This window comes from Pungitius pungitius, chromosome 8 (genome assembly GCF_949316345.1).
Source record: "Pungitius pungitius chromosome 8, fPunPun2.1, whole genome shotgun sequence".
NCBI classification, from domain to species: Eukaryota; Metazoa; Chordata; class Actinopteri; order Perciformes; family Gasterosteidae; genus Pungitius; species Pungitius pungitius.
Window position 1 is genome coordinate 1,898,355 of NC_084907.1, and position 52,507 is coordinate 1,950,861.

General features: G+C 47.2%; 6 protein-coding genes across 8 annotated transcripts in view; 4 read left to right on the forward strand and 2 right to left on the reverse strand.

Moving 5' to 3' along the window:
• The window catches only part of LOC119229659 (plexin-A2-like), a 38,946-nt gene extending 32,543 nt beyond the window's left edge, over nucleotides 1-6,403 (reverse strand). The window contains exons 1-2 of the mRNA XM_062563889.1: nucleotides 6,338-6,403; nucleotides 6,185-6,219 (exon numbers count right to left, since the gene is read on the reverse strand). Of these exons, the coding sequence (XP_062419873.1) occupies nucleotides 6,185-6,219; nucleotides 6,338-6,403 (101 nt within the window). The remainder of the gene's footprint in view (nucleotides 1-6,184; nucleotides 6,220-6,337) is intronic.
• A 16,710-nt stretch (nucleotides 6,404-23,113) lies between these two features.
• On the reverse strand, nucleotides 23,114-24,189 carry LOC119193884 (olfactory receptor class A-like protein 1). The gene has a single exon (XM_037447784.2). It carries the CDS (start codon nucleotides 24,187-24,189, stop codon nucleotides 23,203-23,205), a length of 987 nt encoding a protein of 328 aa, XP_037303681.1. The 3' UTR covers nucleotides 23,114-23,202.
• Nucleotides 24,190-27,307: 3,118 nt separating this feature from the next.
• On the forward strand, nucleotides 27,308-28,594 carry LOC119230164 (olfactory receptor class A-like protein 1). Its single transcript, XM_037491201.2, has one exon. It carries the CDS (start codon nucleotides 27,308-27,310, stop codon nucleotides 28,247-28,249), a length of 942 nt encoding a protein of 313 aa, XP_037347098.2. The 3' UTR covers nucleotides 28,250-28,594.
• Nucleotides 28,595-29,191: 597 nt separating this feature from the next.
• On the forward strand, nucleotides 29,192-38,041 carry phtf1 (putative homeodomain transcription factor 1). The gene is made up of 17 exons (XM_037490274.2): nucleotides 29,192-29,612; nucleotides 29,969-30,095; nucleotides 31,253-31,309; nucleotides 31,412-31,481; nucleotides 31,730-31,888; nucleotides 32,446-32,626; nucleotides 32,852-32,957; nucleotides 33,418-33,603; nucleotides 33,695-33,937; nucleotides 34,139-34,267; nucleotides 34,520-34,789; nucleotides 35,188-35,319; nucleotides 35,415-35,501; nucleotides 35,609-35,764; nucleotides 35,884-35,979; nucleotides 36,585-36,710; nucleotides 37,453-38,041. Exons 2-17 carry the CDS (start codon nucleotides 30,060-30,062, stop codon nucleotides 37,471-37,473), a joined length of 2,055 nt encoding a protein of 684 aa, XP_037346171.2. The 5' UTR covers nucleotides 29,192-29,612; nucleotides 29,969-30,059; the 3' UTR covers nucleotides 37,474-38,041.
• Nucleotides 38,042-38,507: 466 nt separating this feature from the next.
• Nucleotides 38,508-46,588, forward strand: pfkfb2b (6-phosphofructo-2-kinase/fructose-2,6-biphosphatase 2b). 2 transcript variants are annotated; one of them, XM_037490275.2, is made up of 16 exons: nucleotides 38,508-38,687; nucleotides 38,804-38,885; nucleotides 39,247-39,372; nucleotides 39,477-39,573; nucleotides 41,239-41,305; nucleotides 41,412-41,486; nucleotides 41,567-41,623; nucleotides 41,741-41,865; nucleotides 42,402-42,609; nucleotides 42,728-42,874; nucleotides 43,198-43,302; nucleotides 43,415-43,544; nucleotides 43,630-43,692; nucleotides 43,804-43,868; nucleotides 44,443-44,610; nucleotides 45,924-46,588. In XM_037490275.2, exons 2-16 carry the CDS (start codon nucleotides 38,807-38,809, stop codon nucleotides 45,987-45,989), a joined length of 1,578 nt encoding a protein of 525 aa, XP_037346172.2. In that variant the 5' UTR covers nucleotides 38,508-38,687; nucleotides 38,804-38,806; the 3' UTR covers nucleotides 45,990-46,588. The 2 variants fall into 2 exon arrangements, with proteins under 2 accessions (XP_037346172.2, XP_037346173.2); XM_037490276.2 differs by lacking the exon at nucleotides 44,443-44,610.
• A 1,356-nt stretch (nucleotides 46,589-47,944) lies between these two features.
• yod1 (YOD1 deubiquitinase) lies at nucleotides 47,945-52,032 on the forward strand. 2 transcript variants are annotated; one of them, XM_037448199.2, is made up of 3 exons: nucleotides 47,945-48,047; nucleotides 49,351-49,563; nucleotides 49,831-52,032. In XM_037448199.2, the coding sequence occupies exons 2-3, from the start codon at nucleotides 49,356-49,358 to the stop codon at nucleotides 50,529-50,531; spliced, it is 909 nt and encodes a 302-aa protein (XP_037304096.2). In that variant the 5' UTR covers nucleotides 47,945-48,047; nucleotides 49,351-49,355; the 3' UTR covers nucleotides 50,532-52,032. The 2 variants fall into 2 exon arrangements, with proteins under 2 accessions (XP_037304096.2, XP_037304097.2); XM_037448200.2 differs by lacking the exon at nucleotides 47,945-48,047 and adding an exon at nucleotides 48,058-48,679.
• Nucleotides 52,033-52,507: the final 475 nt, after the last annotated feature.

Below are 52,507 nucleotides of genomic sequence, written 5' to 3' on the forward strand. Positions count from 1 at the left end.
GCAATGTGAAATTCAAACAGCAGCGTCTCCCCCTCTAGTCGGGGGGGGGGGGGGGGGGGGGGGCGGCGAACAATCTTCCAACCAGATTAATGATTCCAAAACTTTGAATTGCTAGTATCCTCTGGACACCAGCGTTGTAAATTCATTTAGTTTTGTTGACAGCTTGATTGTGTATTAAAAAAAACAACCGTGATTACTTTTTTTTTCCCCCTTAGTTGTTGTTTGGTTTATTGTTCGGAGCAGACATCGCGCGTTTTAGGGCTCTCCGGGCAGCCACTAATCTTGACGATAGCGTTGCGGGGGGGGGGGAGGGCGCTAAAGCGGCGCAATGCGCTCCTAACGAGAGCAGAACGCCGCCGGGGCACCTGGGCACGGGGCGAAAACGGGGGACGCAGGGGGAGCGATTCCGACACGCCGTCCACGCCGCACCCGTCAGCGGGCCTCCACCTGCAATGCATGCCATTATCTCAGGGCGCATGCATTATACATGCAGATGCAGTGCTCTATCTGAAATTGCTGTTAAGAGCAGGCAGCAGATGAAGGGCCGCCACCTCCCTCCCCTCCTCTCAGCTCTCTGTCTCCTCTTCCATAAATCTCATTGTCGGTCTTCCCCCGGTTAATGGTGACCTCAAGCAGGCTCTCGACTGCCGAAGCTCTCGCGTCGCATATGTGATGAGCGCAGAGGGGAAAGTCAAAGTGACCTCCAGCACCGTGATGAAAACCTACGCCGCTCGGGTGCAATAGGCGGTCTTCTATAATTCAGCAGACAGAGGGAGAGCGGCGCGTTTTTTTTTTCTTCATCTTCTCCTCCCGCGTTGCAGTGGCTGCAGCGGCTGCAGCTCCGGCAACCCTCACCCTGAATGCCGCCCCAGTGCGAGAGGTGGAGGAACAAGGGGTACCCAAAAGAGGAGGCGGGCGGAGGGATGTGTGCAGCTGAGGGGAGTAGAGAATGGAGGGCTGGTGAAATGTGAGCTGTGCTCTTTAGCCCCGAGACGAGAACACAGCGGCTCTCCAGTTGCATGTGTGTGTGTGTGTGTGGTTTTTTTTTTTCTTTTCTCTCTTAGCTATTTTCATGTGGTTCAATAACTACCAGCCTGGAATTCCTCCTCTGGCACGGCTGTAATTTCATTGTCTGCTCCCTCCTTCAGACTTTCTGTCTTTTTTTCTTCTTTTTTTTTTCTCCTTCGGAGTTGACAAAGCTATATTTCTGCTCAGGCTGATTCAGTTACAGATGTGCACAGCTATATTGCTTTCGCATACATAACTCATGGAGACCTGACAGCGGGCATGCATTCCATTTGGCGGAAAACTAGACCCCTCGCGAGTGTATGATTGAGAAAAATAATCAAAGACGGTGATGCAGAGCATCCATGTGAAGCTGTGGATCACATATGTCCATAATCCTCCCCACCACTGCACACAGAAATCCAATAGCTTATTCCACAGAAGCCTTTTTCGTTTCCTCAGCTTCCTCCGTCTCTGCCCGTATGGCTTCGTGGGGGTGCAGGATGCCAAGGTTGGAGGTAGCTGGCACGAATAATTACGATCAAAGACATTACAATGCAAAAAGGAACAGCTGCTACCTCCACCGCTGACAAATCACCGTGAGCGACAGCGAGCGAGGGCCAGAACAGCAAAAGAGGAGGAGAGACTACGTCTACCACTCCACGACTTCCCCTCCAAGTATCTGCTGCTCCTAAATCCGTTTAATCTGCAGTGCAAATAAGGCCTTTGGTGGCCATTCACCCAAAAGCTGCACAAATACAAGCATCTGCCCAGATTATCTCGGGCCTGTCCCCCAAAGGTCGGCCGCTGACCTCCTCTGAAGTCTCTGAATTGAATTCACTGGAACGGGACGCTGGTTTTACACATCTTTACAGCACACAGTGGGGAAGAGGGAGGATTTCCCAATCCCTACAACCGGTCCACTTGGGCCTGAAATCAACATTCATTTCTCTATTCATTCTATTGAGGAAATTGTTAGCGGCTCAGCGCTGTTTGTGTCAGCTGAAGTCCAGGTGCTCCGGGGGGGGGGGGGGGGGGGGGGGGGGGGTGTGGGTGTTCTGGGAACTTGTTGAACTCATGCGTGACTTTCTCTCTGAGACGAGGGCTGAGAAAGTCAGTGTTTTGACTAAAAATGAGTTTGTCTGCAAAAAGGCTCGAGGGAGAAGTCGTTTAGTAGCGTCTGGCTTTCGCAATTTCACTGAGTTGGAAACAGCGACGCTTTTCTGTGAAGGGAGTGTTGAACGCTTCAAAAGTCGCACATGTTATTTATTTATTGAGGACTTCACCTGCTTGCCGTGACATGCAGTGAAGAAAGTGCTGCAAAGATTTTCTTGGAAATGAAAAAAAAAAAAAAAAGATTTCCGTCGGAAGCATTTGATGAAATGGAAGGAAGTTTTAAGTGAAGTAACACACATTCGCCACAGCTCTACCGCATTAATACCAATTTCCATACATTTTCCATGTGATATGAAATGCCTTTTCCGTGACCAATAACTGCATTTCTATTTCTTTATTAAATTCTCCCATTTCACTTGACCATTGAATTGAATATTTTTTTTTCATCAGATTGGCGCCGTCCACGATGGACATACAGATGAGTAGAGAAGAAATGTCCTGACGGTGCATTTGAGTGCTGAAATATTCATATTCAATAGATTCAATAGATAGAATAGAATAGATAGCATTCTAGTAGAATCCGAAAATACAAGCACACAGGTACAATGTGTCCTCTTTAGCTGATGCTGTAGCATTGCACCACATCGGGGGCTGGTCAGAGACGTTATTGTGCACAAAGAGGCTGAGATGTTCTGACTTCTGGCCCCTGATATCAGCGGCGCCCGTTTTTTCTCATAATGCAACTCGATAGCATCTTCTGAGAGACCCTCCACGTCCCGGAGACTTCCTGTTTAAAGTCTGCAGTCTTCGAGCCCAACCTGATATCACCTTTTCCTCAGACTACGGAAAGCCATCCAAAGCCAAAGGAAACATCTTACACCTGTTTAAATAAACGCCGCGGTCCTGCTTATGAGGAATCTCATCTGGAGTCTGAAATACCCCTCTAAGTTAAAAACTGATTACAAACTCTTCCAGCTTGTCAATTCTTTCCCAACCCCCCCCAAAAAAACAAGTGCCTGCCCTCAAGTCAGTTTCCTTTACAACCATATGCTGGCTGCCTCCTCCATGTGCCAGAGGAAATAATGCAAAACACACACATCAGCAAAGTTGTTGCACTGTTTGTATTAACGGCGGCGCGACACAATCTGGAGGCGGCGGCGCCATATTGCAACGCCGCCGTCGCCGCATGCTGAGCGCTGCCAAAGCTGCCATCTGGCAGGTGAGCCGCACGCTTCCACTTGTACCTCTCCTCCCTTTTCCTTGCCCCCCCCCTCCCCTGTTACCTTCCCCTGTCTCCTGTCTCCTCTCTGCCTTCTCCCTCCTGCCACCTTTCCCATTTCCTCCTCCTTCCCTCCTCTCTCTGTTTCCTCCCTATTCTCCACTTAAACTACCTGTGAAACCCCCCCCCAGGCCCGGATCACACACTGGAAAAAAAAGAGGACGCATGAAGATTGAAAGGGACGGGGGCCGGGGGGAAAGGGGGGGGGGGGGGGGGCGAAGGGATAACGGTCGTGCAGTATATATATATATATTGATATCTCTCCTTTCTCCTTGTTGTGCAGCAGCACCGATGCAGAGTCACACTGGTGCATCCACACGTGTAAGACACGCACACACACACACACACACACACACACACACGCTCAGTTCGCTCTTCTTCTTCTTCTCCTTCTCCTCCTCGGGCTGTGTAGCATCCGAGCAGTCGTGTTTAATCAGTGTCTCTGCTGGCAACGGGGCTAGAGGTGGGGGGGCCGGGGGGGGGGGGGGGGGGATGGAGGTGGAGGGTCTCCCGCTATGGCTAGTAGTGCTGAGCTGATGTGCACTCACACACCGTGTAATTGTGTTACATACACTAATTCTCCTAATGCATTGCGCCGACTGCGCTTGGCCTTTGCCCCTGACCCACAACGCCACCCCCCCCCCACCTGCAGATTTCATCAACATTATTCCCTTAAAAGTATACAAAGCTGGCCGCACCTGTCTGTCTGTCTGTGTGGTCGCTGCCTGAGAAGAGACGCTGATTTTGTAATTTGCTGATTGCTACATAGATGTTGTCCTCAAACCCCAAGATGTCAGACCAAAAGTATCCGTATGGCTTGAAACTGCAAAGAGGAAGGTGAGCAAAAATAGTTCTTTTTGAATCTAGATCAAGTGGCCCTTTTAAAAGATTGAATAACCCCGAACTGCTAAAACCGCCGTTCCGTTTATTGCCGTCAAACGTTTGCAAAACAGTGAGAGACAGAACTAATGTGGCGATTCATTTAAATTCTAAAATTAGCAGGCAACTGATAAAGTGCATGACTGGCGTGGACGTGGCTGAGGGAGAAGCCAATCTCTCTCTCTCTCTCTCCCTCTCTCTCTCACTCTCTCTCTCTCCAAGAGAGGCTTTACCCACTCTGGAGGGGCCAGGAGAATAAAGGCCAGTCCAACTGGCCTGCCAGATAAGCCGGAGCAAATAAAGAGGGAGAGAGGGAGCACACGGAGGGGAACGAGGGGCTCGCGAGAGTCAAAGAGCCGCGAGTCCAACAGCCAGCAGACACACACACACACACACACACACACAGACGGCTGCTCGAAAACAAAGATGCACTTGGTCAACAGCATTGTTGAGGCTGTGTGTGCATGTGTGTGTGTGTGTGCGTGCGCGCGCGCGCCTCGGTTCTCCGCCAGGGCTCCTATCTCAACTCCTGCCCGGGCTTATCAGCCTCCCAGCGGCTCCTGCTCTGCCCGAGCTGCCAAAGGCTGCTGCGTGGAGGCAGGGCGGCGACGCGGGGACCGCCTGTCCCTCCCCGGGCTAGACGCCTCACTTTAATGGTATTCTACCGGTGCTCGCTGCGCTGCCCGGAACAATCCACAAGTGTACAGAGTCCCGTGAGCGGAAAGCATCCCTCTCGCGAGGCCATCATGTTTAGCGCCATCATGGCATTATGAGTCTGTGACGGGTGCTGAAGCTGAGGCATCGTCCACATCTGTTGGTTGTTCCAGGTGCCCCCCCCCCCCCCCACACACACACACCTCCCTCCCCAACAGAGACATCATGCATCATGCAACATTTGGTATAAGACCTACAATCAGCGTGTGCGCCCCGGAGGCGCGTAAAGTCGATCGAACTTTGCCCGTTGGTTCCGCGCGCTGCGCGTACACGAGTACCGCGGAGGAGAGGCTACTCACCTTGACACGAGAGGAGACTCACGGGCGGTCCGGTTATTTCGATGTTTTGTTTTGGGTATTTTTTTTGGGGGGGGGGGGGGGGGAAGAAACGTCCCGCGTCCGTGAATGAAAACCAGAGCAGCCAGAGGAAGTACTCAGTGGATGAATTGTGCGCGCTGCACGCAACGCGCCGCCTGTGAAGTCATCGGGACAGCGTCTCACCGCCAGCCGCTGGGAAGGAGACTATCGAGTGACTGACTCTCTCCCCCCCCCCCCTCCCTCTCTCCCTCTCTCTCTCTCTCTCGCGCGCGGTGAAGTCACCCATCAGTTCACTTGCACCTCACGTACAGTGTGCGCTTTTAGACCCAACCCCCGTCGCGTCATCCTTTGGCACAACTTGAGCGCCCTGCAATACATGTCATGTCTGTGAGGCATTAGGTGGGAGGTGTACGAAGCGTGTGGAGGTATAGATAAAAAAAAAAAGATTGATATGGAAAAAATGTGTAGGTATTGGGAAATGAATGAGACGCGAAATAACATTTAAAATAGCCTGTTTGTCAAGGTACAGCTATCTTATTTTTGGGGGGTGTTCACACATCCTCTGAGGTGAACAGAGGTATTTTATGTCCATTCAGAATTCCATAAAAACGCACAGCACACTCCCGTGTTTCCTTTGAAATACTGCCACCTGTGGGCCAAATCCCGCCACCGCACACACGGAGCCTTTGGTTTTTTTTTTTCACAGCCTCATCATTAAGTTGTGTTCTCCATCCTTCAAAGACCAATGTGGCGTAGGAAGCAGCATCGTGCAATGCGCGGCTCTCAGTTACTTTGAAGGAAGAATGCGCTCTCACACACACACACACACACACACAGCACTGCATCCAGATGAAACCATCACAGAACTGCTTACCTTGCTGAGAAGGCCCAGTAGGCAGTTTTCCCAGTCTTGGGGTGGGGGGTGGGGGGGGGGGCTGTTGGGTGGGTTGCCAGCAGCCAGCTGTCCTTCCCTCATTATCTGCTGTTCGGTGGGTTGAAGACGGGTTGGAGATGTCAGTCGGGTTACCTGTTTGGGTCGAGCAGCTCCGGGTGGCCCGGGGGACTCCCTCAGGGCCGGCCAGATGGCCTCCATACTCCCCACTGGCCCGCCGTCAGGTGCTGGGGTTCATTAGTACACACACACACACACATACACACACTCACACACACACACTTTAATGGAAAAAACACACAAGCCTGCACAAATGCTGATACAAACATGGACCTGAGGGAAGCGTGTGCACGTGCACAGCCGGCCAAAGTCGTGCGTGCGTAGATCGGGCTTCTGGAAAAGCGCAACCATAAAAACCCTTCATGTTTGTGTGGATTGTCACACTGCCTCCCTCCGTGTTTTAATCAGTAACATGGAGATAGCGTCGAGTGGGGGGACGCGAAGGCCGCGCTGAAGATTGCGAACCCAAGACGACCGCGGTGCTCGCCGCGCGAGGTAAATGACTCACCGCCGTCCCGGCTCGAGGGGGGCGGCGGTGGGTGTTAATTAGTTTTTCGAGCTATCGCCCCCCCCCCTCCCTCCTTGAAGAGCAGCACTTGTGCGGCGTGTTCGAGTCTCTGGAGGGAACCTCGGCGAGAGGAGAAGCCACAGGTTAGCAGCTCTCGTGAGATGCAGGGAACGCGACCCCTTCTCTGAAATACCTCATTATGTCGTCGCCGGTCAAGAGGTGCGCTTTAAAATTGGCCCTAAAGCGCTTTTGCTTTTAGACCCAGGGAACATTTAGTATTATCAGACAGTAAGACAATGGACGACAAGACAGATAAGAACAACACGGTGCACAGCAAATGCAGATGGTATAACAGTTGTTATTACAGTATTGACAGTGCATCAATGTACCACTGATGTACAAGTTCATTCACAATGTTCAAAATGGCCAGAAAAATACACCAAATATGACTACAGAGTGGCAAATATCGTGATCTTGGTATATATATATATATATATGTATGTATGTATGCATATATATCATGGCTGAGGTGGTTGGTTTAGGCATTAATAGCCTTTGGGGAAAGATTTGTGTTAATAAACAGATTTTCTTCGTACCGATTGAACACAAACGTCCTTGACAGTCTTAATTTCCTCCTCACATGAAGAACACACCGCTTCCTGTTTGGCACCGATCGTTGGCATTGAACCAAGATCTCGAAGCGGAGAATCGCCCAATAGAAGGTCTTTGGATAATGGGACTTTCGGCTCAGTACGTTTCTAACATGCTGTCTGATTTGTAAGTACGAACAAATTTTTACTGATTTGTATGGCCCTTTAATTATATCAATGTGAGCCTCATGAATCAGTTAACAGTCTGAATGATTGTGTGTAAAGGGAAATCAGAGTCAGAGGCGTCGTAAAGAGATTTTCAGAAAATCCAATTTCAGTGAAAATTGCAGCGTTGTAATGACTTTTTTTTTAAATGACACATGTTGCACTTTAGAAACGCTTTACTTTCCAAAAGCGTCATTTTCGTGTGCTTCGTTTGGATTTAAGTCAACTCTAATGTAGCCCAAAATCCCTAATTTTCCTCAAAGGGCTTAACAACATTTGCCAAAGAAAAAAAAAAAACCTCAAACTCTCTTAACAGATGAAAACCAGGGAGAAGTACCGGCGTCCCTCCTCCAGGACGGACGGATGCACCGACTAGACAAAAGTAAGGACCATGAACTTAATCGCACTAAACGCCGAAAAAACGCCGCACTTCATGCTTAACGCCTTAATGCTGCACCAGTAGGGGCGCCTGATCCCGAGGCCCCGCGACCCTGCACGCAGCAGAGACGTGTTCATTGCGGTGATTACGCCGTTGCTGCTCCAGGCAGCAGACGGGACCCGAGTGGAGCAGCCAGCTCGATGCAATCTCCCTTTTCGTGGGAAAATTACCATAACAACGCGACGGCGTGGCAGGCGGCGCATGCAAATGGAAAACGGCAATGAAAGAAGATTGCGGGCACAATCAAGCTGTCATGACACACAGAATAATAACAACTGAAAGCCATTAAGACCTTTCGCTCCGTGCCGCTGCACCTCCTTGTGCAAAGAATAGGATTTAGAGGCTCTCATGTCCCTCATTTGTCCTAAATAGTCACACACACACACACACACACGGGGCTTTATCTGTCTCACATCCATCATCTACGGATTATAATGAGACATTCATCAAAACGAGTCCAGGTGTCGGGAAAACAATTACACGTCCTCTTGTCATTCTTTCCTTATTATGCTCTTCGTACACATTTCTCTTCTCTGTTGTCCACATTAACAAAGTGTTTTCCAACCAGTTATTCCTCTGTGCAATAGACCTCCACTGTATGAAAAAACAATTCAAAAGAACAGAACTGAGCCACAGCATTTCACTGCTTGACTTCATTTCCATACGTAGGCCCTGTGATTTATTTTGAAGCAGAAGCACCAAATGTGCATCCATTCCTCGAATGACAACAGTTTCCAAAGAAACCCTGCGAAGCTGGAAGTTTGAGGAGGTCATGGGGTCTTCATCGACATCTGGATGCCGGAGGTTTTTTTTTAGCTTCTTATTGAACCAACGACCCACGAGGAAGGAATCGGATGGACGATGGGTTCAAGTGTGTTAAAGTATGTTTTTTAGAATCGGAGACCACGCTGGGCTGCCGTGGGGGGGGGGGGTTGAGGTTTTAGCGCCTGATGAAGATGACAATGTTTTGCAGGACCGGATGCACTCGGACCTGCCGTCACTCCAAGATGATTAAAAGCCTCTGGTTATAAACATGTAAAACACCCCCTCCAACGTCTATCTGAGAGGAATCTATTCTATGAAGTCATAAACATAGACTTTGGATTTTTACCATTCAAATCTTTGCCTTCAGCGATGCCTTCTCATTATGCCCCGTGGGAAATGTGTCGACATGAGGCCTCGTTTTCATTACATTAATTCCTTGCTGTGTTCAACAACAGTGGCTTTGATACATTTAGATGAACAAGTGATTCGTTTACTCATCAACCATCACACTCCAGCATCGACTCGTTCACATCGGATCGGGCTCTCGATTCGTACCTCAAACACATCTTTGAGCTTGTTTTTTGGGGGCTTCGTGTATTAAACCAACAATGGATTTTACATGATGCTAGAATTTGCAGGTTGTAAAGCAACACGAATCCATCATATAAAAAAAGTAATACATATATAGAAATCAGATTTACATCAAAATATAACCATAAATGATATCCTCATACATAAACTATGCTAAGAAAGTAGCATATTTTAGACACTAGTGTTTATATACTAGTTACTGTGGTACCTTTGTGAGTCCAAACGGAGTGTTCCACCGCCGGCTTCTCACATTCAGCTCGATCAGTTCACAAATTAGATTGAATTGCACATTATAAACTCAAGACGCAGACCTCGTTCACCAGTTCTTCACGGACTGGAGAGATTGAACAAAAGATTTATGAATTTTTATAAACTATCCACCTCCTGCGGTGATTGAATTTGGAGCGAATTGAGCCGCTCGGTGTGTGAATGAAGTTCCTTTATCTGTTTATGTGAGCACAGCGTTTATCAGCAGTTTATTAGCCTCATTGACTCTGAGTGTGTTTCTGCAGGATTCTGCATCCCGTAGCATTAAGGGAGGAGGGGGGGGGGGGTGATAAAAGGGGAAGACAGGAATGACTAGAATCTTAACTTTAATGTCATTAACATGGAATGAAATACCGCCATGCACATTAAGGAATGTGTGTTACCTTCACACACAGGTCTTTGCTTGTCATTTAAGTTTGGGCCGATGCTCCCCCCCCCCATTTCAACCCTTTATTTTGCAGTTGATAGCTCCACCGCTTGGCGTGTGCATGAACCTCCCCGCTGGGATGCCTCCTCGTTCCCGGAGGTCATTCCCTCTTCGAACAGGTGGGAAGAACCCGATGGGCCCACTCAGCACTTCCACATGTCACGCGGAGCAGGATGCACACTTGAAGCCAAATGGATTTGGTAACCTTCCCACTGCACACATTTGAGCCTTGTGTTTGCTCCAGTCCTTCTCGCAAATCTCAAAACCTGAGTTTTTAGCGTTTTTTTGGGGAGAGAGGGTGTGGCCGAGGGGCTCTCTATAGATGCAATAAAATTGTATTGATTTGCTAAATGCAAAAAAAAAGGGCATAAAAAAAGCAGTGTGCATTCCACTTTAGGAGCGCTTCCATATTTGGACCAGCATCAGCCTCTCTCTCTAATGAAGAACTCGTCGGAGAATCTTGAATACGTTTGACCTTTTTTTTTTCCCGGAATTAATTTGCATCCGGCTTATTGGATGAAAGCAATTTTGTGTGCCACGTAAATTGCCATTTTCTTGTCAGAAGAAGACACTGGTGTAAATATTCAGCAGGAATAGACCTCGGCCTTCCCTGCGGCTGCAAGCTAATGTGGCGAAATATGAAATTGGGTTCTCAAGTGTTCAATGGATTCTAGTCTAGTTTGATCCCCCCCCCAAAAGAAAAGAGGCGCAGAGGACTCCGCTGCTGAAAGAAACAATCGCGAAATGAAGAAAATGTTTATCGCGGACGTTTAACCTACATTTCAAAATTGCTTCTCTGCAAAATGCCCGTTAAAAAAGTCTCTTCACTTCTCAAAATGCTCCGCTGACGAGCCCGACCTGGGCTCACGTTTGACACTCGGGCTCAGTACAAAGTGGGGAGCTGATTAAATCTCTGCTGGGTTTCTCTCGCTTTCAGCCTTTATTATTGGATTCTCTCGCGGCGCACGGGGAGGAGGAAGCCTGTGCTCAGAATAGAGTTTAATGTGCGGCGCCTCTACCTTGGCACAGGAAATCATTGCACAGTGGATGAGCAAATAATAAGAAGCCAGGCAGAGGATGAGGGCGCGCTTCAAGCATCCATCACTAGTTTTCAGACAGGATTTTAGGAACAATAGTTGCTTTCATTTTCAGAATTATTTTCTAAATCTAAAAACACTAATAATTTGTAGCACTTAAATTGTACTATACTATAATGGCTCTTGTTGTAAATCTGCATATTTGATGAAATTGCTCTTTCTTGTTTCTTGTCTGTATCCTTATGGTTGAAATGCACTTATTGTTTGTCCCTCTGGATAAAAACGTCAGCTAAATGACATGTGATGTAAAGTAACGTAAAGTAAAGCACATCAAAGGTTTCAGTAAAAACATTCAAAAGACCTCTTTGTCTGAAACCCACTTTTAGATTTCTACGTTTAATGCTTTTTATGGTCAAGCTGCTTCAAGCTTGAAATCGGTATCTGTGTCTCTATCAGTGCACGTAGAGACGTTCATGATTTCCATCATCTGTCCCGCTGACGTTAATGATCCACTCACTTTTATTCTAGTGGCATAGTGAGGTCGATATTTTACAGTGAAATTTCTCGATAAATTGCCATTCGATGTCGTACAAACCTTCAAGTTTCCTTTGTTATAAGTTGTAATAACTCCGGTGATTAGATTCCACATGTCGTGGTATTGCTCTGATGCCCAGTGGTGCCACTAGTTGGTGCCTCGATCTGTTATAACGCACTGAGAGTTAATGGAGGTTGAGAGTTGAGCTGCTAACGACGTCCCCACGCGATAACTGAGCTGTTGAAGTGATGCTGAATATGTTTAATTGCTCATAAATGTAGTGAATACAGTGCTGCGGAGACCTGGGACTGTTTAGTCGTGGTTTTGTTGTTTTTAGCAGGAACCACATGCGAGTGTGAATGAACGCCTCGTGTCATCTTTGCTGCTGAACTTTGCCGCCCAACAGTTTTTCACTCACGGGCTAGAAATCGGTAATAAACGTGACTCGCTTAATCAAAATAACAATAAAGAGCTGAGGAAGCCATCAAGTTACACAAATGGTGTTTTAGTCTTGTGATATGAGCAAATGCTCACAAATAACCGGATTATCTTGTCAACTGCAGGTGTATCAGGAATGAGATGAAATGAAGACAATAAAATGTCTCTTTGTGTTTCAAAAATCCAAAATTAGCAATGTTTCTGTAACAATAGAAACACATCAAAATACATTTTTCCTTCTGATGTGTGCTTAACCTGTCGATAGGAGAGCAGGCCCACACATGCCTCCGAATGTCAATTTCAGCACCACAAGCTCTCAGTCCTCCTCATCCTCGCTCCATCGTGAAACATCTGCTCCGAAGCCATCACAAAGGTTTCCATGAGTATGTATGTATCGGCCTCCGCAGGTTCCGATGTGACACATTTACCCACAGAATGCCTTCAGAAGCGCGAAAACACACACCTGAGACCATGCCTCCTCTTGGTGTAGAATAATTCCGCTCTGTGACAGTCCTGTTCGAGCCTCTCATCCCACTCGCAGCGTTATTACCTGGCGTGATGGTTTGAATTGGTCTGATGTGCACGTGTTTAGGGGGTGACGACCTGCGCGCCCCCCCCACCTCGTCCCGGCTTCACGTTGCTTCACAAGAGTCGTTGTTCAGTATTTGTTGTTGTGGATGGATGAATGTAAAAGACAAAAACAGGCCGCATGGTGACATTGTTCATATTATACCAATGCAAGACTGAATAACCTTTAAAGCCATAATAATAAGCCAAAAAGCGGGATGCCCATAATGTGTTATTACACCCACATTACTTATTGTCAGCAAATGTCATTGAAAAAGCTACAATAATTAGATTATATCAAAAAGTACCGTCTATGCTGATTAAGCACAGCTTTTTCTCCTCTGCCATTTTACTCCTTTGTTTCTCCTCATTGAGCCATGCTGCTTCACTCAGTGACATTTTGCTTAATTTCAATCATCATCATCATTAGCGCTGTTATAGTTGATCCAACATATATTGTGCTACCATAAATACTCACATTAAATTAGAATCAATCTGCGGCTCAAAATGGTTCCCATCTATGCCCCATTTACTCCGGTTTAAATAACGTTTTTTCTTAAAAAGAGAGCCTTACTGGTTTAGGAAATGAGTGAGCCTTTAATATTTCAATCAGGAGACACCAGTCTCATAAAGAGAAAGTCATGGTTTATTCTCAACAAATGGCGCTTGGACTCCACATCAACGCGCAGAAGCTTTTGAAAAGAGACAGCAGCAAGATGCTCATTGAATAGAAAGACACCTGCAGGTCATGATTGAAAGATCCCAAACAATGACAGCAAGAGGGCATGTATGAAAAATAAACTACATGTATGCATCGTGTGAGACTGAAACGGCGTTGGAGCTTCAGATTTGAGCTGTTTTTAAGATACTTGTCGATAGAAAAGAAACAAGCTTTGTGCTGAATGCTTCGAGATGGGACACGTCGTTGTTTTCTCCTGGTTCACTAAAAGAAAAATCTAAAATATCACCAGATTTAACCATTAAAGCACATTTCATGTGTGGGATTTCCAACAGGATTACATGTCTTAATCACAGGTGGTTTTTTTTGGGTGGATCCGCATTCATGTTGAACTGAAACGGTCATCGGCTTCTTGATGCGTTTCTCCCACAAAGAGCTTCAACGGAGCCCAGAAAATCCCAGACGGGAGCCGACGTATCATCAAAGGTCGAGCAATTTAAATTTCACTTCTAGTTGTTGGAGGCAGCTAACGAGAGCCGAGGGGGATCACCAGAGTTATTATTCCATGATCAGGTCAATTGGAAGGTAGCCAGGCGTCAGGAGGCCGGGTTCGAGGAAGGGGGGGGGGGGGGGGGGGGGGCGCCGTCTCGCTGACAAGCGGACGCGCTCGGGAGTCACGCACGCCGGTAATTCCCAGAAAGGTCACTCAAAATGACACCTGGCAGCGTAGGGCCCGGCCCCCTCTCTCCCTGCAGTCTGTCCGGTTCGTCTTGTCAGCTTCTTCTGTGTCGTCTCTCACGCTGCCGGCTCCACCTCTGAGGACGAGGGGGGGGGGGGGGTTTAAAGGGCCAATCTGTGTGTGTGTGCGACAGGGAAATCAATGAAAACGGATTTCACGGTGAACGTGTATAAATTTCTATTATTTTCTTTTATCACCTGAGGAGGAACCCAAATGTGGGGGATTTACTGCGGCGTTAGCGTCACAGCACCGAAGCCATTTGGACCAACCTGTGGCAGTAAATTGGCTTGTCACATGAGGGAGCATGACCGAGACGAACAGAAAATGCCTGGGAGCGCATTAAATTATGAACGATGGGAATTATATTAACATTTAAATGAGACAGTCATGGTCCAGTGGGATTACAGGTTTTCAGTGTTTATAGCGGCGGAATGATGTACGGCATGATTTCAGAATGATTTTTCCTCCTCCTGGGGTTTTTATCCGTGGTTGTTCTTTACACAGACAGCATCCCGACGCGATGACCCGTCACGGCGGAAAGCTCATTAACAACGGGGCCTGTCGCCGGTGAATAAACGACGAAGCAAACGCGAGAGCAGGCGAATGAAAAGCAGCGACCTTTTTGCGAAAGGCTTCCTCACATGATAAATGTCAAAAGGTTTTCCGTTTTTTTCATTTGTCAAGAGTTCCCAGGGAAGCCTGGCACCGCATTCCCACCATCACGGCACCTCGAAACCCCCAGCCCCCCCGTTACGACCCGCCGCCGCTGTCAGAGCCGCCAATGAGCTCATTTGCAACCTTTTCAAAGTGTGACACATTGCAGACAAACCAGGGTGTGTGTGTACATTTGAACGTGGCGCGGGTCACTTCTCTGCAACCCGTTACACTTTCTCAGCAGGTTTTGACCTTTTTTTTCGTGTCGTGAAATCTTTGGTCTTTGAAATTCCTTCGCCATCGTCTGTGTTCACTGGTCAAAAAGGCGGGTCTGATGTATAGCGCTGATCACGCGGTCCTCATATGACGAGCACACGTCACGGCGCCCCCTGGTGCGCATTCGGCAGCTGGTGCGATCCCATCACACGGCGGTGTGTGTGGTTCCCTTATTGAAGGTCAGGAGGAGTCCTCAACCCGGGACGATCCGTCCCCCGGGTCCTCTTTCTGTCTTCCAACATCGCTGCAACGCTGAAAACATTTATAGTGGAATAAATAAATAGAAATGTTCAGATTTATGTGCATCCAATACTTGCTGGTGGGTGATCTTATTTAAAATGTAATTTTCCCTTTGGAAAGAATTCCATCAGCCATTGATTCCTGTAGCTGCGCTGATGGGAACTTGATTTTTTTAACTTTTATTTTCTTAAGCGCAAACATCTGAGTCAGGCTGGATCACTGACGCTTTGTTCCTGCTCCGAGGGCCTCATCAATAAGCGACATTGGAAGGCACTGCGGTCGATTCCACGTTAGACTCAATCTCCCCGTAAAGGAGCTTTTCTTTACCTGCTCGGAGGAGGGCGAGGTCTCCTTCATCTGCTGCGAGCCACCTAACGTTTCACGGCGCCGCATGGAGCTCTGGTCCAATAAAGCGGGTCGTTAATTATGAACCTGGGCTGCAACCCGAGGGGGGGGGGGGGGGGGGGGGGCGATACCAGCAGCGTCCGATGCCCGCTCCTGGGATCGTCCTCCTGACCCTGATGCTGACCCCCCCCTCCCCCCCCGGAGGCCCCACGGGCTGCTGGGTTGGACGTTGGCCGAGGTCAGGTGGTGGTGGGGGGTGGTCGGGGTGAGGTGATGGGTCCGATGCCCTCTGTATATGAGTGTATCCTGTACAACCAGCGGGGGGTAGAAGGTGAAACGGTCTCACGCCGCCCACCTAAGCGGGCCAGATGTGTGTCTGCGTGTGTGTGTGTGTGTCTGCGTGTGTGTGTGTGTGTGTGTGTGTGTGTGTGTGTGTGTGTGTGAGGGCTGAGGAGCGGCTGGTGGTGGAGGTGACTTACAGTACAAGAGGGGTCGTATTTGGATGTTGCTGGTAGAAAAAGCACCCGTTTAAATTCAAAAGAAAGATCACTGGTGTGTAATTATCTGTGAGCAACGTCCTATAAGCGATTATGTCTGAGGTGTATTGATCTCTTTCATTTCTAGGCCAGGCCGCTTTGATCAATGCTCGTGTTTTTTAAGTAGATCCAATTGGACTTGGGGGCCCGGCGGTGGAAAACAGGAGAGCCGAGCTGAGGTTGTCTTTTGGGGTTGTCTCCTTCCTTATGTGCGAGTTGCTGCTTTAGAGAGAGAGTTGTGATCATGTTATCATGTCTTTCAAGGTGATTGTGATCAATAAAGAGAAACAGGAGACAAGCATTTATCGATTTTAATGTACTGTGCATATGTCATTATTATTTCCAGCTTTTAAGATATGGTTATAAACTATGGCACAAAAGAAACTTGAGATTTTATTTTGACAAGCAAATGTAATTAAAATCAATACATTGACATTGATTTTTTGGAAAGTGGTGCTAAATTTCCCTCGTGTTTTACACAAAGGGGCCCGTCACGGACATATTGAGTTCAGTTTTGAGGAGTTAGTGTCAGAATGACATACGTGATACGTGTCTCTACGGGACATGGATCCAGAGATTACTGTAGGGGAGCTTTGCAAGTTCTGTGAAGGCCAATCGGGCCGCGCTGCTGCCGCATTGATGGCGTGGCTCGCTGCGGCGCTCAGCCACACAAATGAGTCCATGCATTATTCAGTGCTTCGAGACTAGAGCAAAACCTCCGACACAACAGAGAACCAAGAAACGTCTTTATTATCGTGGATGGAAGCGTATACGGGGGAACGAGGCTGAACGGACTTTGCACAACAAAAAGCTTTTAAGAAACTCTTTTTATTTGTTTTTTCGTTTGCAGTTGCAGGCGATTCAAAATGACACCGTGAGACGTGACCTTTTGGATTGGATTTAGAGCTGGATCCTGGTTGACCTGCATGTGTGTACACGGTACACGGTACGAGGTTTCAACGTTCGCCTGCAAACCCAAAGACCTCAGAGGCTTCAACACGACAACCACGTCTCCTATAAATGACATTAAGGTACAAAAACGTTCGTTTGAGGGAAACGTATTCAGTTGGTTTACGTTTGACCATCTGCAACAGTTATATATATATATATATATATATATATATATATATATATATATATATATATATATATATATATATAGATATAAAAAAGAGATTTCCCTTGAAATGGAATGAAGAGTGCAGTTAGGCCTCTGCTGTTTTAATACTTATTCAAGTTCATTTTAGGCTCTCGTGGAACATTCTCACATGAGGGACCCGATGTGAGTGCGTAACGTCACAGTTCACCACATTGACCTTGACTTTACCGACATTCATTTTTGCAAAAAATACTTATGATACTGATGATTTTAGCTGACAGAGATGTTTAGGAAACGACCTCGTATCGCCGGCTTGTTTCCCCCTTTAGTGCAGCGCCGTAACAAATCAACAGGTGGCACTCTCTCCTGCCCCATTCCCCAAACAGTACACCTTTCAAAACGTCCCGCCGGCTCACAAATACGACCTCGGGAAGGTCGGCTCGACATTGACGACGGCCTCGATGTCGAGCATCTACAAGAGAAATGAAGAATGGCCTTGATGCTTTTTGAGGGGGGGGGGGGGGGTCCTCAGGAGACGTCGGAAGCGCAACAACAGGCGCCGCGGCGTGCGGCTGTGATCCTCGCACGCCGACGCGGCTGCGTGAGTGCTGCTCCGCTGCCTTTTGTAATTACTCCGGCGGCGGCGGCTTGTGCGACGCACGGAGCATCCATCAGATCTATTATTCAGCTTTAAGTGGGTGGAGTGACACCACTTATTCTGAAATAGCACGAGGAGGCTCCATTTTTCAGGAGGTTTTTGCTCGAGTAACGACTCCCCCCCGCCGCCGGCCCTTCGTCATCCCACACAGGCGCCGCAACAGAAGCGGTGCGCCGCCGTGATGCACCGGAGCATCCGCGCGGAGGTCGGAACCGCCAGACGGCGTTTTATCGCTCAGCACATCCTGCGTGAAGCGTGGTGCCGGCCCGGGATTGAAATATGTGCGGCTGTTATGTCCGAACATGCCCGCGTTGCATGACTCTACACGGTCTGCTGCACAGATAGCAGTCAACAGTTTTAATAGGGCGCTCGTAAACGTCTCCGCCTTCGATGGCGCTTCCGATTCCTGTTCAAACATTCGGCCGCGTTTTGGGCCTTTTGTTGCAAAACATCGAATGACTAAAGCAAAATTGACCACAAGGGCCTGGAAACGGCCCTGATCCGGCCTTCTGCAGGTCCTTGGTTACATTCGACAGCAACACGACGGGGCAGATCTGCACCGTGAGTAACAGCTCACCAAAGCCCCCTCCCTCCCCTCCTCCCCCCGCCCCCCCGAGGGCAGAACGAAGGCGGCGGACACGATGTGCAGCGGCTCAACAAGCTGCTGCCGCCAAGACGCGCTCTGCAGGCCTGCTGCATCTTGTCTGCATTCCACAGCCAAGTCAGGGAAGTGGCTCGTGGAAAATTCCACCTTTGTGGCATTTGGGGCGGCGGGGGGGGGGGGGGGGGGGGTTGCAAAAGGGCAGGATCCTTGTTACTGCTACATTGTGAATTCGACAGGCGGGAGGTTACGCTACCTTTCGGGTTAAAGATCTTCTGGTCGATTTGAGTTATGTGCGAACGGTGCGCTTTTAAAAAAGTGACACTAGACCTTTAAAGGCGCACCTCGACGACCCCCGGGGGGGGGGAAACGAGACCGACGGCGCTCTCGTGGGTCGGTTTTCGGGGGGGGGGGGAAGACATGGTGCGGAGGACCGTAGCTGCTTCGAGGCCCACAGACGCTGTGCCGACTCTACAAACACACGTGCGCTTTTCAACTGAGAGCTGCCAGCCATTCGGGATCCGCTCATAAATACACACTGTATAATTCAAATCAGCATTTATTCATAGAGAACGTGTTTTTGGCGCGAGTGCTGCGCGTAGAGCTGGTTAGACGTCGGTGTCGCATCGCATCACGGGAATGTCACAGCGGTTTGTTCCGTGAAGCAGAAAAGTGCTGAATTTTGCATTTGGTTTGGTTTTCAGATCATTTTTATTCCAAATAAAGAAATAATGTGCCGAGCAGGCAGCTGCGGATAGAGCACCACTATTATTGCCGGAGTTTAATTCCACTTCAAACCCTGCCGTGCTTGCTGCCTTTTACCCACAATCATTTAAAGAGATTCGGATCGGGGGGGTTTATGCATTCAAACATCACTCGGCGTGAATCAGCGCCCCTCGGGGACGCTGGATCGGCTCATCAAAGGATACGTCTCTGCAAACTGACGCGCCGCTGAAGCCCGCTCCTCCCCGGTACACGTTTATTCCCCCCCTCTTAAAAACGCAGCTTTCTATTTAGCGGCGAGATCTTGAAGGTCTGAACGCAGATAAAAAACAAAAGCTCATCCCAGCCCAGAGTAATGAAATGATGGGACACGGTTTGAGAGAACAGCGACGTGTTCACCTGCTGCGTCTCTGGTTCGGGCCGCGACAGGCCGCGCCCTTCAGCTCCTCCGGTTCCATCTGTGACTCCCGTGTTTCAAGAGAAGAGGTTATTCATATTCATAGTCATTTCTCAGAAGCTCACATGACAACACTTCTGTTTATAGAGGGTGTTTTTTTGTTTCTTTCTTTCCCACTGCTTCCCTCTCTTTCTCTTCCTTTCATTGTGAAACGGCGGATTAAGTGCGCTGTGTCCTGAATGCCTCTCAAGTCCCGGCACGGCGGTGCATATCTCACCTGAGGCCGGTGGAGTTGCAGCAAGCCGCTGCCCTCGGGGGCCTCAGCGCTTCGGACCCCACCCCCCAGTCCTCGCCGGGACTCCCAATGGGTGTCATCTGCTTTACAGTGTCCTTGTCAGGGGGATTATGCACATGTTGTACATAGGGCTCATTTAGACGCCCCGTGCAGTTGCATTTAGCCTTTTGCTCTCCTTTTTATTTTAATTCAATTGAAAGCCGTAGGTTTTGGTGACTTTGGTCACAGCAAGGCTGCCTGTTGTCCCACATCACACGTGTCACGGTGTCGTATTGATCTTCTCATCTCAACTCTCGGCTAACAAAAAAAAGAAAAAACTATTCCTGCACCATGTTGTTGCCTCTAGATCGTCTGTCAGAACCATAAAGTCAGCCATTAAGCCCCAGGGCCTCCAGACTTATGTGGGTAAATTCAACCGGCAGCATTTCAGCCTTCTCTACAAAATGGGTGTTGATTCAGGAAAAATCCAGAATTTATTGATGGTTAGAAACGGGGCAAACTTTGGCCTCGACTCTGTGAGACTTTCTTCTCCTCGCCTTGAACACGGAGCTGTAGTGCAGCATTCCGGGGCGAGCTGAAACACGACGGCGTCCTTCCCCCCGTCGGAGGGAATCCGTTGGACTGGGTGGATGCGAGTCAAGCGGGTCACGCACAAACAACTCTGCAACTTCCTCGTGCAGCATTCTCTTTGAATGGAAATAGCGTTAAACTCACAACCAACCCCCGTGTCAGGGATTTAAAAGCAAATTTGCTGTCACATGATTCAAATATTTCGCCAAATGGGCACTGAATTAAGACCACTTCTACAAATACAATCGGCACTTTAAAAAAGACTTGATTTTATGGCGTTCTCCATCCGTAGGTTCACTCAAAACAGGAAAATAAATCCTCCGAAACAACACGCGAAAGGAAACATCCCTTTGAAGGCATCGACAGTATCAGCAAACCGAAAAAGGGCTTATTATGCCCGTCATTACCATAAATTGTGGGTTTTGGAAGAACCCCCGGGATGTGTTTGTTACTGATACATGTTCCCCGCAGTAATAAGCCACAAAGTTTCCAGTTGTAAGCCAGAACTTTTCTTTACTGGGAAAAACATCAGAGAGATTTATTGGTATCAATATCTAGAATAACTTTCAACGTCACTGGATTCACGAGGTGATTTACACGTGAACGGGTTCACAATTCTTTAAAAAAAAAAAACGCTTCAAAGTAGCTTTATCAAATGTTGAATTGATTGTGTGTCGTTCAAATTGTTTGGATGCATTTCCATTTAAGTCAATGAATTAGTCAATTTGCTCCTGCATTAGTGTAACCGGCACCATTTCAGCAAACACTACAGTGATTTAAAGCACGATGTTTGTTTGATTTGAAACGTTTTTAGTCTTTTGAGGAGGAGGAGGAGGAGGAGGAGGAGAGGGTTTGGTATTTCAACGTTCCGTTCTTTAGATTTAAAAAAAAAAGAGAAAAAGAGTAGATTTAAGGCAGTGAAGGGGGCGGGGTTTAAACCCGCTGCTGCGTCGCCATTGGTGGACGCGGGGGAACAAAAAAGCCTGTACCTGGCGCAGGTAAACAGACGGGGTGACACAGCCGGGGTGGACGGGCTGACGGGATGTACTGTAACCCTTCGACTTCATTTAACCCAGCGGACGACTTCACAGCTTTTTGTTTGTGGGGCTTTTGTGCAGGTTTGTGTCGTGTTGCCATGTCGATCTCCAGGAAAGCAGCAAAGTCGGCATTCGTGGGTTCATTTCTTTGATAAGTGTCAAGCATTGGTGATTTGTATTGTGATTTCCCTTCCGATAGTTGGTGCATCTCCCACATCTTGCCTCGCAGGTGAGTTGCACGCAGAGGTCGAGGCGCGACGTGAGAGCCGAGGGGTTGCTGGTGATCTCAGAGGCTGCAGGAGAGGGTTTAAACGGGTTTTTCAAAGGGCTCCAGAAGGACGGAGGACAGCGAGAGCAGGTCTGGTCTTGTGCAGGGAGAGGCCCGGCGGCGCGCCCTCCACACAAAGCAAGAGGAGCAGACCTGTTTTTTTTAATGGACTTGTTGTTTGTAAAGCGCTTCGCAGCCTTCTTTCCCGACAGGAGGAGGGAGAGGGATTCCTCACCGGAGGCTCGCTGCCTTAATGAAACCCATCCATGTATTCTATCCTTCATTCCACCGGAGTCTGTGTAAAGTGCCAGTCAGATTTCAGTGGTTTGAAGAGTAAAACGCATGGAATTCATCATCTGGGGGAGGGGGGGGGGGGGGGGGGGGAGCTTTGCTCAGAATAAAGTCACGTGACGCAAGGTTTTGATGGTTTGATGATGTTTTCAATAAAGGTGAATGTGAGTGTTTTATGGCCTCTAATGTCTTTGGATGTCAAGCCGGCCGTGGAAACGCAACAGTTCTGCACAAGCACAGGGCGAGGACTTCTCCTCCTCGTCCTCCTCCTCCACACCTGCATTGCGACAGCACTGATTGCACTCCAGTGTTATTACTGGATCGCCGACCCCCTGGCAGCCCCACTTTTATGTCTTTCAGGTTTGTCACTCAGAGGTTGTTATGTCCTGCACCGTGTCTCCCTGCCCTCGCTCCTCCAAGACGTGGCAATTACATAATGACTCCTGAATTCCACACATTACCACATACGCAACACACCGTTCAAGACGGTATAGTTTTGTGTCTCCACTTCTTATAAAGAAACTTGCGTATTGTCATTATTGTCTCGAGTGATTCGGTATTGTGTAATGAACATCTCTATTTTTTTTTTCTGCAAAGAATATAGTTTTCCCATCAGGTTCTTAAGCCATTCGCTGTTGGATAATTAACCTGACTCATTAGCATTAGTAAATTCTATTCAAAGCCTTAATTATAGCTAAACGGGCAGCTGGAAGTCATTTGACAGCTACATTGAGCCCCGAGTCACCCAGCAATAATTCTTCCACCCAATTAAGATGGAGGGAACATGCAAAGCAAACAAACAGAGCCACATAGTGCCAAATCAGCAGAGATTCATACGGCCCTGCCGTGAGTAACAGTGTTGTTATGACAGTTTTCTTCTTTAATTACAGACAGTGGGACAGTCGGTTTCTTCCAGCCCAAAGACACAGCATTTCATCCTGAAATACAGGTGCTTATCCCTTGTCAGTTATTGAGCAACACATTTTAATAAATAATAAAAAAAATAGGAGCCTCATTATTATAAATCCTGAACACAAAGGAAAGAAAAGCCTTTCATGCCGTTCCTTTCACTAAACAGAATTCACCCGGTGAACAAAAGGGACCCGCGGATTACCCACGCTGTGCAAAGATTCACCCTCATAATCATGCTTTCATTCCACTGCCCCCCTGTGAACAATGCGCCATCCCACACGTGTCCTTCTCCTCGACGGGCTTCCCCTTCACGCCACACCTCAGTCGCCCATTCACCTTCCTGTTGGACGCGATGATGACCACGGGGCTCAGCGCGGCGTAGAGGGAAGAGAAGAATATACGCAGGTCAGAGATCAGCGAGGACTCCATGGCCTTCCTGGCTGTGAGAGCGTAGACCCAAAGCCCGTTGTCCACCCCGTAGAGGACCACGTACAGGGTCACCAGCGCTACCACCACTTTGGCGGCGCGCTGCTCCGCCCCGCCTCCTCTGCCCCCGCTGCCGCGCAGGTCCTTCGCCTGCCGGCTGTGCTTGAAGAGGAAGACCAGGATGACCAGGCTGGTCAGCGTCATGAGGGCCATGGGCACCACATCTCTGCCCACCTGGGAGGCCCCGTTCGCCTGGACGGACAACTTTGAGGGAAAGTTGACGAAGCAGAATTGGACGTTGACGTCGTAGCCCGTCAGGTTGGAGGCGTTTTCGCTGCCGAAGGAGAAGAGAATGGCCGCTGAGGACATGCAGGTGTTGAGGAGCCAGAGGGAGAAGAACACTAAGCCCAAATGCCGGGCCAACAGGGCGCGGCAGGAGGCCCAGCGCGACCCGGGTGGGGCGACGCTCAGGCACTGGTAGGCGCTCAAGACGAAGGTGAGCCAGATGGAGAGGGACCGCGACGTTCTGTAGACGAAGATCACGGCCTTGCAGCCCGCGTCTCCGAAGATGCCGGACAGGCGGAAGGAGGCCACGGTCTCCAGCAGGCAGCGGACGCCCACCACCAGCAGGTTGACGAGGGCCAGGTGCAGGACGATGACATCGGACGGGAGGAGGCGGTTGTCCCGGTGCAGCAAGAGGAGGAACGCCAGGATGACGGCCGCGTTGCCCGGCACGCCCAAAACAGTGAGGGACACGTAGAGCATCCCGCGCACAAACAACTCGGAGGTCATTCCTGCAGGCACAGAAAAGAGCTCGGGGTAACTTAAATGAACACGGTGTATTCAACGCAGAAGATCAACCCCCCCCCCCCCCCCCTACCTGGGAGGTGTGAGACGGACCTTCAGCCCGATCCCTCTCTGCTGAAGGGTGCCGGGTTGTTTGTGCTCTTATAGCGGCAGACAGGTGAGTTTGGGTGACAGGTTGCTGGATGTGTTTTTCACGGTCCATTGACTTCTCTTCCCTCAGCCTCCAATTACTTGAGATCAATTCAGATGACTGAGTCCGTCCCCTCGCTGGGTTTCAGACGGGAAGGATAACACGGAGAGAGCCAACCATCGGGAGGAGAAAATGGTGCTGATGAGTCAATAACATCTATTAGACACAAGTTTACACTCAAAAAAAGATTAAAACACTTTCTCAGTGTCACTGTTTCCCTTCGGGGGAGTACTCCGGATTTTTTTTTGTTGTAATTACTGATGCTTTAATTAGATCTTCCTTATAAGACCCTTCATATTACTCTTGTATTTTTAATTCGGCAATCAATTTCAGAATCCGCTGGCCGTTAAAAGAGCCGTCCTGTGTGCCGGTCAGTCGAACGCCAACAGTGTCCTCCAGTGGAGAAAGAGGAAACCCAGTCTTTCCATTAGAACACAGGATCCAATTTGTGATGGTCTTCATTCGTCCAAAGTTCTGAACGTGGAGTTACATCCAAACTTTGAGGAGGTTTGGCTACATGGTTTAACTGCAACGTGTCCTGAAGCAGGTGAAGCATGTTAAGCCCATTGCTCTCAAGTGCATGAAGAATAAAAAAAAAGAGAAAATATCACAAAATGAGATTGAATGGGATTGATTAAGGTTTTTCAGGTGTGTATATTGATATTAGCTTTGCCATAGTGCAGCAGCAACATCATACTAACTCTTGCATTATTTAATACACATACATTATAATACAGTAATAGTGTAACACTCACAAACTAACAAAATGATTTTTTATACTCAAAAAACATTTAAATGCAGCATATTCCCTTGTAGTTGGTGTCTCAGTCAGGTGAAACTCGGCCACGGACTCGACGGTGGATGAAACACGAGGGAGAAAAACAATCCAACGAGAGGCGATTCAGACAGTTACGTAAACTGATGAATGGTCTCCGTGGATTTGATGTGACAGGTGAAGGCACTCATTCTGATGATTCGTTCCTGTTTTTTCCACTGAAGATGAGGTCAAATGTGCCCCCCCCCCCGTAATGCAAACACCGAGTTCAAGGCCCGTCAGTATCAGACGGGGAGGCTGCTAAGCCCAAAGCCTCTTAGAGCACATTGCTTTGCTGTGGGACAGATTTAAGTGGCACAGCGAGGGGGGGGGGGGGGTGCACTGACTGTTCCCCTCGTCACCAACCAAAGCCTCGCCCGCGTACTTCCAACGGGCTAAAGGGTTAAAAAGGTAGAAATGACTTGACTTGCGTGTTAAACCGCTGCCTCGACTAGTAGTTCAGAGGCGACTCGACGCGAGGTCGTGCAGCATTTAGTGACCCAGGAGAGAAATCTTCTTCTCAAGGATCTCCAACAGCAAAAGAATGAGCCATTAGAGTGCAGCTCATTCCGTGTAAAGTATTAACCGGTGATGATTTCATCCACGAAGATCTACTTCTAAGAATATCATCGTAATGAGAGTTAATGTAGTCCTGAAAATTGAATTAGTTTGTTAAAAGCCCACGAGATGGAATTGCATGTCGGGGGGAAGAAAAAGAAATTAACTTGCAATGCAGCAGCCTGCACATGATCCGAATCCCCTGAGAGCGGCGAGCTCGAACTTGCCATTTTAATTAGTTCTCAGAACATGTGAACGTACACACAGGAAAAACAACACATCTTTAAGACGCTGTATTCCAGGGCCCCCTCCCAGGAGAAAATGCTTTTCTTAAACAACAACGTTTTAGCGCGCTGTAATTTTTGCACCGTGAGTAAACAAGAGAGTGCAACTAACCAATCGGCTACCAGGAGACGTTTCACAGTCTGAGAAAGATATCGCTGCAGTACCGTCCGCAAACTTCTGTGAGAGCTGATTAAGGTTAAGGAGATAAATAAATATTGCCCCCGTGCCCCCAATTAGTGCAGACGTGCATTTCTCTAAAGCTAATTGCCCTGCTCCTCTGTGTCTTTTAACACGCTCCCAGGACATGAAGGAGGAAAGCAGCGCGCGCTGTGCTGCACGTAAAAGCCTCTTGGTGGGGCTCATTCAAGGCGTCATCAGGCCGCTTTCACATCAACAACTAGCGTGTCTGCGCCAGGGTTTGTTTAACTCTATTTTTTTTTTTATTCCACGGGGGGGGGGGAAATAGCCGCATGATGTTTGACGGACGCGCGGCCTTCTCCGCGTGCATGAGGAGAAAACCCACCCCGTGGAAGTCAAACCCCACACGTGTGCTGTCTGCATGACCCGAAAGGCAGCGCAGCTACTTTTCATGACAACTAATTGCTGGTTCTGATTGGGAATGCTGACCTCCAGTCATACCCTCAAGTCCTCCATAATAACAAAGCCCACATTCAAACAGGTTTTGCCTCAATGTCATCGCTCGCTTTCATGGAGTCCTTTTGGTCCGGCTGCTGAGCTCGTGGAGGTGATATTGATATGATGCCTCCACCGCTCATCATTGGACGCATGTCAGGTACTTTACAGGAAAAATAATTATAGAAAGCTCAATCTGTTCAACTGGCAACTGAGCATAGTGACCTCGTCTGGCGTTCTATATTCCCCTTTAGTCTGGAATCACATGATAGTAATCTGTTGGACACTTTCTTCCATTCTTATTTTGTTTCTAGGCAACAAAAAAAAAAATCAAGGAAATGTAAACAGGTGGGAAAAATGAGTATTTGTTGATCCTAGAGCAGTGCTTCTGTTGCTTTAATTAGCCAAAGTGTGGGCTGAACCCCGCTATGGTGGCCAGTGCTCTCAAGGGGCATCGGAGCCTATAAAATTGCAATCAGACGGGCTTTTAAGCAAGTAATACACAGCAGGCGATACCCTTCATCTTAACTCCAGGTAAGCTTATTGTTATTTTAAGAGAATTCTTGACAGCACTCGTATCAGACTTTGATTTTCTGTCCACTTCTCAGCAGCGGGCTGCCACCATGGACCTGTGCGTCACCATCAAAGGGGTCTCCTTCCTCTTGCAAACGGGTCTGGGCGTCTTGGGGAACGCGGTGGTGCTGCTGGCCTACGCCCAGCTCATCCACGCCGAGCCCAAGCTTCTCCCCGTGGACGTGATCCTGTGCCACCTGGCCTTCGCCAACCTGATGCTGCTGCTGACCCGCTGCGTCCCGCAGACCATGAGCGTGTTCGGGCTGAGGCACCTGCTGGGCGACCCCGGCTGCAAGGTGGTGATCTACGCCTACCGCGTCGGGCGGGCGCTGTCCGTCTGCGTCACCTGCATGCTCAGCGTCTTTCAGGCGGTGACCCTCGCCCCCGCCGGACCCCGTCTGTCCAGGTTGAAGCCCGCGCTCCCCTCCCTGGTGCTGCCCACCTCCGCGGGGCTGTGGCTCCTCAACATGGCCGTGTGCATCGCGGCCCCCCTCTTCTCCATGGCGCCGCGCAACGGCACCGTCCCGGCCTTCACCCTCAACCTGGGCTTCTGCCACGTGGACTTCAGGGACAACCTGTCCTACGTGATCAACGGCGTGGCGGTCTCCGTGAGGGACTTTGCCTTCGTCGCCCTGATGTTGGGCTCGAGCGGTTACATCCTGTTGCTCCTGCACCGCCACAGCCGGCGGGTGAGGGGGATCCGTCGCTCCCACGGCGGCGGGGCGGAGGCCAGGGCGGTCAAAACGGTGATCACCCTGGTGGTCCTGTACGCGGTCTTCTTCGGGATCGACAATGCCATCTGGATCTACATGCTGACGGTGGCAAAGGTGTCGCCAGTGGTGGCTGACATGAGGGTGTTCTTCTCCTCCTGCTACGCCTCGCTCAGCCCGTACTTCATCATTTCCTCCAACAAGAAGGTCAAGGCGAAGATCTTGTGTGCAGCAGAGCAGAACCAGCCGTCAGTAGACAACCAGGAGACGAGTGACAAATGACACCATGGCTTTGTTTTGACAGGCTGTCGACTAATGAGACAGCAGAGCTGTACTCTCAGACCTCATCATTTTCAACACTGCTGGACGGATGAGTAACATTTACTGAGATCGTAGACCCCTTTTGAAAGTTGAACAAACCGTATTTAAATCACAAATATGCTGTAACCACCATGTGGTAAACACACATAATCATCATTACAGCTAAATATAAAAAGAAGTGAATTAATCTGCATAAGCTTTGAGTTTTGGTTAGTTGTTTAGGACCTCAGTGTGCTTGATGCTTCACTTGGTCTTTTTTATTTTTGGTCTTTGAGTTAGAGACTGTTGCCTGTATAATTAACATTTTAAACAGCAATAAATCCACAAGTAAGGACATTATAGTCATGCCTTTGAAATAGTTTGATTCATTTGAGGTTTTTACTAGGTAGGATCGATGTGGAACAGTTTCATGTACATGGCACATAGTATGTTTATGTTAAGCCTAATTTTGAGAATCAGAGTTTGGTCGTCAGAGTTATATTCCGGATGTTATGAGAAACGATTTTAAATTGAAAATGTGGAAAAAGACTTTTTTTCCGTTGACATGTTTGTTGTATCTACGACCAGAATTTTAAGACATTGCTTTAGGCCTCAGAGTTTTTCCTAGGCTAGAATAATTAATAATAAAAAACGTATTGCTATTTACAGCCCAAATCATTATCATCACGTCCAATTAATTGCTGTTCACTTATTGGCTAAAATGTCAGGAATACTTTGACTTGGGGGCATTTCGTCCGGAGGGTGGCATTTCAGGCAGCACCGCACCACTTCGGGTATAACAGGTTTACCCATTAAAATGTTACGGTTTGAATAACGAACATAACGTGTCGAAATAACGTTTTAGACGCAGGTGCTATTTCCTCGTCTCAATCCTACCCACGGAAAAGGGATTCTGAACGCAGCCCCTGGCGGCGGTCAGCACAGCCTGCGAGACACGGCTGAGGGAAGAGAGCCCGCGTCTCAGGCACAACAAACCCCGGAAAAGAGAAGCGGAAACTCGACCCAATGTCGCAGAAAACAACCGAAGTTTCTGAAGTGCAAAGATACCGCTACTTGACACAAGCGCATCGCTAACCGGCCCCACGTTGTAGAAATATGACGCCTGCGAGCGATCAATCGCGTCATCAAAGTGAGTCGTGGTAATAAAGCGCTGTTGGTTAACGTTGGCTAACCAGTGGTTAACGTTAGCTAACTGGTGGTTAGCTCAGGGACGCCGCGGCGCTTCGCGACCCCGATGACGGGGACGTTTTTAACGAGCGGTCCGTGATGCGTTTTAAAGGCATTTCCAGCTGGTGGCGGATCAACGAGGACCGTTTCCTCCCCGGTGAGTTCCTTTAGCCTGCTGCTAACGGGCGGCTAGCTAGTGTTAGCTAACGTCTACCCTCAACACGGTTACCCGGTAACAGACGCTTTACATCATCCGTTTCTTCATTCATGCAGCAGCGGAGGAGGTTCTCCTATTTAACGTTAACTATACCAAATTGTTCTGATAATACTTCAGTTTCACAACCTATAAGTAAAACAAATGGAGTTTTAGTGTTGAAATATACAAATTGCAGAACGGTTCATTTCAGAACAATTTATGTGACATCACATGATTATTGATTATATCCTTTTTTTAACATTCGGAATCTGTGTGTCACGCCCCCCCCCCTCCTTTTTTGGGTTGTTGTTGGTCAGTGGAGAAGTGTGGATTCCTGCCCAGTCCTCTGTGTTCTCCTGCCTTCTTTGTGAGATGACCTGACCGCGGCTGCACCGCTTCCAGCTTCAGATGACAATGGCCAGAATAGCCTGGTATCAAGAGAAGGTAAGTCCAACTTTGTTGATGCACCCAGGTGTGCATTTAATTTACCCAACAAACCGGTTTTCTTTTAAGGTGCTGCAGGCAGTTAGATAGATCGGTATATAAGAAAGGTAGGGATTTGTACAGAAACACCTTTATATTTATATTGTGAATTTGTGTGAAATCGTTTTTTTTTGTGTCAATAAATGCAAATGGTCATGAGCGCAAACCAGTTCGAGACTGATAGATATCTATTTATTTTTACAAGCTTACTTCCCAGGACGCAGAGCTCCAGGTTCCCCTGCTTTCCTTCTGCTGGTTTCGTAGGACTGTGTACAAACCAAATAAAGTTGCAAAGGGATGGGTGCGCCCCGTTGGACCGGTTGCCATGTGTCGAGACATGCAAGCGTGATGTTTACTGAGGATGCTGAGCCTATTAAACTATGCGTCTCCAACTGCATTTTTTTCTGTCTCACGCCAGGGAGCAAGTGCTGACCTGTTTGAAGTGTTTTCAGGCTCATAATGCTGTAGGCTTATAATATTGCATGATTAAAAATTCCCACTTTTTAACCTTTTTTAATGTTCATTACAAAAGTTTGTATATTTAGACATAATTGCCTCATATTCATTACTGTAATATGCGCTTAGTTTTCCGTCTTTAAATCACAGAAGAAAATGTTATCGGTTGATAATCTTTTAAAATGCATTTTACTATTACTTTTTCAGAGCCAAATACCTCAATATATTTATATCGACAGTTTCTTCAAGCTATATAAAAACGCTCAATCTGTTTGAAGTCCAATTGATTGAAATAATAAACCATGAGCCTAAACTTGCCCAAACTGAGTTTAATATGGACTAAAGTAAAATCTAAAGATTTAGAATTGGCTTTATTTGGCCACGTATGTGTGAACATAAGAGGAGCCAGTTTTTCGTTTTGCATCCCTCAAAATGTACTCGCACAGAAATCTAAGTAGCAGCTATTAACCAGGACAACGCAGCTGATCACATAGTAAATCATCTTTATACAAGTCAAGTTGCTACCAAATGTGTATTTAGGAATGTACGTGTAAAGTTAATGTACTTGGTATACTGTATATTCATTGTCTCGAGTTTGTTTATGCTGCCTATTGCATTTGTACATTAGGGAAAACCCTAGTAATGTTCTGTTGTTGCCACAGATCGGGGCCTATGATCAGCAAGTCTGGGAGAAATCTCTGGAGCAGGCGGATTTAAATGTAAGACACCCCCCAAATCTCCCCCAAAAATTGAAATAATTGTTTGTGTATTGGTCTTGTGCATTGCCACCACATTGAAAATCCCCCTTGCCATATTTCTAGGGTTTAGAGAGCCAACCCAGAAAGACTGGTCACATCAAACCAGACCTCATTGATGTCGACTTAGTAAGAGGTGAGCATCAGTGAGGAGTTGGTTCAATAACACTTTCATCATCTGCATACTGTTACACACTAACGACACATTTCCTCGGGTAGTACCATACCAACCTGTCATTTCTGACTGTGTTCTGCACGTTTACTTGCTTCCGACTTGATAATGAAGGATGACAAACGGAGACCAATCGCAGGCTTTGTACACTCGTGTTCTCTTCGTGTCTGCGATCTGAGCCCAGGGACTTTCTCCTTTTTTTTTTCTCGCAGGATCAACTTTCGGCAAAGCCAAGCCCGACAGACCCTGGACCGCTCTGACTCGGAAGGGTCTGGTCCGAGTGCTGCTGTTCCCGTTCTTCTTCCAGTGGTGGATCCAGGTGACCTCCAGGTCCATCTCCTCGTGGATCCTCGTACTGTATTTCATGCAAGGTCGGCTACAAACTAACTCTTACTGCTCATAATAAAGATATCGTTAAAACGTCTCATTGAGAAGGCGTTTGAAATAGAATAGTTCCCTTATGAGCCTCTCCTGTATTACCATGATCAGTGATTTAGTTAATATACAGAGCCTCCATAAAATATATAGTGTCTATATAGAAGATATACAAGATGACTAGTCTTAATGTGCAGATTGAGTAATGTTTTAATATTAACCAACAAAGAGTCTCGTTTAACAGCGACGTTTTCAGTGTGGCGTGTTATTTATACACAGATTCATTTTTTGGATCTTCTAAAACATAAAATGCATTTGTACATATTGTTCCTTAGTTCCCCAATATCATAATGCCTTGATTGGTTGAATTTCAGGAAATGAACATGTATATATTTTCCATAGTTCTGTGCAACAATAAATGTTACCCATCACACCTGTGCAACACATAATGCCCGTGTTAATGAGCCTGGATCTCGTTATAATGACTCCCCTAAGAGACCGCTTTGCATGCTGTTGCCAAATGTTTTGTGTGTGTGTCCCCCCCCCCCCCCAGTGGCAGCAGTGGGGCTGTACGTGGAGGTCCCCGGGGCGAGTGCCAGCGAGGTGTTTGGGCCCATGTGTCTGATGCTGCTCCTGGGTACCGTGCACTGCCAGATTGTCTCCACTGAGTCCAGCCGGTGGCCCTCGGGCGGTCCAGCTGGCAGCTGCACCTCCAGCCCTGCTCGCAGACGGAGGTTGTTGTCTCATCGTCTCGCCCCGCGCACTCGTTTGCCTTTACAAGCACACTCTCACCTCACCTGCATGAACACACACACACACACACACACACACACACACACTATGACATCAACATCAACTCCTGTGGGTTCCAGCTCATTTTGTGACGTCCTATTCACGTTCTTTTGTCTTTGACTGTCCTGTTTTTTTTTTTTTTTTAAATTTATTCTGTGTCCTCTCAGGCCAAGGAAGGGCAGAGCGCCGAAAAGACCGGAGGAAAAGAAGGAAAGTGCCGACGCAGGGCCGCTGGAGGAAAGCCTGCGGTTACACAGGACTGAAGAGCGGAGGGTACAGTCACTCATAACTGGTCAAATGCATCAGAATAGAATGAAAAGCTGTAGGTGTTTAACTAAGTTCTATATGGACAAAATATTTGCCTCGCAGGGCTGCCGTACATCCTTTGCTGATATACTACCTGACAGGAGGAAAAACTCCCCAAAAAAACTCTTTGGGGAGAAAATCTGGAGAAGTCCATAAAGGACGGCAATTAGCATCCGTCCCCAAGTTTTAACGTTACATGTGTACAATATTTAAATCACTATGAATTGTATTTGATTCATATTGCAATTATTTTATCTATAATGCTAATGTAAAAACCATATCTAATAACCCACAAACGACACTTCTATATGTATTATAATTTGTAAAGGTTGGTTTTAAGTGCATCAAGAGGGTTTACTCTGTCGAATTCCTGCATGTTTGGTAATCCATTTTTTTTAAATGCACGTCTGACTCATTGTCCTCACAGACACGAAAGTCTGGATTTGGGGCATCTGATGAGCTCTCCACTGAGGAAGAGGAGCCAGTTGAAGTAAATCTTCCCAAAGCTCATCAAGGGAGGCACCCCGCCTCGGCGTGGCCGACGCCCGCAACAACGTCCTCGGTTAGGAAGAGAAGTCAGAAGACCATCTCCAAAACGCCGTTAAGATCTCAGGTAAACCTGGTAGTTAATAAGACCTGGAGTTTTACGCCGTGTCCCTGGCGTGCAACGACGTGAGCCCACTCCTCTTTTGTACCGCCTGCAGGAAGCGGCCTCCGCCAAGGTGAAGCCCAGAGAGGTGGAGCGCCTTCGGCCGAGAGTTAGCTCGCGTGCCGCCTCCGACACTGACGACGCACTGTGGGAGGAGCTTCTCCAAGGGCCCGACTCCGCCTCCTCGGGGAGCAGTGACACGGAGTCGAACGAGAGGTTCAACGCCGGCATGGCGGTCCCGCAGACCACCACTCTGAGCAGTGATGACGACGAGAGCCTGCAGCAGGGAATCACCGGAGTAAGATCGGCTCAAAGCCGCTCCTTTTATTTCCTCATTCAAGGATGTCAAAACGCTGTTTAGTCGCTGGCGCCATTAGCCAGGCCCAGTCAGTCACCAACCCACGTGACACGCGTAGGTTGTGATACTCTGCGCATATTTCACACCGTGGAAACCGTCAGCAGAGTGAATTTTATTTATTGTGTTTTTTTATTATTCCAGAGCCAGCTGTGTTGGCTGCAGGCCTGCCACCCGTCCAATGACCGAGTCAGCGCCATAATATGGGAGCAGGGCGAGTGCAAGAAGGCAGACATGTCTGTGTTGGAGATGAGTGGGATCATCCTCACGCGGGTACGCATCGGCCTCTTTGCTGCCGTAGTCGCTGTGTGGGTTGCGAGTGCTGGGAGTCAGTGTTGCGTGTATATTATTAAGTAATGTGGTGTGAGATTCCACTTCTGTTGAACATTTAGCTAAATAATCGCTCTTAAACCTAAAAATATACACTCGCGTTCTGCTGTTCCTTTAACGCAATCTTGTCTGCTTTGCTTCTATCAGCATGGAAATGTCGCGGCGTGACACGGCGTCTCTCCCGTTTCTCGGCAGGTGAAGCTGGTGGAGCAGGGGGTGGGTTACCTTGTGCTCGGTGGGCTGATGACCGCCACCCTGGCACTGCTGCCTTTTTTCTTCCACCTGGCGCAGCGCCTGAACGCGGCGAACCTGGCCTCGCTGTCCCTGGCGCAGCTGGGGGAGCTGGTGTGGGGGCGCCGCGACGCCCTCGTCTACGCCTTTTTCCTCGTCACCATGGTGCTGAGGGTCTGCCTCATAGGACTGTTCTTCTTCATGATGTGTGTGGCCGAGAGGACGTACAAGCAGGTGAGCCGCTTTCAAAGCCATTGAACCCGATCGATCGACAGACCTTCTTCAGCTCGTTCAGGGTGTGCTGGCTCCGCCTCTCACTAGTACGTATCCAATCAACGTGCACGTGCAGGCGCCGCCGCAGGCCGTCATAGGCCAGACAGCTGGAAGCAGAAATGAAGAGAATAGACTGGCGGATCACTTCTGATGATATTAAGGCCCGCAGAGAAGCCCTTGCTGAGGGATCACTGTTTGATTTTATTATTACAGCTGTTCTGTATTTTAATTTACTTCAATGAATTCTCATACATCCCGACCACACTCGTCAATACAGTAGCTGGTCTGCCCTCTAGTGGCAGTGAGGGAGCATTGAGACACTCTGACTTTGCGTGCCGATGTGTCTACGTCCTCCGCAGAGACTCTTATTTGCAAAGTACTTCAACCACATCACTTCGGCGCGTAAGGCCAAGAAATCCGAGATCCCTCACTTCCGGCTGAAGAAGGTCCAGAACATAAAGATGTGGTTGTCGCTGCGCTCCTTCCTCAGGGTCGGTGTCCCATCGTTACGGTGCATTGTTTCACCAGCATGGCTGCGTTGGGCTCGTAAACGATGACCCCCCCCCCCCTGTTTTGTCCGTTGCAGAGGCGAGGGCCGCAGCGCTCCGTCGACGTCATCGTGTCCACCATCTTCCTTTTGGCGCTCTCCATTTCATTCATCATCTGTGCCCAGGTCAGTCACATGACAGTCACAGGTAGAGGCGGGATCTGCTCTAATTGGTGTGAGTCCGGCGCAGACAAATGAAAGGCTTTTGTGTTTTTGTTGTTGCTCGTCCTCAGCTGCTCCACAGCCACCAAACGTTCCTGGACTCTCTGACCAACTGGGAGCTGATGGTGTGGGCGTCGTCCCTCGTCCTCTTCCTCTTGCGGCTGGCCACGCTGGGCTCCGAGACCGACTGCAAATACAGCAACTCCTCAGTGCTGCTCACCGAGCAGGTGAGGCCCCGGGGCGAGACACGAGGAGGCGGAGCAACAGGGATGTGATTTTTTAAAGGCACCGCCATGGCTTCATTGTACAATACACAGAAGTTAAAACTGTTCATTTTTTTGCTCAGATCAATTTGTATCTCAAGATGGAGAAAAAGCCAAATAAGAAAGAAGAACTCAATATAGTGAACAACGTTTTGAAACTGGCCACAAAACTAATGAAGGTAAGCAAAGCTGTTTTATTAAATTAACCAAGATATTGTCTCTTTTGTTTTACCACAATCACTGTAATTATTTGACTTGCAGTATTGCTGACGTTGATGTGATTATGAATATTATCTACATTTTCATTTGGTTTTATATTATTTAACGATTTACCCCAGATTATGTACAATCTCTCGAGGTACTACATCGTATAGCCGCACACGACATTTAACAAGCACTTTATAGTTGACTTCTCTGTCATTTAACTATAAAAAAACAGTCTGAATCAAAACTTCCCTTTAAATAAAACGAACAAAAACATAGTATATCCTTTTGCTCTTACAAATATTAAACGCTGCACAAAAGTTGGAACTCCCGACTATAATTTAGCCTGCCTTTGATGGACGTGTGGGGAATTGCTTTTTGTACCACTTCTATCTGGCATAAGGGTGAAGACGGCAACCACGAGCCTCTTCTATACATCTCTCAAGATTAACTGAATCTCTAATAACCAAATACTGAGAGCTGTAGAGCTCGTTTGATTTGCAGTGTAATGACATTTAATTCCTTTCTAATGTTTTTGTCAGTGTTCCACTCGACATGTTTTCTCTCCCACCTCCTGCAGGAGCTGGATACTCCCTTCAGACTGCTGGGTCTGACTGTGAACCCTCTCATCTACAACATCACCCGAGTGGTCATCCTCTCCGCCGTGTCCGCCGTGGTCAGCGACCTGCTCGGCTTCAACATCAGAGTGAGGCTCCACCTGCTTACGAGTAAAGGGGCACTCGGCTCCATTTTTTGGTTCAGTTTGCTCTTCACATAAAGTAGTGGTATCTAATACCTTCTGTGACGTTTTTTTTTAGGTACTCAAGTAGGAATGATGTACTCCACACTCGCTCTGGTGCATTGAGGGAAATGTGGTATCCACAGATATTATTTCATTTTTCTGTGCTCTCGTGTAGTGTTACAACACTGGAGCGGCCTTTCAACACTCATTGTGGCATTTCCCATTTATAATTCAATATCACTCAGAAACTTTTTGGGATGTCAGTATGTGAATGACAAGGAAGATTTAAAAATTGCTGACAGGTCGTGTGACTAATTCAACGTGCTTTGTCTTTGGGAGTTAGATTAAAAGGAGGTTATTGACCCAGCTTAGCATAAAGAATGGAAACCGAAGGAAAGTATGTCGTTTTACTGCCTCCTCCAGTGTCACAAATTAACCAGATATGCTTGTTTTACATTTCTGTTTGTGCACACATTGAACAAAAGGGCTCATTACAAGTGTAATTATGAACTTTAACAATAAAACGAGCTGAAAGCCTCCTGGCTCCAGTTTATAGCGCCAACATGACACTTTAGTATTGTTCAAAACTGAGCAAGAAAGTCAATAAGCGTAAAGGTTTGCAAAACTGTTCCTCTCATCAGGTCTGTAAGACGGTATTCTATTTGTCACTAATGACCGTTTTATCTCCTCTGCTTTATGTCTCCAGCTGTGGAAGATCAAACCTTAATGTGAAAGCTGTCGGACTCTGGAGACCAGAAGCTCCCCACGTGTGCGCCACGCAGCATCTCGTATCTGGAAAAGAAAAAGTGCAAACCTACTGAGTGAGTCTGTGTGAGATCATTGCTTGTGCCTTCTAGCCAAACCTTCTGTATCATCAGTCATTCCGGAGCCTGAGGCGCCCGCTGCCTGTTCCTCTGTACGTGAGTCTGAAGCCGGAGATCATTTCATCTCCAAATGTGCACAGATGTGTGGACACAACATGAAATGCAGAAGTCGATCTGAACCACTGGTGTTTCTCCTCGGTCTCACTGTAAATTGAAATGGGATGGCGATCTAATTAACTGAATTTTCATAGGACTCAACATTTTATTCAACCTTTTGTACTATTTAAAAGAGAACTTTTTGATTGTAAGTGGCTTTTATTTATTGGGGGTTCTGTTGTAGCACTTGTGACGGTGTAAATCTTCACCGTCTGACCACTATCTATTGAGACCCGTTGTTGAAATAAATGACTATGCAATGTTTGTAAATGTAAAGAAATGTTTGATGGCTATAAATAAATGATTTTCAATCCACGCATCCGTTTCTGCCGTGCACGTGATGCTCTGCACAGCTCACCTTTGTGCGTCGAGCTGCGATCTATTAGCAACGTTACGGTAGGACTAAATAAATCCCAGCATGACGTAGAGGCGCACGCGCGCACACACACGCGCACACACACATCCCGCATCCCGCTGTGGAAGGACACCAGCCGGCCTGAGGAGGCTCCTCCGCACCAAGGACAAGCCGACCAGACGCGCTCCTGCGGCCGCTGCGGCGGGTGCGAACTCCCGGTGCGGCAGATCGAGGGACACCCCCCCCCCCCCCCCCCCCCCCCCCCCCCCCGAGAACAAGGTGTGAGCGACGGCGTCCGTAGGGGCTCTTTCTCTCTCTCTGTCCCCCCCCCCCCCCCCCCCCGTCGACCAGGTAGCTGGAGAAAGGCGCGAGGCGCACAGGGAGCGTCTCGCGGCGGGTCACGTGGTCCCGCTGGATCGTGCTGTGGTGAACTCGGTCGCCGAGGAAATGATCGCCGGCTCGTAGACACGAGCGGGGTTTCTTTCCCTTTAAGAGATGAGGTGGCAGCGTTTCCATCCTTCGCTCCTCTCTGCTTGGTGCTGCCAGGTATCCACGGAGCTTTAACCATTACATGTTCGTTCCGCGTGAGAATCCGCAGCTCTTCAGGTAAGGTTCTGATCCGTCAGAGACGCAAGTCACTCACATTCATATCAAGAAAAAGGCTCATTTGATTTCATTCTTTTTTTTGTCCCCCCACACCCCCCCCCCCCCCCCTCAAACAGAACATGTCGAGCACAGACAACGGCTCAGCAAACTCAGCAGAAGCCAAGAAAGCAGAGATGAGAATGAACGAGAAGAAGTGCTGTGAGTATATGTGTGTGTGTGTGTGTATATGTATATGTCTATATATGTATATATCTAATGTCTGAACAGGTTCTTCTGCACGGATGCTTTTAGAGTCAACAGGTGCTCTTGTAACAGAAAGCCTCCATCTGGGAAATTGACTTTCTCTCGTTTCTTTAGACACTAATCCCAGTCCACTGAGGAGATTTGTGTCTATAGAGACACTTATTCTAGTCCAGTGCACACATGGCCTAATTATTATCCTGTGATTTCCTACGTTGCAGTTACATCACTGCGTGTTGAGTTCTCGGCCTGTTCTGCAGCATCTGTGTGTAGTCTCTCTGTGGTTAACGAGCCTGTACGCCTTGTATTCCCTGCATAGCATGGGCCTCCTACATGACAAATTCCCCCACGGTGATCGTGATGATCGGCCTGCCTGCCAGAGGGAAGACCTACATGTCAAAGAAGCTCACACGGTACCTCAACTGGATCGGGGTACCCACGAAGGGTAGGCTCCAAACCCACGTTGACACGTCGCGTACACGCAGCCCACTCTGTGTGGACAGGAGGCTGAATTCGGCATCGTGCCGTGTTCTTTTGGTCATTTTTCAGTGTTTAACTTGGGCGTGTACCGCAGAGAGGCCGTCAGAGCTTACAAGTCCTATGATTTCTTCCGGCACGACAACGAGGAAGCCATGAAAATAAGGAAGTAAGTTCCACTTAATCGAAATGTGCTCATCCGTTTGCTTTTATTCATTACATTACATTATTCATATATTACTTATCCATCATTAAGGGAGGCTGCAGCATCCGTTGTTGAAGAGTTCACCAACCTTTTTTTGCGTAAAAAATGTCACAGCTGTTCTGTTTTGTTTCTCTTTTAAATATAAGCACCCCCCCCCCCCTCCAAGTAACACGGGGGCTGTTTTGGTATTCTGCAGCCTCCACTGCTGCATCAGCGACTAAGCTGCTCCAGGGGCCTACAGTCTGTGCAGAGAAGGAGTCTGCATAATGTCCATACTCCCTTTGACTGGCCCTGATCTGTGGTCACATGACAAAGCGTGTGATCAGCTGTAGGACGAAGCTTTTCAGACCGCCTCGCTCTTTCCCCGTGGTCTCGCGCAGCAGAGGTAATAAAAATCGAGTTTGTCGCTCGCGGCCTTCGCGAAAATGCAGCAGGCGCCCCGACGGGATCCCCGGCGCTGAATCCTGACCCAGATCTCAAACGGGCTGCCGCTGTCACTCTGAAGCTGACACAAATCCGCCAGGATCCTCGGTGTGTTGTGGGTATCCGACGTGGGTCAGACAGCAGCTGCTCAGACGGCGTCAGTTTAGTTGAGTTAAAGGAAAAGGTGGATGTTTTCTTTACTTGCTCACAGAGCTGTTGTTGCCACAAGGGAAGGATTGGATCTTCAAAACAGCCCTAGATTGTCCCAAAAAAGAGAAGGGACCTTTTGGGGAAACGAGCTTCTGGGCTTTCTTGCAGAGACTTACCTGAGAGGTCCTCAGGTTCTCAGCGGGGAACGTGAAACCGTTTCTTTAACTCGAAATGACAACTATTACTTTCTCGTCTAAAGGACAGTTCAAAACGAAACCACCACCAGTCCATGGATTATCCAACGTGTAACCAAGACCTTTCATTTAAAGATAAAAAAAATATATTGCTGCTGAGCCTTCCATTTTTTTTGCAGTCCTTTGAGCTGCACAAAATTACATTTTATGTAACTCAATTTTGTCGGCAACGGGAGCAGAGATTTAAAGGAGAAGACACACAAACCAATGACTATGACCTTTTTTTCTTTGTTTGTTTGAAGTAGACTGATTGTTAAATCAAGATGTTACTGTGGTGTAAATTGATATTTTTAATCTCCCTGTGAGAAATAACAGTGATGCCAAAGTATTAAATGTCTTTAAGCGTTTTATTAAACAGATATAAGGAGTGAAATTCAGCTGGATGGATAGATGGAAGGCTTCGGAGGTCTAACAACTGTAACATTTTTGTAGGGAGTAAATTTCCACAGTGTTTTGTCTTCGTACGTTGAGGCTTCCACCAAGGCTGAGATCGCAGCTTTGTTATGGTCTCCATGATGGGGGGGGGTCAGTGGGTGCAGAACGGGATGCTACCGCAGCAGCCAAAATAAAACCTGTATTGTTTGGAGAGTCTGGATGGCCTCGTCTGCCCCGATTAAAGCAATGCAGGTTCTATCTAATAAGTACAATATGCTACATTTACCCCATAATAGTATTAAGATTTTACCTGATGAACAAAGGAAGATGATTCCAATGCTACAATGTCTCCTGACATTTTCGGTTTGATCTTAGTGGATGAGAGCGTACTGTTGGTACTGATGGTCATGTCCCCCCCCCCCTTCAGGCAGTGTGCTCTGGTAGCTCTGCAGGATGTGAAGGCGTACCTGTTGGCGGAGGGAGGTCAGATCGCGGTGAGTCTCTCTCTCTCTCTCAATGTGGATGACTCATTTTCCAGAAGCTAAAAAAATAATGGAATGAAAAGTTAAACCGTGTTCCTATTTTTTTTTTTTTTTTTAGGTGTTTGACGCAACAAACACAACAAGAGAACGCCGCGACCTCATTCTGGCCTTTGTGAAGGAGAATGCATTCAAGGTGTGTAGAGACCGATGATCATGTGACATGACCTCAGCCTCAGGAAGCTCTGGCAGATGTTGACCCTCTTTCCCCAACAGGTGTTCTTTGTGGAGTCGGTGTGTGACGACCCGCAGGTCATCGCTGCTAATATCCTGGTACGATCGCATGCCCCCCCCGTCCTTCTGGGTCCAACGCCGTGACCTTTTAGCATTCGCCCCCCTCGACCGTGTTAAGCGGACGCTGTTTGAATGTGCTGCATCCACCCGTGACAGGAAGTGAAAGTGTCCAGTCCGGATTACCCCGAGAGGCACAGAGAGAGAGTCATGGGCGATTTCCTCAAGCGGATCGAGTGCTACAAGGTCACTTATCAACCGCTGGACCCCGACGACTACGACAAGTGAGAACCGATCGCTTCCTTTTGCTTCTCCGTTGGGTTTTTAATAAAAAAAATATTTAAGACTGTAAAAGATCAAACATTTCTGGGGAAATCTCTTATTTCCCACCTTCATGGTGTTTATGTTGATATTTGTTTGTCTATTTAAAAGGATCCCCACTAGCTGACACTGAGACGACAGCTAGTCTCCATGGGGTCCAAAAAAAAAATACATAAAAGAACTAATCACAATCACAATTACTCAAATATATCATATATAAATACACACAAAAGACAAGAAAAAGTAACAATTCTGAAAGTACTGATTAAAGTAATAAAAATAATGCAAAACACCAGTCTTAATCTTTTTTTAAACCAGTTTTTCCCTTGATTTCACAAACCCCAACTGGAAGATTGTTCCAAAGCACAATTGACCTATAAAACACGGTCCTCTTCATAGAGTCTGATTTAGGTAAGGGTGAAGAAATGCATATCTGAATAGTAAATTATGTTAAATGATATTTTATGTGTTGGACGATGTCTATTTGACCCGCCGGCAGGGACCTGTCCTTCATCAAGGTGATGAACGTGGGCCGGCGCTTCCTGGTGAACCGCGTGCAGGACTACATCCAGAGTAAGATCGTCTACTACCTCATGAACATCCACGTGCACTCTCACTCCATCTACCTGTGCCGGCACGGCGAGAGCGACCACAACGTCGAGGGCCGCATCGGAGGAGACGCTGAACTTTCTCCTGGAGGGAAACAGGTTCTCTCTATTTTTTTTTTTTTCTTCCCCTGAGTCGCATGCTTTCACGCCTCCATCTCACCTTCTAATGAACACGCGGCTGATGTGAACGCTCCCTCGTTGTGCCTCACAATCCCAGTTCGCTCGCGCGCTGCGAGAGTTCGTCGAGGAGCACGACCTGTCGGATTTGAAGGTGTGGACGAGCCAGCTGAGGAGAACCATCCAGACGGCGGAGGAGCTGGGCGTCCCTTATGAGCAGTGGAAGATACTCAACGAGATCGACGCAGTCAGTGACTCATCATCTTTCTCATAATATGTAACATTTTCTGATCCTTTGCTTAAGTAAAAGTAGTAATACTCTATGGAAGTACTCTGTAAAAAACAAAAGCCCCAATTGGGAAAACTTAAGCAATAGTGTGTTGGGAGAATAAAGAAAATGTTACTGATTAAATTCATTAACACAATGTCGGTTTAAATGACGACAAAACATACTGTATTTACAATTCACTGCTAATGTATTTGATTGCATCACATGTGGTAGTTAGCCTGTCTGCTGGTGGAATTGTTAATATTCTTTTAGAATGTACCGCTCACCTGTTTTGGCTGCAGGGCGTGTGTGAGGAGATGACTTACGAGATGATCCAGAACTCGTTCCCCGAGGAGTTCGCTTTGAGGGACCAGGACAAGTACCACTACCGTTACCCCGGAGGGGAGGTGACCCCACAACCCGCTCTCAACACATTCGTTGTGTTTGTTTTAAAACGGTTCCTTTCTGCGGTGCGTTGGAAAACCTTCTCTCTCTCTCTCTCTCTCTCTCTATTTCCAGTCCTACCAAGACCTGGTCCAGCGGTTGGAGCCGGTCATCATGGAGTTGGAGCGGCAGGGCAACGTGTTGGTCATCTGCCACCAGGCGGTGATGCGCTGCCTGCTGGCTTACTTCCTGGACAAGAGTGCAGGTCAGATTAACACAAGTGTGTGCACACACATGCATGTACACAAATTACATTACACAATTTTGTATATTTCTACTTCATCCCACAGAAGACCTCCCATACATGAAATGCCCGCTGCACACAATCCTCAAACTAACCCCCGTTGCATATGGTGAGCCTCTAAAGCCTCTAAACCCAAACCTACAGCTCTCAGTGTTGCACCATAATACCATTCTCTAGCATGATGTAGTGTTTTCTTAGGCGTGTGTCTTCTATCTCCCAGGGTGTAAAGTGGAGATGTTTTACCTTAACGTGGAGGCCGTGAACACGCATCGGGACCGGCCCCTCGTGAGTCCACCCTCAAAAAAATCCAGCTGAAAACCGTCACATTCTTGCATGTTTTGTTGTTTACTTACAAAAAAATGAATTCCGAACTCGACGTCTTGTCCAAAGTCTGATAGGCTTGTTGTTGCGTCGCCCCCCCCCCCGGGAGGCTTTGCTGCCTTGTGCTGCTTTGATCTTCAACCTTAATGGAAATGGCTTCAGCAGCAAACTAACGCGTCCTGCGCTGCTATTTCTACCCCGATGGACGCAGAGGCCGACCCTGCTACCTCGCTTGGGCTGATCTCCTGGTTATTATTTCTCTGATATGAAGACCGTTTTTAACATCTTGTGTTGATCTCGATGGGAGGGGCTGTCCGTCCGTCACACTGCACTAATGTCCGGTGTCACGTGGTGGAATAACGCGGTCGGAACCCCTCACTCAAAACGTCTCCAGTTGTTTTTTAATCTGTCGCCGTGGAATGATGGGACGGCTTGGATGTGTCTGGTGAGGTGTTCCCCACCCCCCCTCCCCCCGGCTGTTTTGTATGTTCCCTCATCCTTTTGCCCTTAACGCTTGCGGTATCTCATCTCCTACCAGGACAAAGTCCCGCGGGGCTCTGCTCTCATACACCGGCGGAATAGTTACACGCCCTTGTCCAGTCACGACCAGGTCAAGCGCCCCCGGCTCTACAGCGCGGGCAACCAGCCCTGGCTGCCGCTCGCCCCCACCCCGTCGGCTCTGATGCCAGAGGGACGGCAAAGCCAAGTCAGTGCCGCGGGGACGGCCCCCCCCCCCCCCCCCCCCCCCTCCCTCTAAATCAGTCACCTCCCGCCACAACCCTGTGTTTGGCATTCCCTCGCATCAGTGTTGGTTTTTTTTCTGTGTTGGGCCCGTCTTTGTTTGTAAAATCCAGATGTTTGTCTTGCATGACCTCTGCTCCCCCAGTGGGCTGTACCCAGCTTGAATATGCAGAACAGAAGCCTGTACTTTTATGGATGGACAAGACACACACAAACAAAGACATCTTGTACTGAATTCTGTGCAAGTTACACATTGTTAGCTAACCTTAATATTCCAAAATATACGGTGAAGATTTCCCTTTTATTTTTAAACTGAATCCCAAATTAATCAACACAATATGGAATTGACCGATGTCAAACCAAATTGACATAAAACAAAAATGCATACTGGTATTTGTATGTGGTGCGTATTTGTTGGCCTTGCCTCCTCTACACATCTCCATCTCTCTCCTCTCCCTCGGAGGCGGCCGTCTGTGAGTATTTTGCTGATTTAGTTCTTGCAGCCCGCCCTTCATTTTCTCTCCCATAGTTCCACTCATGTCGTAGTAACCCATGTGTCTTTGTCATAGTGGTGCATTCATATATTTTCTCTAACCTATTAACCACCTTTGCACTTTTAACCAGAACAATAGCCACCGCTGACTTTTTTTAAACTTTGGGGTTAAAAAAACCATTTGAATGCTGATACTGTGGTAGTTTAATAAATGGCCGCAACAACATAAAACTCTTTTTAATTATACTATTTTTCACACATATTTTTACATGTGAAAAAATCTCTGGGTGCTTTAAGCATTGATTTGATTGTTATTGCATAAAAATAAGGTCACTGTATCGTGCTAGGACTACAGGAGGTCCGAATGTGATTTACAATCAATCACATTGTCACACTCAGGCGCAGAGTTTCTCGATCCAAGTGCTCTTTATTGTAGACAAACCAAAGACGTGCTCCAACGACGAGGGACATATAGACAATGACGCGACAGGGGACAACAGGCACACAGGGCTTAAATACACAAGGGAGGTGCAGGTGATTGGACACAGGTGGAGACAATCACGCAATCACAAGACAAGGCAGGAAGTGAAGTTAACCCAGGACCACAAGAGACATGAAACTTCAAACTAAAACAGGAAGCGAGGCCAAACCGTGACACACTTCTGGATCATTTGTCAAAAAATAAGTCTTCACTGATTTCAGGGAGGCGCTCGGCTTCCTAGAATAGGATCGGAGGCGAGTGGCATTCATTTGTGAACATCAGTGACATTTTCTTTCTGTTGAAGGAGTCCCTGTGCGAAGGAAGCGACTTTGACAGCTCCGAAGAAACGGGCAGCTGCGTCCGCTTCTGAGTGAAGACGAAAGCCGCTTTGTTCCAGGCACAGCGTGGTCGACAATAACGTTGTTCATGCATTCATCCACAGTTTGGGCAATAATGGTCAGACTATATACTTTTTGGGGCCATCTATCGTAACCTCTCTGTTTAACTTGCATGCCGAGGCTTTGAACAGGAAACCGTGTCATCAGTACCATCGACACTTCTGCATGTGCGACAAAATCAATCAAAACCAAAACAACAGGCAACATCATCATTATAAATATTACAATGCCTTAATTTAAAGTATATTGATATAATTAGCTCTTCTGCATGAATGGAACAAGAACAATTGTGCATCATTATAATAGAAGACAATTTTCACTATTGCAACTAGAATATGTTATAAAGTAGATGTAGAAAACATATTTTTATAATAAAAAGATCCTCATCTACCATGCATAGAGATGTAGGTCTTATGAAATGTAGTCTGAGCCATCATCTGTTAAGTCTTATGTTATTGAAGAGGTTTAGATTTGAGAGAATGTATTTTCCGAGTTCTGTAGTAAATCTAAACACTGAAATGTCTTGTTAAATAAATACACAACATTTCTGGACATATTGTGTTTTAGCAGCCAGAAAAAACTAAACTTAGTCTTCTGTCAAAGCTGCCATTTATAATGTTGACAAACTTTTATTATTCACCAAATCCTCAATGCTTTTAATAGAATCAGTGAATGCATTGCTTGTCTTGCCTATACATACGATGAAGGAATGTTGTACAACAAAAGCATGACATGTTGATGATTTGTTAGCTATTTGACATGTGTGTTCATGTATAATACTGGCCAAACTTCAATCAATGATTATTTACCCTTTAAATTGGATTTACATCAGTTATATGCGTAGCAAGAAATCCTTTCATTTAACGTATTAATATTAGACAGTAGCACAAGTTTTATTATATGCCTGTATAAGTTTTGCCTGTTACATTTTTTGCTAAACCTGCCTACTTGTGCCTTTTAAGCAGCAAACAAAAGTGAATTCTGAAGTGAAGAAATGAAATGGCGACACTTAGCATGTGATATTTTTCAAATGGTTATTCTATTATTTGTGGCCTTCATTTCATTTTTCTTTGTTAAATACTAAATTGTTTCTCAAAAATTACAAAAAAAATCTTATTAAATATTTGGTCTTTAAGATTTTTCATTCTACCAAATTGATGTAATTGTTTTATAGATATATATATCGTGTTTAGTCTCCTTGACAGAATAATTGTGTTTCTATTCTCTTGATGTGTTTCTGGGGTTTACTGACTGTTTTCTAGTAGCAATGCATCCGGCCCAACACTGGCAACAAGGAATTCAATTCAATCCATCACAACTCCTTTAAAACATAAATGTTAAGTGAACACCGTATACATTATATATACATAGTATATACACTTTATATTATATAACTACTTAGTTTGGATAAGAACTGTCGTTTCTTAAAAAACAAACACATGAGGGAGGCTCAGAGCAGGCTGCTGAGAACGACTGCTGCAAGGTTGGATTTTTAGTTATTAGTGTAAATGGATTTCTTCCCCCTGAAACAAAAGCACCCAACATTGGTTCCCCCTCGACAAATAGTTAAATTGGTATTTGGATAATGGCAGAAAATAAACTTTGTGGAAAACACAAGTTTGTGATTATTTTGTTCACAAATCAACACCACTTGAAATATTATTTTTTACTCATGCTCATGCAACCTTGGTGAAATTGGTTTATAGACTAACCTTATCTTATTACTTATTGCGATTGTATTTATGCTCCAAAGAATATGAAAATATGCAAATATTTATTACGTGGTAATCTTTCTGAGCAAAATAATTTAAGTATTATAATCTTGTGTTGACCATAAATCTGATTTTCTGCAAAAGCGCGTCTACAAAAACGTCTCATCACTGGCACCGGGAGCTGTTATTAGAGAACTTACGGTACGTGGTGTGTGCCCCGTTCAGCGTGATGACGTCAACACGACGTAAACAGACGTTCCACACATCAGTTTCTCACTAGATATTTATTGTTTGATGCTGTGCTGCAGTCAACAGCAGGTAAGAACAGTACATCACCTAACTCGTTGACATGTCAGTCAATACACCATTTTGTGTAGATAGATGCTTGACGGGAAACAGAAATGACGAAAGCAAACAGTGTGTTTTTACAAGCAAAAAGCTTGTAAAAACGGTCCACTTGCAGGGTTAGCATTAGCAGAGAATACATGCTAAAGCTAACATGGCACCCACATTGTTTAACGTTATTTGTCCGGGGAGGTAACGTTATGTTTCTTTCATACCATCAATATGTCCTGGATACATTTATCAATAACTCGTGCGGCTATTTCTTGGGGTAAAATACCTGTTTTCTTCCTCGGGGAGTTGTCAGCTAAGTTAGCTCACTAGCTATTGCTTGCTGTTGAGTTAACTAACGTTAAGTCAGCAACGTTGACTTGACAGAAAAAAGAGGATAAAACAAAGCGATGTCGCTGTCACCGGGTTCACTTCGCTGCTGCACATCGGCGCTTTCCTTGTTGTGTCGGGGCCATTTGGAAAGAAGCATTCTAGCACAGCCGCGATTGTCGCTCTGCATAAGTTAGGCTAACAAAAACAATAAGCAAGCTAATACAGCTAGTTCATAGCTACACGCTAAAAGAACCACCAATAACACCGCGACGAGGTGTTTAGAGGTAAAGTTAACATCGACGTATGTTCTCTGAATGGGAATCGTTATTGTGTTCTAAAAATATCCCAGATCGGCAAATTCCCTCATCGATAAACTATTAGTAGGCAAACTGATAACTGCAGTTCCACTTTTTCCAGTTGTACATTATTGTGGGTCACTTCTTGGTTAATTGTACGTTGAGTGGTTCGGTCCCACAGATCGTGTACACCACGATGATGAATCCCACCGTTTTTACATTTCTATTGTCCTTAAGACATTTCCGAGCTCATCCCATAACTCAAACAATAATACCCCACTTTTAAATAATGCACTCCACGGTTATTATGTGAATGGATTTCGAATGAACCTGATGAATAGAATGTTGACGGCCTCATTTTCTGCACTGAACACTAATGTTCTAAGAAGAGAAATGTCTGACCTGATTAAATACATTGGTTTAATAAAGACTACATTGGCATATATCCAGGTGAAACCAAGTTTTATTAAGGATTCTATTTATTTTTAGGTTTCATAGCCTCATTCCACCATGTTACCTCTTGGGAAGTTAACCAACATACTCCATTACAAAGTTGATTCAACGCTCTTTATCATTCCAGAGGTCTAGTAGTTGTGTTCTTGTTCCCTTAATGCCCAAACGCTGCTCCGTCAACGACGTGTTGTCCCGTGTTTTTGTAGGTAGGATGTTGCGGCTTCGCTGTAAGACCAAAAATGGCAGCCACATAATGCAGGGCTTGACTCATCAGTCCTGCGTGCAAGAGCTGAAGAGCATGGTGGAGGAGCTGACCGGTATCCCATGTGACGTGCAGAAGATCATGGTCGGTTACCCGCCCTCCAGCCTCGACCTTCAAAATGGGGACGCTCACCTCAAGGACTACCCCATCAAATCAGGCAGGTTCTCAAAAATCCAGATCAATTCGCAGCATTTATTGTTCATGTAATGTTTTTAATTGTTTACATGTTATGTTACTGTTATGACTAAATCAGGTTTAGTAGAAATAACCGTGACAATTACAGATTCTGTAAAGAAAAGCTATTTTTTGGAGCCCGGATGAAAGCCCACATTGTTGTGTTGACGTGAAATTTGTTTAGTAGTCGCCCTCGAGTTCTACGTTTTAGTCGATCCGAAATGATAAAAACTTGTGTCCACCTCCACAGGAGACACACTCATAGTCGAGGAAGAAAAAAACAAGCCAAAGCCCCCTCAGGACCCCCCCCCTGTGACGAAACGCCCCCTCCCGGAAGCCTCGCCCACGCTGGCGCGTCGGGTGGTCCCGGCGGACAACTCCTGCCTCTTCACCAGCGTGTACTACGTGGTGGAAGGCGGCGTGTACGACCCCGCCTGCGCCCCCGAGATGCGGGGCCTCATCGCCCAGATCGTGTCCAGTGACCCCGCGGCGTACTCCGAGGCGGTGCTGGGGAAGACCAACGAGGACTACTGCGCCTGGATACGGCGGGACGACACCTGGGGCGGCGCCATCGAGGTGTCCATCATGTCCAAGTTCTACCAGTGCGAGATCTGCGTGGTGGACACGCAGACGGTCCGGGTGGATCGGTTCGGGGAGGACGCCGGCTACCACAAGCGCGTTCTGCTCATCTACGACGGCATCCACTACGACCCGCTGCAGAGGGAGACGCCCGGCTCTGGCGCGCCGCCGCTCACCGTCTTTGCCACCACGGACGACGTGATCCTGGCGCAGGCCCTGGAGCTGGCGGACGAGGCCCGCCGCAAGCGGCAGTTCACGGACGTCAACCGCTTCGCGCTGCGCTGCATGGTGTGCCAGACGGGCCTGGTGGGACAGAAGGAGGCCCGCGAGCACGCCAAGGAGACGGGCCACACCAACTTTGGCGAAGTGTGAACGCGGTGGTTTTGTCTTTTGTCTTTGTTGTTGTTGTCGTCGTCCTTCCTGCCTCTCACAAATACAAACCCGTTCCCCCCCCACCCACCCAATGCGTGGCAGCAACCTGCCGGCCTGTCTGTCAATCTGCTCGTGTGATCCTTCTACCTCACGTTGTCCAGCGGCGTCAGAAGCGCTGCTGCAGCTCGGATGGGTTCCAATGCCTTTCGAGTGACACATTCTTTTGCCCCTCTGAGGCGATCGCTCGGTTGTGCTGAAGACGAAGCAAAGGACGGGTGGCGTTTCGGCCAATAGAGAATACACCAACCTGCCAGCACTCGCTTGTGACTAACTAGACTCATAAAACACCGGCTGTAGGATTTAAGAATCATTTGCACTTATTTGATCCCGCTCACTGTTGTCTTAACACAAAGAATGACTGTTATCATCACTTTGGTTACCTAGCATGTTTTTTAACTCCCCTTCCTGGTTTGTCAGAAGCTCTTGAACGAAAGTGGTAATTTGATTAATTGTGGAGGTGTGAAGAGTTGATCATGTTCATACTAAACTAGACCGGCCTTTCATATGTGAGCTACTCAGATTGAGGTTATGCATTTTACAATCTATCATTTAGCATTCTGCGATCCAAAGTTAACTGGTGTTTTTTTTCCCCCTTTTTTGATGTGATCTTGTTTATACATGACAGTATTGTAGAAGAGACAAAAAAAATAATGGTGCTGAGACAACATTTTACAGTCCGTGTAGCTCTGTTATTCTTCATGGGTACGACAGTATTTCAGAAGTATCATTTTAATTATAGCGTGTAATCGTCAAGTCTCATCATGCGGTTATCTTTTTAAAACAGATTTTGTTTTATACTGCTGCATATTCTGAAGAGTTGAGGTGTTTGTGAGGTGAATGAGGCGTTTGGCTCATCAGCGTCTCTCTCCGCAATCTAAACTTTTGGGTGTGTACTTGCAGCCTGAAAGTGTTTCTAGTCGGGCTGTAAGGACACGGTGAGCCGGAGGCTGTTGGGTTTACTTTGTAGTGCACGTTGTCCAAGAAACTCCCAACTGACGCCGCTTTGGTTGCGCTGTACGTGTTGCACATCCGGAGCGTGCTCTCGCGGTGTCTGACACTCACTTTTTTTGGATTGAAGGAGGCGCTTAGAATCATTGGCTTTTACCCGGTGGCCTCGTGTGGTGCCGAGACAGCATTTCTACTCCGGAGGCCTGAGATGCAAAAAACGCTAACTAGTGTTTGCGTGAGATGTTGCTCCAGAGGGGCTGTTTGGATATTAACAAAAATGAATTACGATTTATTGTCCTCAGTTAGCTTCATTTTAACAGTGATAATGGGTCTGTCTGCTTCAGTGACACTATGAAATTGCTTTGTTGTCTTTTTTTTTGTATTCACCAAGTTCTCAAGACTCTTCAAGGACAATAACAAAGAATGTTACACACACAGCACTGCAGATTAACTGGATTTACTTGATTTTACACAATTAAAGGTCATAGCCCACGGTGGTGCTGCGAGTCGCTTTGTTTCCTCTGGTCCTTTTGCAGACCAACGGTCACCACGCCGTCTATTTCCGGCTCCTGTGATTAAAGCCGCGTTGGCTGGAGCCCTGTGATCCAGCACCAGCGAGGCGTTCTACCTTCACTTAATACCATGATCAGCTGATCGGAGCAGCAGTGAGAGATGCTTTAGCGCGTTAATTACAATTAATTACAATGTGAATTAAGATTAATTAATTACACAAAAAATAACACATTAAACATTTTTTACGCATTTTTACACTTATTTTTTGCACCGCGGAATGTTTCTCACTGGATGAGTTTCGGAGGGCCGATTATACTGGAGCACCAACTAACTTGAGCACATCGAGCCTCAAGTATCACCTCAACACAAAACAATTAGCAGCTAGCGTGGACGTACAAGGACCCACACCCAACCCACACTGCACCAGATGACTGGTTTAAGGACCAGGGTAACTA

Coding starts and splice junctions, on each gene's coding strand:
- pfkfb2b (XM_037490275.2), top strand. CDS start 38,807: ATGTCGAGCACAGACAACGGCTCAGCAAACTCAGCAGAAGCCAAGAAA. Junction 38,886..39,246: donor AATGAACGAGAAGAAGTGCT/GTGAGTATATGT, acceptor TTCCCTGCATAG/CATGGGCCTCCTACATGACA. Junction 39,373..39,476: donor GATCGGGGTACCCACGAAGG/GTAGGCTCCAAA, acceptor GTCATTTTTCAG/TGTTTAACTTGGGCGTGTAC.
- LOC119230164 (XM_037491201.2), top strand. CDS start 27,308: ATGGACCTGTGCGTCACCATCAAAGGGGTCTCCTTCCTCTTGCAAACG.
- yod1 (XM_037448199.2), top strand. CDS start 49,356: ATGTTGCGGCTTCGCTGTAAGACCAAAAATGGCAGCCACATAATGCAG. Junction 49,564..49,830: donor GGACTACCCCATCAAATCAG/GCAGGTTCTCAA, acceptor CCACCTCCACAG/GAGACACACTCATAGTCGAG.
- LOC119193884 (XM_037447784.2), bottom strand. CDS start 24,189: ATGACCTCCGAGTTGTTTGTGCGCGGGATGCTCTACGTGTCCCTCACT.
- phtf1 (XM_037490274.2), top strand. CDS start 30,060: ATGACAATGGCCAGAATAGCCTGGTATCAAGAGAAG. Junction 33,604..33,694: donor AAACGCCGTTAAGATCTCAG/GTAAACCTGGTA, acceptor TACCGCCTGCAG/GAAGCGGCCTCCGCCAAGGT. Junction 35,502..35,608: donor CATTCATCATCTGTGCCCAG/GTCAGTCACATG, acceptor GCTCGTCCTCAG/CTGCTCCACAGCCACCAAAC.